The 72089-nt window shown below is 32.1% G+C and overlaps 1 protein-coding gene across 1 annotated transcript; it reads left to right on the plus strand.

The window, feature by feature from the left end:
- Window positions 1–10449: 10449 nt before the first annotated feature.
- LOC139504869 (orexin receptor type 2-like) lies at window positions 10450–58829 on the plus strand. Its single transcript, XM_071294776.1, has 7 exons — window positions 10450–11102; window positions 24441–24813; window positions 33654–33777; window positions 52854–52972; window positions 53875–53955; window positions 57209–57236; window positions 58587–58829. Exons 1-7 carry the CDS (start codon window positions 10740–10742, stop codon window positions 58669–58671), a joined length of 1173 nt encoding a protein of 390 aa, XP_071150877.1. The 5' UTR covers window positions 10450–10739; the 3' UTR covers window positions 58672–58829.
- Window positions 58830–72089: the final 13260 nt, after the last annotated feature.

The following is a 72089-nucleotide window of genomic DNA, read 5'->3' on the forward strand; positions in this document are numbered from 1 at the left end:
TGAAATGTTTATTTTCATTTTCCGTATTCTACTGATAAATTGAGTAGGACTTAGTTTTTATTTCATTAAACATTTAGATTCAGTCCGACTGAAGTTAAATCTTTTCAATTATCAATAACTTATTCAAACCTTCACAGAATTTTAAGAAAGGAAAGAAGCTGTTAATGACCATAATACAGGATCAAGAGCAAATTTTTTCAGTATTTTACTGATAAATGGACTAATTGTTTTTAATTGAACATTCAGATTCAGTCTTAGATTCAAGGTTTTCAGTCTTCAATAATTTTGCAAACTTTCATGAAATTTAATGAAATGTGGACAGAAGCTTTTTAATGACCAAAGAACAGTATCCAGAACAAAGTTTGATAATATGTATTTTCATTTTTCGTCATTTACTGATAAATGGACTTAGTTTTGTAGTTAACAAGTATTAAATTTATTAGTTAAAATATATATTTATATATATATAACAAACAATATATACAGACAGTCTGGACATGATAAGTTTATAATACTTGATGGATTGTTGAAACTTGACCATAAGCTAATCTCGAAGAAATAGCATCTGAAGACAAAGTTTGATTTTTTTTTCAATTCTGTTTTTTTACTGATAAATAGACTCACTTTTAAGTCAACATTTAATCGGATAGCAGCAATCGTAGGCGAAACACAGGGTTTCACGGAACCCTTTACGATTTTTCATAAATTATTCTTATGGAACACTTTGTGATGCGTTTCCACACCCCCCCCCCAAAAAAAAATCTTTTTATTTTTCTTGTAGGGGGCTTTGTTGCCAAGTGGTCTAAATTGTTGAACTACTGTATCAATAGCCAGTCAACACTGAGGTTATGATTTCGAATCCCGCACGGAGCAGGTGCACTCGACTTCAATCTTAATTGACTAGGATTGTCAGTTTTCCTACAGAAGGTCGGTGGTTTTCGGTGGGCACTTCGGCTTTCTTCACCAATAAATACTGATCGCCAGAAAATAGCACAATAGTGTTGAAAGTGGCGTTAAATATCAATCAATCAATCAATATTCATCTTGTAGAGCACAATTTTTATTACAGATATACATGTACCTAGTCTAGTGTCTGAATAATTCTTTTAGTTTGGATTAATAAAAAAAAACAATAATTGATAAAAGTAAAACTTCAGGGTTAAATAGTAAACATATTAACATAAATTACAGTTATATACATAAACTGTAGGTAAATAAGAAACATAGAACACACGAGTTAAGTTATAACAGAGAGGCGAAGGACACCAAAGGGACAAACTCTCAAGTCGAAAATAAACTGAAAACCGTTACACAATGGCTAAAAAGAAAAAAAATACACACAGCCAAACAAAATAACATAGAAAGCCCAAGACTGAACAACACGAACCAAACTAAAGGAATCAAGTGATATAATTGATGTGTATTATTTCAACAATTGTATTTAAACCAATATGTCATTATTTCAAACTTTATATCTTGCATCGATAACAGAAGGTTGCTTTGCTGAAGAGCCTCTCCTAAATTATTGAAATCTATCGTTTTGCAATAACCATATTATATGTTGTTGTAAGGAGGTAGGTGACCATAAATTCAAAACATGTGTCAAAATGTATTTAGAATGACAAAATGAAGCTGAGATAATGAGTTCTTTTTATTAATCTGTCTGATGCATTTTTTGGGGGCATACTGTAAAACATGATATGGTATAGTGGTATGATATGTGGTATTGAAACGTCAACATAATGGTTAAAAGGTACAAATCCAATCGTAACATGTATACACAAATGATATGGTACAAATACCACTGTGCATTTGTAAAGTTATCTGTGCACGTTAGTTAGGCCACATAATATGTTATTTATTAGCTGTTCTATTATAAGAACCCTTGTGAATCATGAATATATACGGTAGTATACCGAATTCAACATTTATCAGGGGCGGATCCAGCCATTTAAAAAAGGGGGGGGTCCCAACCCAGGACAAAAAGGGAGGGGGTTCCAACTATATGTCCCCATTCAAATGCATTGATCGGCCAAACAAAAGAGGGGGTTCCAAACCTCGAACCCCCCTTTTTGATCCGCCACTGTTTGTTACCATTTCGATGTTCGATTTTGTTTAACAGGTAATATGAGTTCAACCAGTTATTATCAAGTTTAATGTCTGCTATCAATATTATGGAAATCTGAAAGGAGTTTAGTTTATTACTAAAACTTTCTTATTATACAATTTTCCATTTAACTATGATATTGTTCTTATATTCATTATGACAATGCCATATACCACGACACCATCGTTACATACCACGTCATGGTAGTATTTGTACCATACCGCATACCGTATCATCTTACCATATCAGGTTTTACGGTATTCCGTTGTTTCTTATTATTTCGTTTTTTGTGTGTGGTTTTTATGGGAGGGGATTAACTTTACAAGTTTTGTTAAGAAAAATCAAAACAACGCATATATCATTCTCGACACACAATATGTAAAAACATTCATTAATAGAAACGCTTATATCAGCTAATTGTAGTCGTGTAGTCGTCAAATCAATATTTTTGTTCCGTATTTTGTAATAGAAAACAATTATTCTAAATACAAATACTTAGTTTGTTGTGTCTTAAATGCTTTATGACATTTTTATCCAAACCTTAATGAAATAATACAGAATGACAGCTGGGTTAATGAGTGTTGACCAGGTTAAAAGAAAATTTACAACGTCTCCAATCTTTTAAAAAACAATTTCCCAGAAAAGCATCTCCAACTTTCTTTTGGGTAGCACAGCTTAAAAACAAAAGGACAAATTCAAGTTACGAAACTATTAGGGGCATATACATAAGAATAGAAGTAAGATGAGGTAGCAAGGCTTTGTCATTGGAAATCAAACAAAAAATTAAAAAGTCTTCTATAATCTAAAAAATATATTCTATAGTATAATAACCTATTGTTTTGTCAATGTCCTCTTTTATTTCCATTTTTTTATTTATTTGTCATTTTTTTCTTTTGCCAAAAAGTGGATGATACTTAGTCCCCCAACCTGTTTACTACCCTTTCAACCGTGTAACACACTATATTCCAGCACTGCCATTATTTCCTTAGATATTTTACTGCAGTAATTCTATATCAAATACACACTTTAAAAGACTGATGGAAGCATTGCCTGATTTACTGATGTTATAAGTATCTAAATTATACTTTTGATATAACATTTATAAAAAGAATACTGTGTATAATCTATGTGTGAACAAAATTCTCAGTGGTAAAAACTTCAATTGAATAGGACGGATCGAAGAAACAATCGATATGTGGGATTTTGAAATAAAACGATTGTTCATATTACTGTAATCATAAATAAATATTGTTTGACATAGGTAACTTTGTAGGAAGTAAGAACCTCTTATCAAAATTATCAAAATGCAAATATCAGTTATTACACCTGCATGCCTGTAGATTGTGTTTAAAATATTTGTTTGGTTTGACTCGGACAACTTCCATTCATTTCGGTGTGTGTGTGTGTGTGTGTTTTTGGTTTTTTTTTTAATTTTTCTGTTTTTTTTTTCTCTATGATGGGGTCTTGTGACGAACATTTGCAGATACAAAACTTATCTAAATTAATTAGGATCAGAACGGGTTAACCGAAAAGAGGAAAATGGACCAAATTTAAAGAAAATCTAAAAGGCAAACACTTTTTTTTTTTTTTTTCAAAAATCGAGTGTTAAAATTAAAAGAATAAAATTTAAGTCGCGGTCTATCAGTGAGAAAATGCAGGCATCAGCAGACGTCCCGGTAACCAACGGACGAGAATAATAGACACAAATTCAAGAATACAGATATGAAAATCCTAATCAAGACCCTCATCAAAGTTTTTTTTTTTAATATAAAACAAATTAATTTTTTTCTTATTTCAGTTCCGAAACAAATTATTATATTTTCGAAATTTTGATTGAACAATTCTTTAAAAATAAAATACCCCACCCTAATAACAAAAAAAAAGGTCGGTGCCTAACATCATTTATAATTTCTCCAGATGTTATTATTACATAGGACATGATTCCCTTCGTCATGTGTGCAAGATGTCATGCACATCTATTTTCAATTTCTTTGATATGTCATATTATTTTAATATTCCAAGAATGACTTGAAATCAATTTAGTCTATCTGTTTTGTCCTATTTTTTTCCAGCTACTAACAAACATTGGAATTTCAAGTGCATTAGATCAATTTGAAGGGAGACAACGCTTTATACTTTCAGCCACTTCTAAGCAACCAAGAGTTATCTCCATTGAAATGTGGTTTGGAATCCATACACATGTGTCTTTAAAGATTTTCGACGTAATACTAGCATTCAAAGCACAACTAATAAAACGTTTCTGTTCTGAGAGAAAATGTAATTCTTTCACAGGAAATTAGTTTTAAGATTGTGGGAATGAGCAGTTTGTCCAAACTTGAGTTGTTAGTTAGAAATTTCGTAGGAAAATCATTAATTTTGTAAACAAACCAAAATTCGACTTTAAAACTAAATTTTCTGCATATGTAAAAATTATTACCGTATGTATTTCTATTAGTACGACATCTTGGTGTCATGGTAAGACACTTCGAAATTTACGAAACAGGCGTTTAATCGTATATTACAAATATTCGTAATATAGAAAAACTATATCACAGATATTCGTAATATTGATTATTACGCTTTTTCGTAATATAGGCCTTATATAAATTATAACACAAAACTGAAATGTTACTATTTGTCGTAATATTACAAGTTTGAGGAATATTACGAATAACAATAATCGCCTGGACTGTTTAAATATAGATTCATTAAATATTCATCGACATTTAGGGCAAATTCAATGACGGCTCCCAGTTCGTACTACGGTTGGTACAGTAGCAAATCGGGAATCCTATACCTGCAGCGGTACTGACTCGGGGATACTTATCTACTAGCAACGTTAGGGACCGGTCAAAATTTATCGTCACATAGGACCGGTGCAAAAAATAAAAACATTTAATAAAAGTTACAACCCTATAACTTTCTGACTAAAAAAAAAATGATGTCCTATGCAAACTTAGTAATAAAAAAGTTTGTGTCCTATCCTTAACTTTTCCAATGTATTGTAAATAAAAGTATACTTAATAGAGGCATTTAACATATATTGTCTTTATAATATGATCAAAAGCAACAGTTTCATGTTTTATTTTGTTGATTCACATACAATTACAGGCATGGCATTATCATAAATTATACTTTAAATAAAGCATTGAAAAAAACAAAGACATTGCATAATGCAATCAAACCACAAATAGGTGTTTGTTAAACTGAAAAATTAATGAAGCTGCATGTATCTTATATAGAATTTTATCAATACCGTTAAATATTAATTATAAAAACAAGCTCCAGGAGAAACATGAAACTGAATACATTTGGTTTAACTCTCTATATATATTTTAACCTGAAGACCCATAGGTTGCCTTGGAATGTGTTTTTTTATAAGAAATGGTAATAATTGCTTCAACATTTTCCCATTTACAGAAAATGTACCTGATGTGACCGCCAAATGATTTTTGCTACTTTGTTGGTTGATGTAATGAACATGATGTACATGATGTATGTTTGTTGCACTTCACCATATAAGTGAAATTAAATTTTACAGCAAAACAACATACTAAATGGCATTGGATTCAGTAAGCTTGATATACATGTATATCTAAGATAGCGGCATAGTTTGATGAAAATCCAAGTTAAATTTAAAAAGTTATAAAAAAAATTAAAGTGTACTATCTCTATTTTGTTCGAACTGCAAATTCTAGCTTTTTTGACCTAGATTAATTTAATTCTTAAATTTGACAGCAATACAACAAAAAAAACAAAATGACCTGGGTTTTAGTAAGCTTAAAATATATATAAGATAGCTGCATAGTTTGATGAAAATCTAAGTTGATTTAAAAAAGTTATTAAAAAAGTTAAAGTGTACTATCTCTATTTTGTCAGAATTGCAAATCCTAGCTATTTTTACCAAGACTACTTTAATTCTTAAATTTTACCACAATACAACAAAAAACTAAATGAAACAAGATTCAGTAAGTTTGATATATATCTAAGATAGCTGCATAGTTTGATAACAATCTAAGTTGATTTGAAAAAGTTATTTGAAAAATTAAAGTGTACTATCTTTATTTTATCCGAAATTGCAAATCCTAGCTATTTTTACCAAGATTACTTTAATTCTTAAATTTTTACAGCAAAACAGCAAAAACTAAATGAAATTTGATTTAGTAAGCTTGATATATATCTAAGATAGCTGCATAGTTTGATAACAATCTAAGTTGATTTGAAAAAGTTATAAAAAAAATTAAAGTGTACTATCTTTATTTTATCCGAAATTGCAAATCCTAGCTATATTTACCAAGATTATTTTAATTCTTAAATTTTTACAGCAAAACAGCAAAAACTAAATCAAATGAGATTTAGTAAGCTTGATATATATCTAAGATAGCTACATAGTTTGATAACAATCCAAGTTGATTTGAAAAAGTTATTTGAAAAATTAAAGTGTACTATCTCTATTTTGTCAGAATTGCAAATCCTAGCTTTTTTTACCAAGATTACTTTAATTCTTAAATTTTTACAGCAAAACAGCAAAAACTAAATGAAATTTGATTTAGTAAGCTTGATATATATCTAAGATAGCTGCATAGTTTGATAACAATCTAAGTTGATTTGAAAAAGTTATAAAAAAAAATTAAAGTGTACTATCTTTATTTTATCCGAAATTGCAAATCCTAGCTATATTTACCAAGATTATTTTAATTCTTAAATTTTTACAGCAAAACAGCAAAAACTAAATCAAATGAGATTTAGTAAGCTTGATATATATCTAAGATAGCTACATAGTTTGATAACAATCCAAGTTGATTTGAAAAAGTTATTTGAAAAATTAAAGTGTACTATCTCTTTTTTGTCAGAATTGCAAATCCTAGCTTTTTTTACCAAGATTACTTTAATTCATAAATTTTACAGAAAAACAACAAAAACTAAATGAAATGAGATTCAGTAAGCTTGATATATTTCTAGGATAGCTGCATAGTTTGATGAAAATCCAAGTTGATTTGAAAAAGTTATAAAAAAAATTAAAGTGTACTATCTTTATTTTATCCGAAATTGCAAATCCTAGCTATTTTTACCAAGATTACTTTAATTCTTAAATTTTTACAGCAAAACAGCAAAAACTAAATGAAATTAGATTTAGTAAGCTTGATGTATATCTAAGATAGCTGCATAGTTTGATAACAATCTAAGTTGATTTGAAAAAGTTATAAAAAAAATTAAAGTGTACTATCTTTATTTTATCCGAAATTGCAAATCCTAGCTATATTTACCAAGATTACTTTAATTCTTAAATTTTTACAGCAAAACAGCAAAAACTGAATGAAATGAGATTTAGTAAGCTTGATATATATCTAAGATAGCTGCATAGTTTGATAACAATCCAAGTTGATTTGAAAAAGTTATAAAAAAAATTAAAGTGTACTATCTCTATTTTGTCTGAATTGCAAATCCTAGCATTTTTTACCAAGATTACCTTAATTCTTAAATTTTAACAAAAAAACAACAAAAAAATAAATGAAATGGGATTCAGAAAGCTTGATATATATCTAAGATAGCTGCATAGTTTGATGAAAATCCAAGTTGATTTGAAAAAGTTATAAAAAAAATTAAAGTGTACTATCTTTATTTTATCCGAAATTGCAAATCCTAGCTATTTTTACCAAGATTACCTTAATTCTGAAATTTTTACAGCAAAACAACAAAAACTAAATGAAATGAGATTTAGTAAGCTTGATATATTTCTAAGATAGCTGCATAGTTTGATGAAAATCCAAGTTGATTTGAAAAATTAAAGTGTACTATCTCTATTTTGTCCGAATTGCAAATCCTAGCTTTTTTTTACCAAGATTACTTTAATTCGTAAATTTTACAGTAATACAACAAAAAACTAAATGAAATTGGATCCAGTAAGCTTGATATATATCTAAGATAGCTGCATAGTTTGATGAAAATCCAAGTTGATTTGAAAAAGATATAAAACAAATTAGAGATGCCTTTCTGAATTTTTATATAATGATTTTTATTTTTACATATTGTATATTATACACGGTTATTTCAAGTTTTGTTGTAATGTTAATAAAAAAAAATTCAAAGTCATCGCTTGAAAAAAAACTTGTGTCCTATGGATATTATCTGTGAAAAAAGTGATGTCCCAACAAAAGCGATTCTGGAAAAAAGTATCTGTCCTACTGCACTTTGCACCGGTCCTATGTGACGATAAATTTTGACCAGTCCCTTACTGGCCCAGGGATAATTATCTACTAGCAGCAGTACTGACTCGGGGATAATTATCTCCTAGCAGTGGTACTGACTCGGAAATATTTATATACTAGCAGCGGTACTGAATCGGGGATATGTATCTACAAGCAGTGGTACTGACTCGGGGATAATTATCTTCTAGCAGCGGTACTGACTCGGGGATAATTATCTCCTAGCAGTGGTACTGACTCGGAAATATTTATATACTAGCAGCGGTACTGAATCGGGGATATTTATCTACAAGCAGTGGTACTGACTCGGGGATAATTATCTTCTAGCAGCGGTACTGACTCGGAGATAACTATCTACTACCAGCGGTACTGACTCGGGGATAATTATCTACTAGCAGTTGTACTGATTCGGGGATAATTATCTACTAGCAGCGGTATGGACTCGGAGATAATTATCTACTAGCAGCGGTACGGACTCGGAGATAATTATCTACAAGCAGCGGTACTGACTCGGGGATATTTATTTACTAGCAGTGGTACTGACTCGGGGGTATTTATCTACTAGCAGCAGTAGTAACTCGGAGATAATTATCTACTAGCAACGGTACTGACTCGGGGTTAATTATCTACTAGCAGCGTTACTGACTCAGGGATAAATATTTACTAGAAGCGGTCCTGACTCGGGGATAATTATCTTTTAGCAGCGGCACTGACTCGGATATAATTATCTACTAGCAGTGGTAATGAATTTAGGATAATCATTTACTAGTAGCGGAACTGACTAAAGGATATTTATTTACTATCAGTGGTACTGACTCGGGGATAATTATCTCCTAGCAAGGGTACTGACTCGGGGATAATTATTTACTAGCAGCGGTACTGCAAGGGGATATTTATCTACTAGCAGCGGTACTGACACGGGGATATTTATTTACTAGCAGCGGTACTGACTCGGGGATATTTATTTACTAGCAGTGGTACTGACTCGGGGGTATTTATCTAATAGCAGCAGTAGTAACTCGGAGATAATTATCTACTAGCAACGGTACTGACTCGGGGTTAATTATCTACTAGCAGCGGTACTGACTCAGGGATAAATATTTACTAGAAGCGGTCCTGACTCGGGGATAATTATCTTTTAGCAGCGGCACTGACTCGGAGATAATTATCTACTAGCAGTGGTAATGAATTTAGGATAATCATTTACTAGTAGCGGAACTGACTAAAGGATATTTATTTACTACTATCAGTGGTACTGACTCGGGGATAATTATCTCCTAGCAAGGGTACTGACTCGGGGATAATTATTTACTAGCAGCGGTATTGCAAGGGGATATTTATCTACTAGCAGCGGTACTGACACGGGGATATTTATCTACTAGCAGTGGTACTGAATCGCGGATAATTATCTTCTGGCAGCTGTACTGACTCGGGGATAATTATGTACTAGCAGTGGTACTGAATCGGGGATAACTATCTTCTGGCAGCTGTACTGACTCGGGGATAATTATCTATTAGCAGCGGTACTGACTCGGGGATAAATATCTTCTAACAGCGGTACTGACTCGGGGTTAATTATCTACTAGCAGCGGTACTGACTCGGAAATAATTATCTTATTTTCTTATATTTTTGTCTGCACTGTCTATGTCAGGTATTCTATGATGTTTGTTTGTGAGATAATTTAAAACTATTTTAATTAATGCAATAACATACTTTTATTTTATTAAGTTGTAAAAGCTATAAATAAAATTCGATATTCAGATGCTGTTGAGCGAATGCTAATTACATACATTCAATAATAAAAATCATACGTAAATAATACGCACTACTTAGTCTTTAATGCAATTGAACATTGACATATGCAATTATAGAAGTTTTAAAGCAACATGAACAAAAGAAAAACAATTTTATAATATGTTTAAGATTTTTTGTAATATTAATCTCATTATGTAATGCTGGGCTCGTTTGATTTTAAATTTGAAACTACATTCCATCATATTGGGTTAGTATTCAAGCTTTTATAGCAATTAAACGGGTTTGTGTTTCTAAATTAATTTATTTTACAGAGTATTAATTGAGTATATTTCATATCTAATGTCAGAGGCATCCTCGATTTACATAATCTCGACTCTTTCAGTTTGTATTAATAAGTCAATATGCGTGACAGTTTGAATTTTTCTTAAAGTGAAGTATCAATTATCGTAGGATTCTGGGAAGATACTCGGTTATAACATTTCTATAATTTACAAAAACATCTTATTTACTCAGTTGATGAACATGCAGTTTTTATAATTATTCGAAACAGATGTAATTTGTTAATTAAATTCCTATGAAGCTTGAAATATGTTTGGTTGATTGATATATATCATGATTAGTGTGGGGGTATTTAAAGAAGGAAGTTAATCAATACGTAACATAATTCAGTATGAACGGCACGAATGATACCACGGAGTGTCATCACTTTGATCTTCTATGTTTGGACAGACATAATAAAACTGACCAGGCATACACAATTCTTATGAAATATATTTTTCCGAATTTTTATGAATGGATTTATATTGCCTTATTTAGTATAGTTTTTATATTTGGTTTAATTGGTAACATTTTAGTATTTTACGCTGTATGGAGTAATGTTCATCTACGGAATACGACAAACTTTTTCTTGGTTAATTTGTCCATAGCCGATTTCTTGGTACTACTTGTATGCTTGCCACCAACCGTTATACATGATATTGCCCAGACATGGTTCCTTGGAGAGACGATGTGCAAGATCATTACATATTTACAGGTAAGACTTATCATCTCTCTCTCTCTCTCTCTCTCTCTCTCTCTCTCTCTCTCTCTCTCTCTCTCTCTCTCTCTCTCTCTCTCTCTCTCTCTCTCTCTCTTACATATTAACCGGTAAGTAGTTGTTGTGTTAAAACGACTAATCTCTTTCTGTGCAAGAAAAAAGAGGGACATAGCATTAAGGAAACACCTATAATCTTTTAATTACCAAACGTGACTTATTCCCGATTGTGACTGTTTTGCTGAATGTGAATTCGCATTAAGGAAACACCTATAATCTTTTAATTACCAAACGTGACTTATTCCCGATTGTGACTGTTTTGCTGAATGTGAATTCGCATTACTATAAGACGTGTTTCTGTACTTGTTGATCCCAAATTCATGTATTTAGTTTACATGTTTAATGTTATATTTGTAATTCTCATCGGATTTTGTCTTTTTATTATATTTAGGTGTTACGGATAGAAAAATTAATCACCGCCTTTATTAATTATATTAAATTTTGTACGATTATTTACGTTTGAAGTTGGATTCATAACAAACTGGACATATATATATATTACAGTTAATTGTTATTAATAAGTATTGCAATATGCATTTTGTTTAAATGAATTATCAGTATTTAGTTCTAATATAATCTTAAATCAATCCTAATTCTATCTCACTTTGATAGTTTTTCATATGTGACGTCATGCTGTTTCTAAATTTCATAAATTCAAATGTGGCATAACGTTTGTGCCTTTTCGCCATCGTATGTGACGTCACATTTTTTTAATTACGTTGACGCCTGGACCGATTCGGGTGTGTCTATTCTGTGTTAAACTTTAATAGCATTATGTATTCGGGTTTAGTTTTCTGTAATTAGTTAATACTTCAGTTTCATTATGTATATCTCTTTCATATTCATTTGTTAAAATTTACTGTTTGCAATAGCATGAATTGTTCTATATAATAAGGATGTTCTTATCCCGGGCATAAAAACAATGCCGTATTTGGCAAAACCTTTTCAACTTTTTATCTTCAGTGCTGTACAACTTTGTACCTTTTTCACTTTCGATCTTTTATATCTGGGCGTTATGTATTCGGGTTTAGTTTTCTGTAATTAGTTAATACTTCAGTTTCTTTATGTATATCTCTTTCATATTCATTTGATAAAATTTACTATTTGCAATAGCATGAATTGTTCTATATAATAAGAATGTTCTTATCCCGGGCATAAAAACAATGCCGTATTTGGCGAAACCTTTTCAACTTTTGATCTTCAGTGTTGTACAACTTTGTACTTTTTTCACTTTCGATCTTATATATCTGGGCGTCACTTGTAAGTCTTGTGCGTTTTTGGCGTATTGAATTTTAAACCTGATGCTTTTTGTTATCTATTAATCATGTTTTTCTTTGTCTAATATGTTCTATTAATTTGTATTGTAGTCCTGTAATATTATGTTGTCAATTTCAATGTTATATATAACTTTGCCATTAAAGTGCGAGGTTTGGCATGCCACAAAACCAGGTTCAACCCACCACTTTTATTGCCCTTTAAAAGTGTCCTGTACCAAGTCAGGAAGATGGCCATTGTTATATTATTGTTCGTTTCTGTGTGTGTTGCATTTTAACGTTGAGTCGTTTGTGTTTTCTCTTTTTTTTTGAGAAATTGAGATAAGACGTGGCACGGTACTTGTCTATCCCAAATTCATGTATTTGGTTTTCATGTTATATTTGTTATTCTCGTGGTGTTTTGTCTGATGCTTGGTCCGTTTCTGTGTGTGTTACGTTTCGGTGTTATGTCGTTGTTCTCCTCTTATATTTAATGCGTTTCCCTCGGTTTTAGTTTGTTACCCCGATTTTGTTTTTTGTCCATGGATTTATGAGTTTTGAACAGCGGTATACTACTGTTGCCTTTATCTATAACTAAACAAAATTTACTTTGCTACTAACATTTTAATTAAAAAATATCTACTTTTAGTTCTTAACGTATATATTTAATTCTACAGTTTTTTTTAAGACGGATGTCAACACAAAAGAGTAAATAAATTTCTTTTCACAACCTGTCTTTATTATAGAAATGATTTGTATCTATACATTTGTATATATTTCTTTAGTAATGGACTATATTTTTACAACAATGATAACATGTCCAAATCTTATCAAAGGAATAGAAACGATCGTTAAGAGGAACAAATGTTTGCATATAATACAAATCCTTGTATAGGGTATAAAGAAATATACTAGTAATAGGTTTACAAAACACATTCGAATTTAATCTAAAGCGAGTCTTTTCTTACAAATGACCCATGTAATTATGTTACCTTGCTGATTTTTTTATTTTTATGACCATGATATTTTGCTGGCTGAATAAGTTCGACAGTAATTCGTATATTATGAAAAGTTTAAATTGCTTCAACTGTTTACACGCATATTTAATTACGCCGAATTGGTTCAACTGTTACACAATTCTTTTATGATATTAAATATTGTAAGAATATATTTAGAATATTTTCGTTTTGCTTAAATATACAGAGGGGAAAATTATATCGGTTCTACTGCTACACATACATTTTGGAAGCTGAATTGGTTTGACTGTAATACGTATATTTTATTAAATTCGGAATTGATTCTACTGTTACAAGTATATTTGGAAATGCATAAAAAGTTTACAACTCTTCAAAAGTTATTTATCTATTTTACCACATGTATATAATACGCATTTTGGCACATTTTTAATTTGAACTTTAAAGACTTGTTAAGTACTGTCATGTTTTCTTTCAAGGGTTCCACGTTAATGGTTGTCATATTAAATAAACAATCATTGGTTGCTGGCACGATGTTAGAAGTAGTTCGTTATCAGTGAAGCAGGTTTCTCCAGTGTATTAGAAAACGGGTTGAATTCAAAGATTTTGAATTTAAACAAATTTTATAAGAATTTGCAAAAGACACTCTCTTCCTTCCGGGTCACCTACACTTAAATTTTGGTTTTGTATATAAAAGGGGAGATCTTCTAATATTGCCAATTAGACCTGGCAAATATATGATAAATGAAAAGTCACCATACGGGTACAGGTTACATAGCTTAACATACTTTTATATGTAACCACTGTCGACTTATCTATTCGTTAAAGTTATATATGTATTATTTTCCCATGACGCAACAACAAAGGAAAAAAAAACTTCCTTGAAATAGATATGTTTCACAATGAAATTAGATTTTGTTCATTTGACCTTACCCTATTTGATTTTCTAGTTATAACAATACTATGAGTATCCATTAACTGAGTAGTATGTGCCTATTCACTAACATGCTTATAATCCATAACAGTAGAAAATTTTTCTTCGACATATTTTTAAGAAACGCAAGTTTTTTCAGAAAGCTTCTGAACCAAATCGGGTTTTTTTAAAAAAAACAAATGTCCGGTATACCAATGTATGCCATATTTTTATCCTATAACACATTTAGTAAATACACACAATTACTTACAAACATGTATGTTTTCTGATGTAATAACATTATGTATATGAAATGTTTCATTAATGCATGATTTTCTACAGAAAATATTCAAATTCTTATTAGGAAGAAATTGATATTGCTTAATTTGTTATTTTCCTTTGAATTTTGAAAAAAATAACAACATTTGAGTTTAATTATAAATTTTGTAACATTCAAACACTTACACAGAATGAAATGACTGTGTTTGTTATGTGAAGCCAACTAATTGTCCCATTGAATGAATTACTGTGTTAGTTAGGTGAAGCCAATTGATCATCGCATCGAATGAATTACTGTATTTGTTAGATGAAGCCAATCAAATAAACGATAATATAGATTCAGATAGCATATAAAAATCACATTTGATTATGTTTGAATGTTTTACTGTCATGTTTTATTCATAATCAAGGTAATGACCAGTCATGATGGCCACATAATTTTTCTCTGGCGAAAACAATGACCACACATTCAGTTGGTAATCGAAGTATTATACGTTTATTTCAGGTATATTTCACTCTATTTGCTTTATTTAATTTTCGTCTTACACTTTTAAAGTGCAGGCTAGCTTGGTAACAGCGTTCAGTAGAATACGTTTATAGATATCTAGTGGTTTTTCTGAAGTACGTTTATCTTTGAATTCAGACAGAAGTTGATTAAACTTGTGATTTGATGTCTTCGAAGCCATTGTAAATTTTGAAAAGTCTTAATTGCAAAGTTTTGCTATTAGGTTTCAAGATTCTTGTCAAAAGAATGTTTGATAAAATTCAATTGCACATTGCCTTCAGCTTGCAATGATGAAAACTTTGAATTATCTTCATTAAGAAGTAAGACTTCCAGGTCATGTAGAGATAACCAAATCAATTCAACAATTAAGGTATTACTACATTAAATGTCATTTGAAATATTGATTCAAAAGGGAATTTGAACGCATCTGATTCTAACCACAATGATAATTATTTAACAACATTGTCTTGTTACTTGCACTGCTTGTTAATGTCATCCATTATTGTCTGTCTCAGCATGCTAAACGTTTTGATAATATTATATCCTTGAAAACTACAAATACTTCATAAAAAAGTTAAATCACAAAAAAACTGAACTCCGAGGAAAATTCAAAACGGAAAGTCCCTAATCAAATGACAAAACACATCAAACGAATAGACAATAACTGTTATATTCCTGACATGGTACAGGCATTTATAAATGTTGAAATATATTGTGTGTATTTAGAGATTCATGTCTCCTTCTCGCCGGCCTGTATAAATCAAATGTTATTATAGTTTTGTACTGAACTGAAAGTAGAGAAGATGCTGTCTGGATACCAACATCATCTTTTGTTCTGTTTGATAACTTTCATGGATTTACTAGAAAAGTAATGTCTATATTGCCCTCTGATCACTTTCATGAGGTACAAGCGAGAGGTTAAGCTAGCTATTAAACCAGGTTTAATCAACCAATTTCTCTGTCCCCAATAATGCTGCTTGGTTCAGTTTGAAGTTTGGATCGGAACCAAGGCACTTGTTTTTAAGGTTCAGTTATGACAATAAAAGAATTAGAAAAATGAACTGAAGCCACTACCATTTTTATGCACACTTTTTTTTACAATAGGTGATTTAACCAAGTTAGATCTAAACCAGGCATATCAAATTTTTCATTACTGCTAGAATAAACTACGGAATAATTTAACTATTTTAAACGTAATATCAAAGTTTAAAAATTGTTAAACCTCCTTGTCATATACTGGATGTTTTCGAAATTTGAAGATTTTAAAAATTCTTTTCATCAAGTTTAAAAACAAATCCTCCAGATTCAAAGACAACAATGAGAGTATTTTGTTCTGAGATTGTAAGGTCGATACGAGGAAGATCTCTGCTTTAACTTAAGTGTCAATCAATCAGCTAATGCAGAATACAGCTTTAATACAATAAAATGTTGACAAATCCTTAGTGCTGATTGTTGTATACCTCTACTTATACTAGAAACAATTAACTAGAAAATACTTTTAGGTTCATTACACGCCACTCAAAGTACATTCCTACCATTGGTATTACAAGTTGATTTCTGAAAAGCCGAGAAAAGTCAACAACTACAGTCTGTCATTTGGTCTAACAATATTCAAAAGTGAAAGAAAATAAATAGACGAAGTCTGAGAAAAATAATGATATATTGACAGCAACTGTTCAATTTGGCCGCCATATTTTATACCAGACATACGGTCTAATAGATTTAAGTGTGCTCGTTTCTTCACAAGTACCTTACGTCATCTCATTATTACTACATCATATACAACGAAAATAAAACCAGCAGATCATAAGAACATTATTAAAGATAAATAAAAATGAAAAGGAGACACATATATTTATTGAAAACTTGTTGTTTTTCAATAACTTGTGATCAGAATGAACACGTATAACCAGACAATATTAGCGAAGTATTATCAATATTTCGAAATGTTAAAGGGCAGAATCTATCCTGTTTATGTCTTTTAGTCTTATTGTTTACGATATCATAACTGTACATAGGTACTTTTAGGCTGTAAAAAGATGATGCAGTATTTCTAACAAGATTATACTCACTTTATCATGGCTCTAAACAGAAGTAGTTATATTCTAAGTAATAATTAAAAACAATGAATATGAAGGGAAATCGTTAGTTAACCTAACGTTATATTATATCTTTCGTACACTCAAAACAGATAAATCAGGAAAGTTTTGAAACTACATATACCTTGTAGATTGTTAATTGTTATAACGACCTTTAGTGTGATGCAACAAAACAATGTCAGTTCATGGTATACTTCATATAGCTTGAAGATCTATGTTTTTATAAGTTATAATTTTTTATATGATTAACTCGGTCCAATGTAGGGTCGAATTGAAAACTATTTGAAACTCAGATTTTCGTAGAAGTGTTTACAATATATGCTAAACAGGTAACTGTATAGTATAAAAGGGTATTTCCGAAATTCTAAGTTTAATCAATCAATAAACAGTAAAAATTTTCATTTTGTATTAAAGTAATAAAAGAGAACAATTACCCCATAGAATTATTTAAATTTTCATTTTGTAAAAGCGATCGTGTCCTTTTTTGTCATTAATCTTCATGTTTTGTCACATAAGTCATCATTATTCGTTTTACAGCAAATTCTTGGAAAAGGTGTTAACTTTTCACAATCATTGATGCATTAAAAATAAACTGCGATCAGGGACCTAAACTTGTACATTCTTTATTTTATATTTAAGGAAAACCTCTTATATTTTTTCTTTCTATTCGAAATAACATAACAAAATTGGTGCACACTAAATAACGCGCGTAGCGGGTTATTTAACAGTGTGAACCACATTTTTTATGTTATTTCGAATAGACCGAAAAAAATTTACAGTCATTTCTTATAATTTAATTCTAAATAGAAACCATGAAAAACTGTTGATGACGTCACGGTCACATGACTAAATTATGTCTATGGGCTGATAAAAAATTACGTCAAGCAATCAGAAGATGCGTTACATCCAAATTAAATTATTTGGAAATAGTAATATATAACATTTTAATTTGGTAATGTATCAAAATGTTAAATCACTAAAACACTGAACTCCGAGGAAAATTCAATCGGAAAGTCCCTAATCAAATGGCAAAATCAAATGAGAAAACCTATCAAACGAATGGACAACAACTGACATATTCCTGACTTGGTACAAAATGTTTCTGTTGTATTTAGTTGATACCCAATATTTGCCTAAAGATATATATAGGAAGATGTGGTTATTATTTTAATTAAAAAAAACAATAATCGACTTTTTTTAGGGACGACATCAAAAGTGCAATGTAGGATAAAGAACTTAATTCACATAGTTTTTTCACTGACCCCACCCACCCCCCTCTTAACTTAATTTTTGAAAAATTGATTAACCAATAGGGATATATGTAAAAATCGATTTTAGATATACAAAACTTTCAGAAATTCATCCCCCCCCCCCCAACTATTTGATTTAAGTTTTTTATCCTGCATCGATCTTTTGATGTCGTCCTTTAGTAATTGAAACGTTTCTAGAGTCGTACGCCACAAATATTTTCGAGAATCCGTACATTATTTGGTTTAAAGTCTTGCTTTTTCTGTGATTATTTTTTTATCCCAAAATATACTGATGACATCAAATAGACTAGGTGAAATTGAAAATAACACAGAGGTGCGTATGAAGAGACGTGAAATTAACGACGAGAAATAAGCGTTAGGGCGAATATATACTATTTACTTTAAAAATCCAATAGCATTGATTCGTATTATCGCAAACTAAAAGTTTTGTATCGCGTACGACAGTGTTGAATTTATAAAATGCAGCGACGTTTTAAAACGTCAAAACTGAGAGGGCTTTCTAGTGATGATAAATTTTTCATCTCTTAGGTAAAATATCAAACCAAAACAATCACATTGACCCCTTGTTTCTTAAATAAAGGCAATCAATAGTAGTATACCGATGTTCGAAATTCATAAATCGATTGAGGTCTCGTAAAAATATATGTTTTCGTTCAAAATTCAATTTTCCTTTAAGAAAAATGTGAAATTTTGTTAGTAACTGCGAGAACTCTCAAATCGTTATTTCTTGTTAATTTGACCTGTTGATACTATACGCACTGCCTTTTCGTTATTGAATGTTTACTTATGCAGGGGGTATATCTGTCGAAATATCAGCTTTGATGAGGTTTTGGCATTAGTGTGAATGTTCACGTCTTCATACTATGAACAACAAAAATATTTATTTTGTAAAACATATTCCGTTAAAACTGTATACCTTACAATAAAAATATTTTTATTGTGTATATAATAGTTATTTTGTTTTCTTGAAATTGAATATATCACAGCCGAATACTACTGTTGCCTTTATATATTCACTCCTTTTAATGATTTTGTACTTGTATTGTATCATAGATCATATTTATTAGTTCAGTGTAATATGGACCAAGGACACAGTTATCGTCGTTTGGTTTTCGTTGTCTACGAATATAGTCCCTAGTGTAAACAGTGTATAACTTGCATGTTTTATTTGATATTTTTCCCAATTTATTTCTTGATACTAAATGCATGAAATATTAAGTAGCGGGATGTAATAACATGTCAAAGAAATTTGGGTGCTGAATCTTTATGTTCAGTAGTGAATTGGTCCAGTTCTAAAAGGTCAAATTTTATCACGTCTGAAGCTGTCAAACTGAATTTTACACCCCCTGAACACAGAATTGTCAATATTTTGAGTCAGAGCTGGTAGAAGTTTCTATAATTTTGATATTATTTGTCTCACTGGTAGAACACTACACTGTAAAAATCTTTTTGAGAAAAAGCAGGTGTGATTTTTTAATTTGAATTTATTGTCTAAAAGAAATGCACTACACACTCACTGTGTTCTCGGGTCATATGTCTTTTGATTGAGTTGAGCTGTTACAATTGATATTTTACAGTATGTCTTTCTATGTTGTGCTGTTACCTTATTGTTTCAGGTAAGGGTTAAGGTTGGTGCCTTTTTAAACGTTTAAACCTTTTGCAATTATTTGCACCTGTCATAAGTCAGTAGTCGTTTGATGATGTGGTTCATAAGTGTTTCTAGTTTCTCGTTTTTATATAGAACAGACCGTTGTTTTTATCGTTTGAATGGTTTAACACTAGTAATGTTGGTAGCCTTTTATAGCTTGCTGTTCGGTGTGAGTCAAATCTACGTGTTGAAGACCGTACCTTGACCTTTAAAAAAAAATTGCTTAATAAATTAGTTGAATATTGACACCAACAGAAATGATTTTATTCATATGAATTACATAAATCATTTGTACAACAGAAGTTAAATCATTTGCATATCAAAAGTTAAACTGATGCAGACTGCTAGTTTATGTCCCTAAATTGGAGATTTAGTTTTAGTCAAATTGTCGTATAAGTTATTATTTTATCCATACACTACATAAATTGAACGATTGTGGTTTAATCCTCGAAATAATCTTTAACCCTTCACAAAGAATGATATTTAATGTGTTATCTGACCAGCTCTACTACATTGGTCCATTTGTAAACTAAACTGCATCGATATCCATTCTATTGAAAGCAATAAAAGTAGAAAGTTTTTGTAATTACACCACATAAAAGATGTTATCCTATAAACTTTCATACTTTTATACAGTTGATGGTGATAAAATGTAAGTTTTAATGTCAATAAAATCGCTATAAGTTTCGTTTTAAACAGTTTATCAAATCACTCAATTAGAAAGTATTTATACAACTGACAAATTCCTGCTGAAAAACGTGGTTTTTTTTTTCTTTATCAGCAAATCGGAGATTTCGTTACCACACATTACTTAAAGACATTTTCATTTCAAAGATTTAGTTCAGAAGTCCTTGTAGAAACTTATGACATTCAAATAATCACTATGATTATTTCTAAATATCTTGTCAATTCAGGTACGATTCGTTCAATTAACCAAATGTATAATTTCATTCGTACCAGATTTGTTAAATCTACGCTTGCTATTTTTCATAAGGTCCTCTGACCATATTTATTTCTAAATAAAATTTATAAAATTACCGACTGTCGGAATATATCCTTGACCCATTTTCAATTGAATTGCAGTTTACATTAGTTTACAGAGAAATGTTAGCATATATCAGTAATGTTTTTAACCAGGATTGCCAGTTAAACTATAAAAAATGACATGATTTCATGAACTAAGTTTTCTATTATGTCAATAGGTATGTGGTCACAATGTCGATAACAGTTATAGCAAACCAAATAAGATTTCTGGTCTCAATTGATTTAAAAAAAATAACTGAGTGAAATGAACCAACGCCTGGTTGATTGTGTTCTAACTTCCCTAGTAGGGTATCTGGAATTCTATAATTTTACGTCTAACATAATTAGTTATCAAAAGTACCAGGATTACAATTTTATACGCCAGACGCGCGTTTCGTCTACATAAGACTCATCAGTGACGCTCGGATCAAAATAGTTCAAAAAGCCAAATAAATACAAAGTTGAAAAACATTGAGGACCCAAAATTCCAAAAAGTTGTGCCAACTACAGCTAAGGTAATCTACTCCTCGGGTAAGAAAATCCTTAGTTTTTCGAAAAATTCAAAGTTTTGTAAACAGAAAATTTATAAAAATGACCATATAATTGATATTCATGTCAACACCGAAGTGCTGACTACTGGGCTGATGATACCCTCGGGGACGAAACGTCCACCAGCAGTGGCATCGACCCAGTGGTGTAAATAGTTATCAAAATTGCCAGGATAACAATTTTACACGTAACTTTTGATTTTTTTTAACCCAGTATACCACCATTACCCATGTGAAATTATAATGTTTTGGAAAATACTTTAAACGACAAAATTATTTTATATTTCTTCCTGTGTGAAATATACTTTTTCTGACGTCAAACACGTGAGGCAATGGATATGGTTTGTTTTTAATTTGATGGATGCTTGTTGTGCTTTTTCTGACGTCAAACACGTGAGGCAATGGATATGGTTTGTTTTTAATTTGATGGATGCTTGTTGTGCTTTTTCTGACGTCAAACACGTGAGGCAATGGATATGGTTTGTTTTTAATTTGATGGATGCTTGTTGTGCTTTTTCTGACGTCAAACACGTGAGGCAATGAATATGGGTTTTTAATTTGATAGATGCTTGTTGTGCTTTTTCTGACGTCAAACACGTGAGGCAATGAATATGGGTTTTTAATTTGATAGATGCTTGTTGTGCTTTTTCTGACGTCAAACACGTGAGGCAATGAATATGGGTTTTTAATTTGATAGATGCTTGATGTGCTTTTTCTGACGTCAAACACGTGAGGCAATGAATATGGGTTTTTAATTTGATAGATGCTTGTTGTGCTTTTTTGTTGAATATGTGTTTGTTTTTAGATTGTGACACAGTGATGACTGCTGTACCAATATTTTGACTATTTTACCAATTCAGGAATATGGAAGTTGGTGTCCATTCGTTTGAAATGTTTTGTCATTTGATTTTGCCTTATGATTAAGGACTTTCCGATTGAATTTTCCTCGGTGTTCAGTATGGTTTTTTTTTACTTTGTATTAAAACCCGATCTAAGTTGTTTTTAAAAGCCTGACATCCTTATTTTATTGTTATATAATATTCTATGGATTTTATAATTCTTTTCGTGATATTAATTACCGAAGCCTTAAAATAATGATTGATGACAGATTAAACTTTTGTGCAGATTTTATTATTGAAGTTCTTTTTTAAACGGAGGTATAAGAAACATTACAAATTAGTAAATTTCATTAATCTTTTTGAAGTTATATTTTCTAAATGAGGATTTTCAGTCTGCTCAATTCAGGAAAAGTTTACTTAGCTGTATTTGGAAAAATAACTTTCTGAAATTAAAGTCTGTTTCCGCCGCTTCAAATGTGCATAACTACATAATGACGATTTTAGAGATATATTACAAACGCGATGATTTTAATTTTCCTATAGTCAACTTTCCATTTCTGTGTAGCAACATCCCAGCGGCACCAGCATATGGAGTATATGTGTCTCAATTGATACGTTACTCTAAAGCTAGCTCAATTTACGTTGATTTTGTTGAACAAGGTATATTGCTTTCTCAAAAGTAACTTAGACAGGGCTATGAATCAATCAAATTAAGGCCATCGCTTTAGAAATTTTACGGTCGCCATCGTGACCTGATTGGCCATTATGACAAAAGTGTGTCAGAAATCATATCTGATATTCTTCCTCAGTTATAATAACCTTCCATCATTACCGAACTGTACAAAGAAATAACACGACGGGTGCCGTATACGATGCAGGAAATGCTCACCCTTCCGGAGCACCTGATTTCACTACCGGTTGTTAATGGAATTCGTGTTGCATCTTATTTATTATTTATAACTTTTGATGGAAACGTGCTTTGGTTTTGTGAGTCCTTTTTACTCCTTGGTTTTGATTGTTATTGTCTTAGTCTTAGAGGATTGTGTATTAGTTGTTATTGGTTTTGAAATAGCTGTCAGTAACTGTGAGTACTCTCAGATCTGTACTAAGTGTCTTTTTGTGGTGGGTATGTATAACTACCCTGCAAAATCCAGTCTGTGTTTTTGTAAAATGTATTTCTGGGTTTTTAATTTGATGAATCAAACCCTATTCTACTGATTTTTCTAGTTTGTTCTTTTGTTGTTCTGGTTTTTTTGTTTTTTTTGTTTTTTGTTTTGTTTTTACTGTTACATGTATTGGGAGGTTTGGTGCCTTCAAACTAAATAAATCTAATGTGCCCGTCCTTATTCAGTAGTAATTGTCTGCTGCTGATATAATATTTGTTTTTCGTTCATTATTTTGTATATAAATCAGAAAGCATCAAAATATGATAAAGCTCACCAAACGCCTTCGGGCACCGAGCCGACCGTACGAGGGCTGTATAGCCAGTCAAGGTCGTTAAACACCACCATATATATATAAATCAGACCGTTAGTTTTCTGAATTGTTTTACATTTGTCATTTTGGTGCCTTTTTAGCTGACTATGCATTATGTTTTTTTCTCGTTGTTTAAGGCCATACGATGTGCTATTGGTTCTGATTTCTGTTTCACTTGTGAAGAATTGTCTTATTATGAATTACACCATATATTCTTATTTCTATATTCAAAGGTTTAACGATTACTCATTTCCTTTTGTACAGGGTGAATTTTAGTTTTTTTTCACATAGTGATCTTATCTTATCTCACTGTGTGGAAATATCAAATACTCTCTTTTCTTTTTATTTACTTAATACTGGTATCTTGTACTTGATGTACTACACGTATATCTGCTTTGCAGGATAAGGAAAACTGCCAATATGTACTAATACCTTCTTGTTATTTTTCAGTGTGTCAGTGTGCTAGTATCTGTTGTGACCTTGACTGCTATATCAGTTGAACGATACTTAGCTATCTGCCGACCATTGTCATTCCGAGGCTCCAGGTTCCGAACAACATTGGCTGTGCTGATAATATGGATACTTTCTCTAGTGTCTTCGTGTCCATACCTGTTGTTTATGACATCAATTCATGATGATTTAGTTCCTGTATCAATTGTATTGCTAACAAGTTGTGTATCATCCGATTTCAACCAAGAATACATATTCCAGATATTTTTGATGGTAATATTTTTCCTGATTCCATTCCTCATAATGACATATACATATATTCGCATCGCTTTGTGTTTATGGAGAAGCAGTACATCAGGTTCTGTTGCTTTAGGTAAGTATGCATACTGTACTGAGAAACAAATTTATACAAAATAACAGAATCTAAAAATTAGACTTGTTAATAATCGAAGCGAGTGAGTATAAGCTATACATAAGGAGTAAAACGTCAGAATGTACGACAAAGATGACATTGGTTAAGCGTTGTCAACACTGAAAAAAACACCATCAGATCAAGTTTCCATAGCCATATTTGGCACACTTTTTTAGAATTTAGAGTCCTAAATGCTCTTCAACTTTATACTGGTTTGGCTTTCTAACAATTTTGATCTGAGCGATCATTGTGACATCCCGTCTTTTAGGAATCCAACCATACCCTTATACTTCGTCGATTTTACTCAAGTCAATTTTCATAACTGGAATGGAAGCATATCCTGTACTTCCTTGATTATATTATCACCAGAAAACTAGTTTGAGTTTTAGGACATTTTGATCTAAACATTCCTGTACTAAGTCAGAAATATAACAGATGTTTTCTATTTGTTTCATTTGTTACAGCTTTTGATTGGGACGTTTTTATTTGGAGTTTGGTATGTTTTGTTATTCTACTTTTTACCTCGTCATCGGTCAAAAAAAGAGTTATATTCTGTCATTGAAAGGGTTACCTTTCTATCCTTATGTCTGCGATTACCGTTTGAAAAAATTAATAAGGAATAGTTAAACTATGTATCTTGATTTCTTTTTGTTCCGAATGCGTCATAAATAAAAACACTTTATGAGGGAGTCATATTCTAGCTAGATGATTGCAAACTTATCGTGATACATTATTTGACATTATGCTTTTCCAAATTTTCTGATACCTTCTATAGGCATTTATTTTATCGAAGAGGGAAGATTCCTTATGCTGTGGTTATACAAAATTTAGTCCTGGTATTTACTTACAACCACTTGGTCGATGCCACTGCTGGTCAAGATTTATTTCCCCGAGGGTATTACAAGCCCAGTGGTCAAAACTGTTTGTGCTGAAATGATTTATCATGATATGGTTATATTTATAAATTAACTGTTTACAAAAATTTTAATTTTTTGAAATACTAAGGCTTTTCTACCTCATACATAGATTACCTTATCTGTATTTGGCAAAATATTTAGAAATTTTGGTCCTCAAAGCTCTTCCACTTCGTTCTTTATTTGGCCTTTTTAACTTTTTTTATGCGAGCGTCAATAATGAGTTATTTTTGTAGACGAAACGTGCGTCTGGGGTATTTACAAAATTTAGTCCTGGTTTCTATAATGAGTTTATTTCCACATGTCTTCGCATTCAAAAATAAAAGCAACTATAACAGCACCGTTGAATTGTTAGAATTATTTTTCAGACACCACCCTCACATTTGCTTCCATAGCAAAATTGATAACGATGCATGATAAATGGTATTAGTTATCTGTGATAAACGAGAAAAGGATGGGACTGTACCGATCGCAATAAAAAGACAACCATTTTGATTATGATTGATTATTGACAGGCTATTAATAGAACAGTTCGACTGCTTAGACCACTGGACCAACGTTATCCGATTCTGATTGGGTTAATTTCCTTCAAAATTTGGCAAGAATCCTGGTGTTTTTTATTTCAACGTTTTACCTTCAGTACAATCGTTTGACATTATTTCTTTTAATAAAACTAATTTTAACCTGTCTTAAAGTTGGAAATCAGGAATATTTGTGTAAAGTATTAAGTGTGGAGAACTTAAATGTACTATTTTACGAAAAGACGGACTTAGATTTATGTAAGATGTTTCAGAAATCGTACTTTCTTAAAACTATGGCCGGGTTGTTGTCTCTTTGACACATTCCCCATTTCAATTCTCAATTTTATATGTAGTAGAATTATTAAATAAGCTGGAATAATCATTTCAGACCATTCCTAGAACAACGTAAATATTTGAACAATGTTTTGATTATATCAAAGTAACAAGTTTCCTATTTAAGTAGCGAGAAAAGTGTTTTTAACCAGTACTCTACTCACTTCCACGAAGGCATCCATTCTGCTGTATTAATTAACTAATATGATCTAGCTACAGATAAATATTTCCTCAACAATAAAAATATTCCATAGAATTTAATAGCTATCAAGAGAAATATTTCAATTATAAATTTGATATCATTAAGGGTTTTTGATGTAAAATAAAATTATCAAATAATAGAAATCAGTTTTTTTTCCAATTTCAGAAGTTTAAAGTCAATTTACTTCAAAGATTTGAAAATTCTCCAACAGATGGAGATTGATTGTTTGTATTATTCCCTTTTTTGATAAAGTGAAATATAAGTTGTAATTATAACAGAATGAGATTAGAATTCATGCATTGCATAACTTTTAAATCTCAAACAGTTTGCTAAATACAGCGTTTCAAATAATAATTGTAGTGTGAAAACTCTTAAAAATAATACATTCGATAAAGGTGTCATTTTCCAAAACATTTGATTGATAAAAAAAACTTCTCCCCTAAAACAACACTACCATAATAATGAAACATGGATAATTGGATAATGTTTTAAAAGTTATTAAGTCAAAAAGTCTTCAAAAAATAAGTTTGAAATACAAATACATTTATTTGCACAATATTATTCTCGATCATGCATATGTGTGCAGCTCTTCATTTGGACTTGGAATGAGGCTTGTTTATGCGATTTTTTCAGCGACTGGTCTTGGTTTTTTTTATGTACACGCGAGTATTTTTATGCCATAGGCCAACATTCTTTGTATAATAAAAAAAAAGAACCAAAATTAATGTCTACCTTTTGGTCGGTTGTTGTCTCTTATACATATCCCCCGTTTCATTTCTCAATTTTATTTTCCTTATTAACTTTAATAAACACATTCATTTATACTTCATCATAAACTACGTAGACATTGTTTTCTCTGGACATTATGTCTTTAAAACAGGTAGTGAACACCGAAATAAAAGGAGATAATGGTATACAATAAAGGCTATACCACTGTTTAAAAGTAATAAATCGATTGAGATAAAAAAAATCCGGGTTACAATCTAAAACCGAGTTATAGACATCAACAAAAAGGTAAACAATGAAACAACAGAACACTGACGTGCAACGAAGAATAAATGACAATATACATTGAACGAAGCATGAGATAAAAACTGCCACATTCCTGACTTGGTACAAGATATTTGAAGAAACAATATTGCTTTTGTCACGTGGCTTGCAAACCACGCGCTATAAAATACATTGCTAATAAAAATTCAGTATTACATGACGGGATTACAGTATGAATAAATGCAAAAACACTCAGGACAGAGAAATACATAAATAAATAATATAATAGTGCATTTCGACATGCTAAACACAAAATAACAACGAATAACTTCAATTAATTTAGAACAGTACATAAAAATACTATAAAAAGAATAACAAATTGTGTGTCCGTCACACGAATGTAACAACACCACAAAAGTGACGTCACAGGTAAATTTTTTAAAACTTTGATTATATTATTTTCTGGCTCTGTTTGTTGTCATGTTATAGGTTTAATATATAAGTTATATTCACCTGTATACAAAATATTGTTTGTGGATCGAATCAATCAACGACATGGTTACTTTCGTTTCACTTTCAATGTTGGCGTTCTATTGCTTTTTATGGCTAATCACGACTAATACATGCGTAACAAATCTCTAGCTTATGTGGTCGCATGTATACGGATTCAATGAGGTAGAACTAAACTGTTTGCTGAAAGCGAATCAATATTTCACTATTTCACTTTTCTTGATGATTGAACAAACAAATATGTATATTGCCCTTTTAAAGCAATGTTTATAACCAAATTTCTGTTTTGATTGAATCTTATCCAACTCTTATCCAAACCAGTCTTTTAAGACAATATCAAATACCTTCAAAATTTACAAATAGTCCATTGAACTATATATTACACATTTTGTTCGAAAAAAAGCTAATCTTGAAAATGTACGTTTCTTGGTGTTATTATATATATAGTATACTCTGTGCTCTTTTTACTCAGAAGTAACATGAAGACGATTTTCATTCCCTAAAAGAGATAAAGTTGATCGAGCAAGTTAAGTAGAAACGTGAAGCTTAATGTGAGTACAAAGGAAATGGAATTTATTGGAAACCAGCAATGTTCAAGATTAACTCTCACTTTTCCTGATTTGTGAACGGTATTAACCTCTCTAAAGTCATTATGTTTAAATGTCATACGGACTATGTACATTTAAACGTATCATTATGGCAGTATTAATGAATTTCCATTGAATTTAGTTCTTTGTTTGAAAAAAGTAAAATCACAAAAATACCGAACTCTGTGGAAAAATCCAAACGGAAAGTAGCTTATAAAACGGCAGAATCAAAAGCTGAAACACATCAAATTAATGGACAAGACAGGTAATTGGTGCACGCAACAAATTTTTGGACCGGAAATATGGAGGTTTTTGGTTTAAAAATAAGTGCAAAGTATAATAAACAATCTGTATATCGAGTTTACTTTAATCCTCAATTGCCAGAACTGGTCCAATCTAATTATTTATGATAATGCTATGATAAGATATACAAATGTAACTTAAAAAATCGAATATCTTTTAAGTGCAGTTGATGAAATCGAATATCTTTTAAGTGCAGTCGATGAAATCGAATATCTTTTAAGTGCAGTTGATGAAATCGAATATCTTTTAAGTGCAGTTGATGAAATCGAATATCTTTTAAGTGCAGTTGATGAAGTTCATTTTCAAGACTCGTGACTATTCAAGTTGCATCTACTGACAAAATATTTGTATTCCTCATCTCAGAATTGCACTTAATCGCAGCCTTTCATTTCATTAACTCATTCATGAATTTCATGTCAAGATGACATGTTTTTTAGGACCCTCGATTCAAACTATTACAGACGCTTCTACTGACAAAATATTATTTCTCCACGAGTTGTATATCATATATGGACTCTACTACTAACGCAAACTTAATCAGTCACTTATTTGTGAAACATAGGTCAAGATTACTTTATTTTTATAAGGACCCCTTGGTTATTCAAGACGCATCTATGACCAAATCTCAAGAACTATGACCTATTCTAGCACATAAAGATGGACTTTAACTGACAGTGTGTGACGGACAGATAATATAAGTTATATGGTTCGCTACTGACCCCCTACGGATCCATAGAGGGTAAGTAAAATACATAGGGGTTGAGGGCGGATTTTTATTCACCCTCTATGGTCCGTAGGGGGTCAGTAGTTAACCGTATAACGAATTTATCGCACGCTGGACTTTTTATGCTGCGTTATGCTGAAAAATAAACAATGAAACACATCAACAGTTATAGATGACGTCACTATTAACGCGTCATGAACCCCCTATGGAATTAACTAATCCCCTACAGTCTCATAGGGGGTCACCACGTGACGGCTTTAAACCAATCACAACGGGATATTTTACCTGCGGTTTGGTGAAATTTAGCTTTGTAAGATATTTTACCATGACTTCTGCTGAAATTGATGCGAGGGGTCAACTTCAAATTACTACAAGTTATAAAAATATTGATCATCGTTGAATGCCTCATGGTGACTTGAATTGAAGACTAAGGACAACAATAAAAACGTTCCATATTTGGGTTTTACCCCGTATTGATATTAAAATTGTCTCATGTACATTTACTTCATATCTCTTCATATTTTCATTGCATACGACAGACTAAAACACTACTACAGACTGCAACTAAACGTTAGAAAGCTTCAGACGGTATATAGCAAATGAATCTCTTCCTAACAACTAACAAATCCTTGAAAAGACGTTTTCATTTCAATCTGTTCAGTTGCAATAAAATTTGAAAAGAATTAACAAAATCTAATCGTTAATTATCCATTTTTAGATGGTGACGTTCCCTTGTCACCTTCTTATGATGTTTATATATCTCAACTTGTACGATTCGCGCGTCCATGTAACAACGTATTAGATTTTAGCGAGATAAAATTTATGTTTTACTGAAAAATTATTACACCAGGGTTTTCGATATCACAAACTAGTCAAACAATTTACTAAATTTTATCATCGGTATAAGGAAATAATTCGTAAATATAACTCAACATGCAGACATCTTATACATTCTGGTATTTCACATCCAATCTTTTATGGTAATATTCTTTACAAAGCACAAAAATGTCAGTATTCACCTCAAAAGCTTACAAAATCTTTAAACCGACTTATTAAGAAGGGATATAGTTACAATACTGTTGTCAGGTCATTAAAGATTGCATATTTTGGCTTTAATGTTGATTCACTTATAGGGTCTTTGCATCGGAACTAAACACATTTATTTAAAAAAAAAAAACAGTTGTTGGTATGACACGGGGTATGTTCTTCTCATATATTTTATGATAGTATGATACTCAACCCCTAACAAGAGGGACTGTGCCTGATATTCATATGATGAAGACATAACCTTTCAATCAGGTTAATTGAGGTCTGGATCTGGCATGTCAGTTAACTGCTAGTAGTCTGTTGTTATTTATGTATTATTGTCATGTTATTTATTTTCTTTTGTAACATCTTCTGACCTCGGACTCGGACTTCTCTTGAACTGAATTTTTATGTGCGTATTGTTATGCGTTTACTTTTCTACATTGGCTAGAGGTATAGGGGAGAGTTGAGATCTCATAAACATGTTTAACCCCGCCGCAATTTTGCCCCTGTCCCAAGTCAGGAGCCTCTGGTCTTTGTTAGTCTTGTATGATTTTTAATTTTAGTTTCTTGTGTATAATTCGGAGTTTAGTATGACGTCTATTATCACTGTACTAGTATACATAATTTTTAAGGGGACAGCTGAAGGAAGCCTACGGGTGCGGGAGGTTTTCGCTACATTGAAGACCCATTGGTGGCCTTCGGTTGTTGTCTGCTCTATGGTCGGGTTATTGTCGCTTTGACACATTCCCCTTTTCCTTTCTCAATTTAATTAAGTGAATGTTTGAGAGGTTTGAAAATCACTATCAGCTACTGAAACATGTTACCTATTAAAACTCCCGAGATCGTTTACGTTGAAAGTAAAGCTATCTGTTACTATTTATGATGATGAAAACTGTATATATAATAATCAAAACAGAATATACAATAAACTATTTTGAGAAAAAAAAACGCAAACTATGAACCATTTTCCATGTTCCGAAGACGAGTTGTTGTAAGATCTTGTACCCTGTTTACATTTCTAAAAATAAACTGGTTTGGGAAATCCCCAAAACGGGTCACGCGTTCTGTGCATAATAAAACAACTAACATTTGATATAAATATTTTGTATCTCCTTCTTATATAAAAAATAATAATAACAAATGCATTTCTTTCAATAACCTAAAATCTAATATAGATCTGCAGAAACTCGTGTAACAATCTTAAACCCATATCATATTATGGACGGCTGTCATTTTCATGTCGAATTCGTGTCTATTTATGAGTTGTTTGTCCACAGAAATTCTGAAGCGTCTAAATCGTTAAATGAATATTAGAACTGCATTAGTGTTGATAGTTTTTTACCCTCTGAATACTATGTTTTAATCTCAATCGTTCAACGGGCACTAGATAGTCCTTACCTATTGTGTCTCGATTTCTTGATAGCCTTTCGATTCTAATTTTTATTTGTTTCTATAGCTTGATATCCACTTGATTTATTTATTCGTTTATCGTACTGTCTTCTTGATATTATTATTAAAAGTCTTGATCGTGAACTGCCCTCTAGATCATATATTTTCTAACAATCGTTTAATATCCTCAATTTGATATTTTTGTACCTTGCCTCTTGATCATTCACTGTCTTGTAGTTACATTATACTATTTGTCATTGTTGACTTCCGTCATTGTGATACTATTCTATTTGTCTCAATTGTTTAATTTCTTATAGAAACTAGTGTTTTTCGTCACAATTGTAACATTTCTCTGTACTCGTTTTAATCGTTTAATGCCATATAGTTACTTCAGTTATTTTAGCTCGTTCTTTAAATGTAATCTTTTTACACTATTTTCATTTTCTTTAAACTAGTTTTTATCTGTATTTGTCTTGGTCTTTCAAAGTCCTCATGTTAATATTGCTTTGTATTTCCCTATTATATAGGGGGTTCATTATTCATATTTCTGTCGGTGTTTTTAAGTCCTCGGGTTACTTTTGCTTTATATTTCTTTGTTCTATAAAAGGTTCATTATATTATCTGTTATAAAACATGATATATTTTGATCGTGGCGGTTTAGCGAGAGAAATATTATATAGACAGCGTTTTTTTTGTGTGTGCTATTCTAAAGCCGTCTTTAGTGCAGTATACAATACATCTGGCTTTATTCGTCTTGTTCTTGATTCGAAGGCTAACACTGATGTGTACTTCAACCCATTGTAAGATAAATCAAGCGAAAGCTTAGATAGGATGAATTACGAAACAATAATTGTGGTATTGCTTCTGAGACTTTTGCACTAGACAAACTGGCTTAGTTATTCTCATTTTCAACTCTCTTAAACAACATCAAACATCTACAATCAAACGCCATCTTCCAGCTGTAAACCAGTACTGCCTAGCCATCTGAGTGAATCCAAAGAAGTAGACTCCTTGTCTGATCAAACACCAATTACTATCGCCAAATTATCAACGGACAAACATAAACTGATAGCGAAAGACACCAGCGAGATCCCTCAATAAGATTTCGCACATGTTTGTTACATAATGCACAGTTATAAGAGCAATTCATCAAAGAACATGAAATCTTCCTTACATACGATGTTCCGTTTGGGAAAATAATGACATATTACTCTTTATCTTAAGTATATACATCATAAATGAATTATAATGTGTTTGTTAGTAGTTACATAATTTCAATGTAAGTTATTGTCATTTCAGATAGTAGATCAGAAGCAGCAACGATACAATCAAGAGCGAGGCGACGAACTGCCCGGATGTTGATAGTTGTAGTTATTGTGTTTTTTATTTGCTACATTCCTGTTTATTTGAGTAATATATTCAGGTGAGGCTACCAGTAAATAAGGTTCATGAAGAGTCAACATTGGCCTGTAAAAAATAATACAAAAAATGAAAACAAAGATATATATATATATATAAGAAAACCTTTTAACCATAGATTGGTACATTCCGCAGATTTCCCCATTAACCCATTTACCCGGACGTTGTTACCCATTTCCCAACGTAGCAAAATTTTGAATACTTGATTACATTTTGCATAGCTGCCATATAGTTTTTATCATTATGTCAGCCATTTTAAAAGGAAAATACATAGCCTAACAATAATAATGTAAATATACTATCACATATCAACAATTTATTCGTATATAGGAGGATTTTTTATATGTTTGTTTTTAATTTTGTTTGTGTACAAATGTACATTGTCTACTTTAAAAATATTCCTCGGCCTTTTCACTTAAAAACGAAACCTTTACCGAAGTATAATCGCAATATAATAATAAAAAAAAAAATCGTTAAATCACTAATTAAAAATTATAAATGAAGAAAAAAGACGAGATTTGTCATGAAGGTTGTGTTTTAAATGTCAACAGTGGCCTGTAAAAGATAATATAAAAAATGAAAAAAAGATTTATATATAAGAAAACCTTTTAACCCTAGCTTGGTACATCCCTCAGATTTCGATTAGCTAATAGCACATCGTTAAAAAAAACTGTAGCCTCGAGTGTTGTTAGCCCATTAACCCGGAATTTGCTACCTATAACCCCACATGGCAAATTATTGCGTAGCTGCCATATAGTTTTTAATATTATGTTAGTCATTTTGATAGGAAAATGCATGGCCAACCAATAATTATGTAAATATGCCAATTACTTTATCAAATCAACAATGTAATCGTTTATAGAAGGATTGTGAATATTTTGTTTACTTCTGTTCTTGTGCAAATGAACATTGTCTACATTAAAAACATTCTGCCTTTTCAATTGAAAATCGGAAGCGTTACCGTAGTATAATTGCTGTATAAAAACCGAAAAATCTAAAAAGCGCTAGATTCAAAATATAAATGAAGACACAATAAGAGATTTGTAAAGAGGGTTGCGTTTTAGTATTGAATATAGAAAACAAAGATGTGGTATGATTGACAATGAGTAAACTCTCCTTCAAAGACCAAAGGACACAGAAATTAAGAAATATAGGTCACAGCACGGGATGAACTCATTTTTTTAGTATTGCACCTAATTATTATTTTTTTGGAATGATGAATTTTTCCTTCCATATCGAAAAGTCAAGTTTCAAGCATATTCCTTCAGAATAATTCTTCCTTATTTTTAATTATCAGCCAAAGGCAGTTTTCAAGGACGTGTTAGCTTTAGATTCAGTAAGAAAAAAAGACTTAATTATACGTAAATAAGATATAATTGACATTTGTATCAAAGGACCAAAGTCGCGTGGTGCAAATCCTATAAAAAACGTACATAATATTCTACCATATGCGAGCATCTTCACACGAGTTTATCTTAATTCCGAGGTTGTTCCAAATGAAAAAATTAATGATGTCAGTTATTATATAGGAAGTTCATTAACAATTATGCTTACGTTGTCAATGAATTGGACTTTAAATTGTTATGCAAATGACCCACTTTGACGTCAAGCCACTTATGATGAAACGTTGAACGACATATTTGATTTTAGCCTCTTCTTCTCTGAAATAAAACATATCAAACTTAAAGGAAAATTCGAAATGGAAAGTTCCGTAACAACTGTCATAGTCCTGACTTGGTGGTACAAGCTTTCCACGTGTGGAAAATGGTGAATCGAACCTGGTTTTATAGCTAGCTAATCCTATCACTTCATTACAGAAAAATTCAATAATGTTGACAACATTGGTGAACAAACAGAAAGTAAAGTAAAAATGTGAAACATTTTGGTACTAAAGTCAACATTTTGTCCTTATCTTTATCACTTTAAAATAACTATGTCCACAAAGAAACAGAACATTCCCTGTTGAAACGTTATTGTTTGATATTGAAGTTGAAGGTTTAATGTTAGAATAGAATAATTTAAGTTGAAAACCATGTTGAAGTTGGAAATTTGAAGATTGAAAAAAAGTTTTTGAAGAAAATTGATAATAAAAAACAAAGGTTTAGAATTCATACGCGTCCAGCTTCTTTGACTTTTGTATGGATTAAAAAAGTATCTTGGATTATTATTGCATGTTTACTTTGTTTGAAACTCCGGACAGCAAGTACAAATGTATATTATTGATGTATTATATTTGCATGTTGAACAACAATTTAGTGTAGAGATGTCACGCATTCTCTGTCCACGGGGATTTTAAGGGTGTATAGTTCCGTCGAACTATCATAAAATGATCCAATATATCATCTTATTTATCGTTTTAATTATCAGGGTTGATAATTTCATATAAAGCATTGCTGAAATACCAGAGTAGTGTTTAATATGTGGTATAAATAAGAATATTAAAAAGGTTAGGACTTACAACAATGAAATACACAATCCCCTTTAATCATTTAACTTTTTTGAAATCCCATCTCTGGTTATGTCGTTCAAATAAAAGCAATAGCATTCAGCAAAAAAGAAGCGGGTTTTTTTTAATTTGAAAATTTTCATTAAACTTATCATATACACCGGGATTGATATATTTTTTTTCCGCCAGTAGCGCGTTTGTCTACAAAAAGACTCATCAGTGACCAGTTAAGCTTCCCTACATGAATTGAAAAGGTAATGCGCATGTTAAAGGAAACGACAGAAATACAACTTATACGTGCTTTTTCGAATAGAAAAAAAGACTGCTTAGAACTTTTATATATTGAATTATAAAATTTAAAGGGATTTCGGAACATAGATTTTTAAAGTATTCAGGCATTATGGCTTTATTGTCAATTTTGAAGTATTTTGTTCCTCACTGATATGATCTCCACTGATTTAATTAAATCGTTGTTCTATGATCATATACGAACAATTCAAATTCTACTGAAAAAACGTTATGTGCAATAATATAAAAATGCATATAGTATTATTGTAATGTGTTATCTATTTTGTCTTTTGTGTTGTCCAACGATTCATATATATGAATTTCCCCAAGTTCTTTTGAAGCAGTCTTGAAGACAGATTTTCTACAGTCAACCCATCAATAATGACATCATATGCATGTTGAAAATAGTTCTGCTTGTTATAAACTGTTGACAAAGCCATCAGTATCATTATAGTCAGATAGCAAATAGAAATGATAGTTCATTCAAGTTCTCCTTGATGAATTATCAAAAGAATAGATATTGTAAATATACGTTATTGATCACGAGAGAGGAAGTCGTTGACACATAGTACTTAGTACTTTGTTTAAACATTTGTCGACAAACATTACTTAGCAATTTGTTTTAACTAACAATAACATATACATTCCCCATTTCCATTCTCAATTTTATATGATAAAAGTGCGTGTAATATAAAAAGATATAACAGCTTTAAGCAATGGATTGATTTACCACAGTGGCAAATAATTTATTCCGGATTTATTGTCGCTTAATCAATTTATGACTATTTAACAACGGTATGTTACTATTGTCTTTATTCAATGCATGGCCATAACGAGAACAAGTTAACAATTGGTACAGTATGCAGGGGCTGCACTAAGTAGTTGACCACATTGATAGGTGAGAAATTTAGACTGCCACTGGATCATGAAGATATATCTACAGACCCTTCACAAAGTTTCAAGGATTCTTAACGTACATAGAGTATTGTATATAATGCTGTTCTCATTCTGACAAAAAAAGGGCGGCGAACCTATACATTCCTAGCAACACAGTAGACGCACTAATTTTACAAGTATTTAAATGCCGGTCGCAAAGAAAATCAATGGATGACCATGTCTGTACACCGCCGTCGATCATAAATTAAAAAAGTTAAATGCAAGAACATGAACCTAACGATATGTAAATACGTATTCATATAATTCACATAGGTCACTTCTATGTTCATCTTTGCTTTATAACATGTATTTAACTGTCTTTGATATTAAGGAAAAACTTATAAAGCAGAGCTAACAAGCCCAAACACTCAATATTCGACGAAAGAACTTATTCTAGTTTAAATACCTCCCGTTAAGCTTTATAGTCATGATTCAATCAAATATATCCACTCCAATTCAGAATAAACGTTATTATAAATGGGAACTATTAAGATGACGAATATGTAATTCTAATGCGTTTTTTTAATTACAAATTTCTGGACTAATGATTATATCTAACCTATTAAACGAGAAGACCTCATTTTGTGTGTCGCTTCTCTTCTTTCCACAATAAAGTAATCATCATGCCTCTGTATCCTATAGGTACAGTGCATAGATGCATTTGTCATCCATTTTTATGATTATTCAGATTGAGTTATTTTGGGAGAAAAACAAGAAAAAACGCATCCGGATATTGATTCCGTTATTGGGCGAAATTTTAAGTCATAAAAGACTACAGTTTTGCGTTTTTCTGTATTCTTTGAACATACATATACTACGAATAAAGTGTATTTTCTATCTGCTATCTTTTTCAAGCTTACTATCCACGGTGGTCACAGAGTAAACTAAAAAGAGAGAGAGTCTGTTTAATATAGAAATGACCGCCGTGGATCGATTAGTAACCTGAGAATTGAAAGTACAAATCAAATACACTCTATTTATAGTAATGAATGTTTATTTTATACAGTTAAGCGCTAAAAGTATGCATGTGTTATTAATGTTAATAGAAATTTAAAAAAAATTGGAATTTTTCAAAAATAAAGGAGGAGCAGGGCTAGGAAAACTATTGTCCTGTCCCAAAGCACCTGACTTTTGATACCTTCTCTGAAATTCTCCATCAATTAAATCCTTTACAAAAATTCATTATAACAAAAAAAAGAAGATGTGGTATGATTGTCAATGAGACAACTCTCCACAAGAGACCAAAATGACACAGAAATTAACAACTATAGGTCACCGTACGGCCTTCAACAATGAGCAAAGCCCACACCGCAAAGTCAGCTATAAAAGGCCCCGAAATGCAATGTAAATAAAGGCAACAGTAGTATACCGCTGTTCAAACTCATAAATCCATGGACAAAAAAACAAAATCGGGGTAACAAACCAAAACTGAGGGAAACGTATAAATATAAGAGGAGAACAACGACACAACATTACAATGTAACTAACACACACAGAAACGGACCAAGCATCAGACAAAATCCCACGAGAATAACAAATATAACATCAAAACCAAATACATGAATTTGGGATAGACAAGTACCGTGACACGTCTTATCGCAATGTCAAATTACACTCAAAAATAAGAGAAAACAAACGACACAACGTTAAATTGTAACACACACAAAAACGAACTATAATATAACAATGGCCATATTCCTGACTTGGTACAGGACATTTTTAAAGGAAAAAATGGTGGGTTGAACCTGGTATTGTGGCATGCCAAACCTCGCACTTTAATGGCAATGTTAAATATAACATAGAAATGACAACATAATATTACAGGACTACAATACAAATAAATAGGAAAACGCATTAGACAAAGAAACACATGATTAATGAATAACAAAAAGCATCAGGCTTAAAATTTAATACGCCAAAAACGCGCCTCGTCCACACAAGACTCACCAGTGACGCCCAGATATAAAAGATCGAAATCGAAAAAAAAGGTACAAAGTTGTACAGCACTGAAGATCAAAAGTTGAAAAAGGTTGTGTCAAATACGGCTAAGTTTTTATGCTAGGGATAAGTAAAACATTTCAAACGAGAAAACTAATATAACGCCCTTATTTATGTACAAACAAATAATGAACGAAAAAAAATATGTAAGGCTTAGACATAAACAAACGACAACCACTGAATCACAGACTCCTGACTTGAATGTTCTTAACATACTAAATGTATGTTCATATTGAAATTAATAGAAAACAAAAAAAATGGGAATTTGGGAAATAAAGGAGGGATAAAAAAAAATTCCTGTCCCAAGTACCTATGACTTTTGATATTTTTCCTGAAATTCTCCAATCATTAAATCTTTTGCAAAATTCTTCCTACAACACTTTACATACTTTCAACAACGCTCTAATTGCCCGCGATTTCGCGGGTGTGTTCTAGTATGTATAAAAAGAAGATAACAATTTTAGTCTATTAAAGTTATTATAATTTTAATTAGGCATCTTCACAGGAAACAATAATGAGATATAGATTGACTTTGGTGTAATTGCCAATTATATCCAGGATAATTTTAAACCCGTATTTTGTTGAGGAGTTTGTTTGTTATATTAATATAAATTTAAACAACATAAAGTTATATTTGATAATTTAGTAAATGAGTTATGACGCAACATATGGTAGGTAGTAAGATAAGATTGATCGTCTCACATACAAAAACAATTTCTAAGAAACTAAAGAATATATACATATACACCGATAACACATATGTTATGCATTACATGTAACACCAGCCCATAAATAACAGGAGAAAATGGTTAATTGAATTACCAACTTAGAAACGCTCAGAAATCAATGCTGAAGGATTATTTAACTTATTTTGACTGAAGAGAACAAAGACACTGTCATTTTGGTACAAACGTAAATGAGATAAAAACCCAACATCTAAAACTACCTGAAACACAAAATCTTTCTCGTTAACAGAGTTTATTTTGTGGATAAATTTTTCACGAAAAAAGGCCATTTGGACAATTTATTAAGATGCTGTAGAAATTTTCCAATTAAATAATTGCATGACATTAATAGCTATTTTCTGAGGTAACCGTTCATTGTAATTTATAAACATTGACATATTGTTCCTGTTTCTCTGTATGAATATCAACCAAATACCAAATATTTTAGAATGATTGCACGGATTTACGAATATCTAATTCCGTTAGTAGATTAACGTTTATTTTAGAACAATTTGTCAATCATTGTGATGTAGTTATAACTGTGATTGAAGTGTTGGTTTTTCAGATGTCCACTTAACTGTAATCTTACCTACCACGCGAAATAAGCAGGTTTTTGTTCTTATTTTGTATCTTTCTTCTTGCTGTCAAGTTTTTTTTTGCCAGCATTTGTTTTTGGTTGCATATTTTACTTACAGTTCGGAGAGATCGTGCTAACACGAATATTTTAATAAAACGATTTGAGGTTTCAACAGTCATTTGATTTTTCGAAATACGCTTATAATTTAATATACCGATGTAAGGTTTCTAAAGGTTGCACTTTTGAAATACAGCTGTTTCTCAAAACACGCCTCTTTTAGGGAGATCTTGAATATTCATAGAAAATTAATTTTGTTTACATACTGGTTCCCAGTTATGCTCTCTGTGTTCCATCTCACAGAGACATAACTTGGGTATGCTACCAGTAAATACATATGTGCATATTGTTTACAATGAAATATGTGGAGTGTTAGTTTAAACTCCGAGAAGTTCAGGGCATAGAAACGTTGAAAATATGTTGCTCAGTCCTATATTTTGACCTCTGAAAAAAATTGGGGTGCATATGAACTTTCAATTCTAGGATAAGATTTTTTTCAAACTTCATAGTAAAAGTGGTACAGATTTAGCCGTAAAAGGAGTTCCTATGGGAAATTGCATTGTCAATATTTACAGAAATCTAACATACAGGTATGAACACAAAATAATATGACCAGAAAACCTGAAAAAGGAAACATAAGAAGAATGAAAAATGACTGTCAATTCCTAACTTGACTTTTTGTATTTGCTTTGATTTTAATGATACTTGAACAAGATAAAAAAAAAAAGAATCAATATATTAAGTAGCTGACCATTGGTTTACTTCATTAGCTGACTTTTGATTTGATTAGATTTTTATTAATTGAAATAATAATGAACATTTTGCATGTCAGTTCTTTATTTTAATTAACTGTTAATGCGCTACAAAGTCGGTTTCTTTTAATCTAATATTGTTAGAAAACTTTGCAAATGACTTCAGGATGGTTGAAACCTATTATGCATAGACTAAAGAAAATAAACAGATATGAAAGTAAACAACGGAAAAAATATATTGTGCCTTTCTAATGAAGATAAATCCAGACAAAACGTTTCGAACGTATGAAATTATTGAAGTTTTATTATATTTGTTACAAAACTAAATTGATACCATTGCTAGTATATTCAATTTTGACTATTTCCACACAAAACGTTTTTTTCCAGCAGGTACACATTACCTTAAACTTATTTAGTACATCTGTTCGAATCTCTACTTTTAAATGCACCTCAGTTGCCTATTTGATTTGGCTTTACAAGTGTTTCGATTCGAGTTCCATTGATGAGTCGTATGTACATTTTGCGTATCAACATATAATTTTACCTTTCATGAGATTTTACTAAAACAACATATACTGACCGACTTTAGAAACGCAACACTAAATTATTATTTTGAATTCTCATTTTCAAATATGCAATTATTTGTAATCAAACTTATGAACGGAAAGTTCTTTCATTACTTCAATGTTTAAATAAAATACAGTTCCAAAGTTGAATTAATTACGTCATTTTCAATGTTCAAATATTGTGGTATACACTGAAGCCCTGGGTTTCCCCTTACCAATGGACGTGACACCGTCAAAAGCAATGACTGACTGTTACAAACGCCAAAATGATTGTCAGAAAGGTCAACCAATTCTGTTCGGCACGTTTTGGTTTTTGTTTTGCAACTTCTGATTTTACCATTGTTCCACCCATTACAATGGGTTTTGGAAATTATGCAGTTGAAGCTTTAAGGCTCAAAATGTTTTTTCTGCAGTCGATTCTTTGGCAGTTCAGTTAACGAGAAACATGTATTGCATACATCTGTGCAAAATTTTATTCATCAATTTGCTTGGCAGTTGACGTTGCGGCTGTAGATCTGTCTTGCAAATGACGTTGTCTAATCAAATTCTATTGACGTTGCATGGTCAATACATGTTGATTTGGTATTTGATGGTCTTCAACAAACCCCGTCTACCGGTATCATTGTCAGAAGAACAGTAAGACGGGTTTGTGATGTCAAATTGTCTTGTGGCAGCACGTTCAGGTTTTCCTGTTTGCAGTATTCTAATTTGTTAATTCAGTTTTTTATGCCTCAATATGGAGATGCACCATTTTTTGAATGATTAAAGTGTGGCCAAGGATTGAAGGAACTGTTTCACAAATAAAAAAAAATGAAAAAAATCGTTTATTGGCTCCAAATTTCGCTTTCTCAATAATCCGGTATGTTCAATAACCACAGGTACGTCAGATGTTGATTTTTTCGAAAGGGAAATAAGTATGATGAACATGAATAGTATTTTTATGAGGATCAAACATGATTTGGTACAAAACAGTCTACAAAATGAGTGTTGCGTTTCAAAAGTCAGTCAGTATATCAAGTTTTTAAAGTGTAAAGGTGACATTCGGAATTCAAAAGCTTGTAGCTGCTAATCAGACTTTGTAACGTCACCATTGTTTGAGAAGAAAGTTGATGAACCAGAGTTATGTCAAAGATTATCCCGTCCTTTTTCATAAACAAGGTTCATCGAGAGATACTAAGACTTTGTTGATTCTGTATCGTCTCAAAAATAATCCACGATCATGAGATATAAATTCTTAGTACTGACGTTGTTTATCATTTTTATAACGTGTTATAGTGTTCTTTAATCTGTCTTTGTTAACAATAATTTTTACTCTTTAGTTTAGTTTTGGTTATATTCATTGTCCTATGGTTAATCTTTTTATTCTTGTCTTCGTTGTTTGTCCTTTACTTTGTCTATATGCATTTTTGTTTTTCTTTGTTGGCATATGTGATTGGTATTCTATTGATTAAGAATTAACACAATATTGGCTGCTGTACCCCTATTTTGTGACCATTTTACCTGTTTGTTTTCTTCACAAATGGTTGTCAATATAATGAAATTGTATGTTACTGTCATACTATAAGTGGTTAAGCTAGCTATGAAAAAAAAATCAATCAATCATTTTCTACATATGAAAATGCCTGAACACATCAGAAATTTGACAGGTGTTATATATTCATTTATTGTGTTTGAGATTTTGATGGTGTTGGTACATTTTTTAACGTCCAGTGTCAAGTTTTCCGTTCATTTATTAAAACCATTTTCTAAAAGCTAAGGTTTCAACCCCCTAACAAAAAGTTGGCTATCGAAGGATGCTTGAGTCTTCAAGGTTAAGGTAAATCCAGAAAATTACATCAGTAGTACATAATTGATAATGTGTTTATATAAAGAGGAAACTAACTTTGAAATTGACTGACACGCTGAGCAGAATAATTTTATATAAAAAACATATTTGCTCTTTTTAAAATTACCTTTAATATAAAAATAAATTGATAAGACTTGAAAGAAATACCCATTAGACACTTGGATGCAATGAAAGATCTTTTTTATGTTTGATGATGTTATTGAAGCTTGGTATTTGTGCTTTTTGAATATTTTTGTCTACCGAAAAAGTTTTCTTTTAAGCCATGATGCCGTTATATACCTAACACATTTTATTTTTTGTCATAGGGTTCCGTTTGATTGGGAAAACTTTACATAACTCAGGATAAAGGGCGTTCTTTGTTGAAATGAAATGTATGAAATCAGACGTTCTGTTTTATCAATTTCCAAAAGTTTAACAGAAACGTAAATTGCTATTGGTATCACTTAAACTGCTTTTACTGAATAACATTAAGCTTATTGAAACATACAAAAAGCTAAAATAAATATAAGACAATGTAAAAATAAAAACATAAACATAAAAATAAAAACAATTATCATTTTATTAAAAAAAAAATGATCATAATAGTTATGATACAATAATAGATCTATTAATGCAATGACTACATAAATGTGACGGTAAACTATTAAAGATAAAAGACTGTTCTAAAATTATGAAAAGAAAACAGCCCATTTAATGTTTAAGATGCAATAAGATGCAATTCAGTAGTATTACAATTCCTCCTTGTAAAAACTGGAATTGCGATAGATGTGTATTAGGAAAGGTTTTGGACTTCAGGATTTATAAAAAAGAAATTAGAAGATTGTACAAATGTAATGCGTCTGTCTTTATTTAACTCCATCAACCACTCTCAAATACTAACAAAAGTTATAACTACTGATACATATGAACTTACGTATGAGAATTTTTCTAAATTTTTCAACCGGCAATTTACAAAAAAAAGTGTGTAATGTGTCATGTCAGAATCCGAAACACTGATCACTGAGGTGATACTATCAAGAACTTCAAGTTCACCAACATAAATATCCACCCAATTCTATAGACAAATTGAAATAACACTTTATAAAATGTATGCTCTTGAAGTACTTTTATAGATTAACCCTTATTAGAATCGCTCAAAACCAAACAAAAAAAGCCAAATATTTATAAGCACAGTAACAAATGTAGAGCTGTATGACCAAAAGGGACATACAATAATACCCACATACATATAAGGTACACGTGATAAGACATACAATAATAGCCACATACATCTAAGGTACACGTGATAAGACATACAATAATACCCACATACATCTAAGGTACACGTGCTAAGACATACAATAATAGCCACATACATCTAAGGTACACGTGATAAGACATACAATAATAGCCACATACATCTAAGGTACACGTGATAAGACATACAATAATAGCCACATTCATCTAAGGTACACGTGATAAGACATACAATAATAGCCACATACATCTAAGGTACACGTGATAAGACATACAATAATAGCCACATACATCTCAGGTACACGTGATAAGACATACAATAATAGCCACATACATCTAAGGTACACGTGATAAGACATACAATAATACCCACATACATCTAAGGTACACGTGATAAGACATACAATAATACCCACATACATCTAAGGTACACGTGATAAGACATACAATAATACCCACATACATCTAAGGTACACGTGATAAGACATACAATAATACCAACATACATCTAAGGTACACGTGATAAGACATACAATAATAGCCACATACATCTAAGGTACAGGTGATAAGACATACAATAATAGCCACATACATCTAAGGTACACGTGATAAGACATACAATAATAGCCACATACATCTAAGGTACACGTGATAAGACATACAATAATAGCCACATACATCTAAGGTACACGTGATAAGACATACAATAATACCAACATACATCTAAGGTACACGTGATAAGACATACAATAATAGCCACATACATCTAAGGTACAGGTGATAAGACATACAATAATAGCCACATACATCTAAGGTACAGGTGATAAGACATACAATAATAGCCACATACATCTAAGGTACACGTGATAAGACATACAATAATAGCCACATACATCTAAGGTACACGTGATAAGACATACAATAATAGCCACATACATCTAAGGTACACGTGCTAAGACATAAAATAATTGTCACAGACATCTAAGGTACACGTGATAATACATACAATAATTGCCACAGACATCTAAGGTACACGTGCTAAGACATACAATAATTGTCACAGACATCTAAGGTACACGTGATAAGACATACAATAATTGTCACAGACATCTAAGGTACACGTGATAAGACATACAATAATGGTCACAGACATCTAAGGTACACGTGATAAGACATACAATAATTGTCACAGACATCAAAGGTACACGTGATAAGACATACAATAAGTACCACAGACATCTAAGGTACATGTGATAAGACATACAATAATTGTATATATATTGTTATACCTGGAAGACAACTAAGGAACACGTGATAAGAAACCTACTATATTATTAGTTACATAGTGTGCTAGTGACCTAATACGGTAGATACGGGGTCAGTTAATTCCATATGGGGTGAGAGCGAAGCACACTATGTAACGAATTTATCTTGCCGACTATCTTCACGTGTAAAATTTAGACCAGTGATCTATCAAAATGAGCAAGTCTTCAATACAATTAGCTTTAACATGATTAAGAAACTACTCAATTAATCCTACAAAAACAGATGCCAACAATGACAACTTGTTAGATTTAAATGTGCTTTGTGAATTTATTTCAACCTTAATCATCAATTTTTACGTCTGTTTGAATGTTTTAAGATTTTTTTCTCCGTACTATTTTTCTAAAGGGACGTAACACCACTACTAACCGTGTATGAAATAATCCCCGCCTCCCTACTACCTTATATGGAATATAAAGGAACGTAACTCCACTACTAACCGTGTATGAAATAAGCCCCGCCTCTCTACTAACCTAATATTAAATATACCCGGTTTCCACGAGGACGTTTTTAACCAATCACATTCCTAGAAATGTATAGGAGGTAAGATAAATTGCTGTCATTCATACAAAAGCCGTTAAGTATTCATCACAATTCGCACGAAACTTTATTCATTACCCCTTTCAAAACTTCATTCTCTGTTCAATTTATGTTTGGAATCCACTGTTACAAACCCTTATTCAAACCAATACAAACTTCAAGCTATAATTTCGGATATTGCAAGTCACAGACTTTTCAAGCCAGTTTGCATTGGAAAAGATGAAAAAGAGAAAAGATCTTTTCTAAATCTTTCCTTTGCCAACAAAAGTCTCGATGGCATCAACCTAGGCAATATCCTTCATCATAAATTATTTCAATCGAAAATACCTCCTTATTTCAAAGACCAGTCTGTACCAATAATTTCTTATACATATACCAAACCTATTGCAACTAAAATTTTCAATTACAAACGCGTTTTGCAGGATCTCGATATTGACGACTTCAAGTCTAAACCTCCTGATTGCACTTGTGCTAGTTCCCAATTCATATATAATCCTGCTGGCCACGTTATTACCGGTGACCTTAACATTGTTAATAACACTTCTCTACGAAATGTGTTATCGAAAGGTCCGAAATATCGTGAGCCTAAATCCATCAATTGGAAATACAACTTTAAAATTTTGAAGAACTCAGTCGAGGATTATGCCAGGCAATTGGCTAAACGTGAAAAGGAAGACGTAGACACTCTATCCGAATGGATTAAGGCAGTGAGGTCGTTAATACAAATCAGAATCAAGAAACTGAATGGGCCCATGGTACATCAATCTTTAAAGACCCAAATGTTGCTAACACTTATCCGACCTCCATGATAAATATGTTGTTGTCCCGCAGACAAAGCCCCAAATAACATCGTTTTTGTCTGTAGAAGTCACTACATTAATTGCTTGATAAACGAATTAGGTATAGACAATTCACTTGGAAACTCAACATATACCCTCACGACACTTACCAAATAGGAAATCCTGGATAATCATAGGTCTGTTCTTTGTTCCTTTGGTATTTCAACCAAAGATGAAGAACTGGATCTTCAATCACTGTATTGGATACCTAAACTACATAAGTGTCCTTACAAACAACGGTATATTGCTGGGTCTTCCAAGTGCTCCACGAAACCTCTTTCTAAATTATTAACATCTATTTTATCAGCAATCAAAGACAAGCTTCAAAGTTATTGTGAAACTGCCTATTCTAGAGGTGGCGTGAATCAGATGTGGATACTTAAAAATTCCAAAGATCTTTTAGAGTACATACAATCTAACTCTCTTTCATCTTGTAACAGTATTAAAACATTTGACTTTTCTACTCTTAACACAAGTATTCCACATTCCAAACTAAAAGACAAATTGAAAGAGTTGGTATTACTTTGCTTCATAAAAAAGAATGGCCAACGTAGATACAAGTATCTTGTCTTAGGGAGGGATAAATCATACTTTGTAAAGAATCACTCTGATTCAAACAAAAAATTCTCTGAAACCGATATTATCAAGATGCTTGATTTCTTGATTGACAACATATTTGTAACGTTCGGAGGACGTGTTTTTCAACAGACTGTCGGCATCCCAGTGGGAACAAACTGTGCCCCTCTACTTGCCGACTTGTTTCTTTATTATTATGAGGCTGACTTCATGCAGGAACTTCTGAGGAAGAAAGATAAGAAGTTAGCAATATCCTTTAACTTTACTTTCCGCTATATAGATGACGTTCTTTCACTAAACAATTAAAAATTTGGTGACTATGTGAAACGCATCTATCCCATCGAATTGGAGATACAGGATACTACAGATACAGTTAAGTCGGCTTCATATCTTGACTTACATCTAGAAATTGACAATGAGGGTCGGTTGAAAACAAAACTTTACGACAAAAGAGATGATTTCAGCTTTCCAATTGTGAACTTTCCATTTCTAAGTAACAACATTCCAACAGCACCTGCATACGGGGTATATATCTCCAAATTGATACGATATTCCCGTGCTTGCATTTCCTATCATGATTTTCTTTTCTTGATAGAGGGTTGCTGCTCACAAGGAAGCTATTAAACCAAGAGTTCCAAATGGTGAAGTTGAAATCATCCCTTCGTAAATTTTACGGACGCCATCACGAGTTGGTTGACCGTTATGGAATAACCGTTTCACAAATGATATCGGATATGTTCCTTACGTCGTAACTACAATCCCCTTCCCTTTCATGAATATGACCTACAGAATTAGACTGTTTACCGGATTTGTAATCATATAAGCAACACGACGGGTGCCACATGTGGAGGAGGATCTGCTTACCCTTCCGGAGCACCTGAGATCACCCCTAGTTTTTGGTGGGGTTCGTGTTATTTTTTCTTTAGTTTTCTATGTTGTGTCATGTGTACTATTGTTTTTCTGTTTGTTTTTTTCATTTTTAGCCATGGCGTTGTCAGTTTGTTTTAGATTTATGAGTTTGACTGTCCCTTTGGTATCTTTCGTCTCTCTTTTATACCTGGGACAATACAATAATTGCCACAGACATTTAAGGTACACGTGATAAGAACCCTACTAAATATTGTTATACCTGGGACAATACAATAATTGCCAGAGACATCTGAGGTACACGTGCTAAGAACCCTACTATATATTGTTATACCTGGGACAATACAATAATTGCCACAGACATCTAAGGTACACATGCTGAGAACCCTACTATATATTGTTATACCTGGGACAATACAATAATTGCCACAGACATCTAAGGTACACGTGATAAGAACCCTACTATATATTGTTATACCTGGGACAATACAATGATTGCCACAAACATCTAAGGTACACGTGATAAGAACCCTACTACATATTGTTATACCTGGGACAATACAATAATTGCCACAGACATCTAAGGTACACGTGCTAAGAATCCTACTTTGTATTGTTATACCTAGGACCATACAATAATTGCCACAGACATCAAGGAACACGTGCTATATCTGACATCTGTGTACTGTCGTAATATATAAAATTAAAATTTGTTGTACTAATTGGACATACTTATCGGATTATAATTGCTATATTCATTAAATATTGATGCAAATGCATGTGCTTATAATAAAGTCTCGCTTAGTTAACGTTACGTTTGTTACTAATCATGCAAATTCTGAAAAGAACTGTAATTATTCTGTCGTTGCAGACATTACCAACAAAGATTTATTGTATCTAACTTTTGCATATGAGTACATCGCACGAAATTCAAAGCTAATTCAATTTTTGGTCTTAATTGAATTGTACTTTTCATGTTCAATATTACACTAAAAAGTGTTAATACTGTTATTTTCTATGTATCAATCTTCACATGGCAATATAAGCACAGACTGTCTTAACTTCCCTATTTAATATATCACGCACATGTTCTCGACATTATTAACATTTTATGAAAAGGTCGAGAATGTTTATGCAATAGGTTGATTGTTCACAGAAATTCCTTGATTTGTTTTGATAGAAAAAAAAATGTTCTTAATTTTTTATATACAACCACCGTCATCTGAATTTACAATTTGAAATTTAAAGACACCCTTATGTTAGAAAGATGAGTATTTAAAATCATCTAAATGGCTTAAAATATATATACTTTTGATATAATCACATTTCCTTCAATATATCAAACAATTTATGTATAATAGAACAATAAAAGAACTATAGTGTATCAGGGATGAAATAACAGATGCTGAAATTATAGGGCTATATTGTCTGAGGGGATAAAAGACGATAAGAGTGCAACATGAATAATTTCCTTTGGTCATGTTGTGGATTGGCATGCATTAGATATGTATTTACTTTTCATAAAGTATGGTGTATACCCCTAATTTTGACATTATGTCTGTTTGTTTTGTTTGCACACCTTTGTCAATACATATGCTACTGTCATGAGGTTAAGCTAGCTATAAAACCAAGTTCAATCTACCATTGTCTAGATCAGATAATTTCTTACCAAAGTAAAAAAAAAAGACAATTGTTATCCATTCGTATGATGAGTTTCAACTTTTTATTTTGCCTTTTGATTAGGAACTTTCCGTTTTGAATTTTCCTCGGAGTTCAGTATTTTTGTTATATTACCTTTTAACATAATTACTCGTTCATACTATTATGTGAAGTGTTTGACAATTTTGTTTTTATCTTACTAAACAACATACATGTCTGTAATACGTACGTTTGTCTCTCTGTAACGTTTATGATAAACACTAAAAATATAAACCTATAGTTTAAATTCGAGTGAAAAGGATGCGATATAATGTGTTTCATGCAATACACAGCGTCTCGTCTTCTCTCCTGTATTTAAATGGTTTAACGAACGCTACATTTAAAATTGTCTTTGTCCTTACACCTATCCCGTCGTATACTATTTTGCCCTTATAAAGAACAGAAAAGAAGACCACCTTCTTTTTCAACTTAATTGTTTTGTTTTGTATTAAAATTATGCAATAACATATTTAAATATACTCGTAGCGACAATAACATTCCATCCTCTGTTGTAATATATTATTTACTATTGTTGATTAACGAGTTTGACCAATACACCTAATCAAGATGTCACTGCAGTAACTATAGGTACAACCTAATGTCTTATTGTAGATATGCGGGTATGACAAATACAACCAAACCAAAATTTCCTTGAGGTACCTATAATGTACCATATAATGTTTTATTGTAGATTTGCGGGTATGACAAATACAACCAACCAATATGTCATTCTAGTTTTCTTATGTTTTATTGCAGATAAAAAGTTAGCTATATCCCTTAACTCTACGTTCCGCTATAAAGATGACGTTCTTTCACTAAATAATTTTAAAAATGGTGACTATGTGGAACGCATCTATCCCATCGAACTAGAGATAAAGGATACTACAGATACAGTTAAGTCGACCTCATATCCTGACTTACATCTAGAAATTGACAATGAGAGTCGGTTGAAAACAAAACTTTACTACAAAAGAGATCATTTCATTTTTCCAATTGTGAACTTTCCATTTCTTTGTAGCAACATTCCAGCAGCACCTGAATACGGGGTATTTATCTCCAAATTGATACGATATTCCTGTGCTTGCATTTCCTATCATGATTTTCTTGATAGAGGGTTGCTGCTCACAAGAAAACTATTAAACCAAGAGTTCCAGATGGTGAAGTTGAAATCATCCCTTCGTAAATTTTACGGACGCCATCACGAGTTGGTTGACCGTTATGGAATAACCGTTTCACAAATGATATCAGATATGTTCCTTACGTCTTCACTTCAATCCCCTTCCATTTTATTAATGTGACCTACCAAATTAGACTATTTACCGGATTTGTTCTTACATAAGCAACACGATTGGTGCCACATGTGGAGCAGGATCTGCTTACCCTTCCGGAGCACCTGAGATCACCCCTATTTTTTGGTGGGGTTCGTGTTGGTTATTCTTTAGTTTTCTATATTGTGTCGTGTGTACTATTGTTTGTCTGTTTGTATTTTTCATTCTTAGCCATGGCGTTGTCAGTTTATTTTCGATTTATGAGTTTGACTGTCCCTCTGGTATCTTTCGTACCTCTTTTATTGTAGATATGCGGATATGACTAATGCAACCAATCAAAATGTCATTGTAGTAACTATAACGTACCATATTATGTTGTATTGCAGATGTGCGGGTATGACAAATTCAACCAACCAAAATGTCATTGTAGTAACTATAACGTACTATATTATGTTGTATTGTAGATATGCGGGTATGACAAATAGAACCAACCAAAATGTCATTGTAGTAACTATAACGTACCATTTTATGTTTTATTGTAGATATGCGGGTTTGACAAATACAACCAATCAAGATGTCCTTGCTTTAACAACTTTAACGTCTCATCTCCTTTGCTATTTCAATAGTGCCATCAATCCTGTAATTTATAATTTTATGAGTGGTAAGTTCTTCTGTAACATTCGAAATTACTATAAATAAACTGGTAAGCAAGATGCACTTTTGCATAATGTTATAAGGATTTATATAAGTATGGCAGCTTTGTTAGTGAATGTCGAAATGTATTAATGGAAATTGGCTAGTTTGATATCTTATCGTGTAGAGTAATATTCTTTGTTATATCGTTTAGAGTCGCATCAATATCTATTATTTTCGTATTTGGTTCCAAATGACATAACGATTTTTTTTGTAATATTGATATTGAAATATCATAGTACTATATCGTTACGGTAGCTTTGTCGGTATGAAAGTCTAATGTTTATCAGGTTATTAGTCCGAATAACACCAGTTTTCAAAAAATTGCTAGCTTTTCTAGTTATAGTTCTATCATTTCATTTTATTTCAAATATCAGGTATTGAAACCAAAATTGTTTAGATGAAAATCTGGTAAATGTACAGTAAAGAAAAATCCTCTGCAGTAGTATAGTTCTACTGATAAATATCTACACCACCACTAACAAAACCAAATGCAAATGCAAATTGAAATAATAAAGTTCGATTTTTTTGGGTGTAAAAACCCATACAAACTGGAAAACACTCTTAGTACACACACGACCCTTCATCATAGAGATAGTCTACTACTGCGTCGACTGTCATACGATACTACTTCACTTCTGACAACTAAATTTTCAAATTCACAAGGCCTGCCACGCATTTATTTGATTGAAGTTTTAACTGTCGACATATGAAGAACTGGGATCAAATATACCACATGCTGATGCTAAACAAATTATCAACCGGTCTGGGAAGTATCCTCAGTCTAATGATTTGAGATAAAATACAGACGATTTGAAATTAGAACTTTATTACATACTAGTATTATGACATTCGAATTTTGTTTTTCAGAAAAGTTCAAGAAAGAATTTCGTGTGGCTTGTAAACTTTGTGGCTTAGCACCAACACATGGAAGACACGGAACATTAACAGGTAGATTTTAGTGTTAAATCGACGCCTCAAATTGAAAATATTGTTTGACATCGTTTTCATTCGTTTGGTTTTTTTTCTAAATATTGTTACAATTATGACCAATTCATCGAGACAATGACAAGAATATATAATGAACGGTCGAACGATAATGCAGGTTTGTCCCTCTTCATTATTGTTTTCTTCACAAACTCTCCAATACTCAAAAATTCAATAAATCATCATTTGTTCATGTTGGGCATTGTATAGATATAGGTACTGGCATGAAAATACGGATGTTTTGTGTAATTAAAATTTACTGTTACAAAATGATAGAAATTATTATAAATTCAGGAATGTATCTCCCTCATGCAAAGCTCTGATTCCTTTCACGGATTTGGCTATACTTTTTGGACCTTTTGGATCATAGCTCTTCATCTTTTATATAAGCTTTGGATTTTAAATATTTTGGCCACGAGCATCACTGAAGAGACATGTATTGTCGAAATGCGCATCTGGTGCAAGAAAATTGGTACCGTTAATTTTATTACTATACGTTATGTGTTTTATTTATTCTTGAAACTATATAATTGTTTACAAATTTGACCTTCGTCCTCTACTGGCAAGTAATCACATTCGAAATCATATTTTAAACATAACATGCATGGAATTTGTACAGAACAGCAAAATCATTTTTCTATTGTAACTGCAGCAAAACAAAATAGAACTTCATTCTAGGTTAATGTTTTAAGGTAATGATTGATTTATCGTAGTTGAATAGATTTAAACAACATGCTATGATAGAAAAAAATATTTGAAGACGAAAATAAAACCGAATGTTCAAAATAACAGCAGATACTAAACAAAGTCATCGTTTGAATGTGTTGTATAATATTTTTGAATAGGAAATGTTATAATCATTTTGCACAAAATATTCAAAATATCAAAGTTCATCTTCGGTTCGTGTTGTTTATTCTTTAGTTTTCTATGTTGTGTCATGTGTACTATTGTTTTTCTGTTTGTCTTTTTCATTTTTAGCCATGGCGTTGTCAGTTTGTTTTAGATTTATGAGTTTGACTGTCCCTTTGGTATCTTTCGTCCCTCTTTTAGTAACAAATAGTCATCAGATATAAACAGCGTTTGTGTCTGTCTTGAATTCAATCAAATACTTTAAAATGTAGCGCTATGTTAGGTAATCCTTTGTACTTGATGCCACTTTACAACACGACACTTTGGAAATTGTTATATCATTGATGATTGATGATTGATCAATTCATTTATTTAATGAAATTCCAGAAAACTTTAGTTTGCTAATATTACCATTCAATCTTTAGCTGACACTTATGGAGGAAGAAGTCGAGTCTTGTTCCAATTAGGTGCTGTAATGATAGTTGATATAAATAACGGGAATACTGAAAGATTGCTTTAGTTTCATTAAATAAGTTGTGTCAGCTCAACATGTGTTTCCTTGTTTGTTCCAAACAGCCATCCAGTTAATAAAAATATATTCTCTCTTGTAAACAATAATATAATTGTTCGACACGTGATTGATATCTTTATTGTTTCCTTCCGTACAACCAGAATTACGAATAAGCTTATAGTGTCCAGTTGAAGACAAAGAAATACAAGTCATTTACAAATGGTCCTTTTCAATAATCTAAAACAACAAGTCAGTCTTTTTCAATAATTACATGTTTATAAGGTTCAAATGAAATCACAGATTACTTTTCTGTATTTATTGAAATACACGGCATAAATTATTTAATTTATTTAAGAATAGTTCAACATATTTGAATATAAAGGGTTGAATTATTTTAATCTTCATGCAATTTTAGGTGTCTAATCATCGGCCTTTCAATGCATTTTAAAAGTGTTATCTGAGGGACGCGGGAGTTTACTCGACTGATATAAAGTAACATTTGCGAGAGACTACTTACCGGAAGAGTTAGGTTGATTAACATTTGCCACATGTGAAAGTTTGAAATTAGTATTGTCAATGTTTTTTTCAACTGATCAGGTGGAGCTTACGTTTTGATTTGCATAAAGACAGTTTTTTTTAAGATGTTTTTGATTAAGATTATTCCCGTTATAATTATTATTACAGTTTTTTAGTCACCAACCAGTGTCATCATACGGTTGTACAACAGATCTAAAAAGTGTATGATATGGGACAAATATATTTTTGGTAATTTCAATAAAAAAAAACATTAAGGAAATCAATAATAGTTAATTTTCGATGGTAATTTCTTTTGTCGGTTGTTCTTCTAAGATATTAGACATTTTCCTTTTAATCTATATCGGTGGTTTTATTTTCTTTCTTCATTTTGATCATTTGATGCCTTACTGATCGTTTTCATATATGTTGAATTAAATGCACATTGGAAAATGTTCACAAAACAAAACATAAGTTAATACATTTAGGATTTACACTATGAGCATTCTGTCTTCCTTACAATAACCTTTTTCGTATGTAACCTGATTAATTATGAAATCCCTGAAGAATTCAGATAATAAATAGTTTGTATTGATCATCCAAAAGGTTTCCCACAATCTTTGTACTTAATTAATGTATCAATATGCGTGTTTCTTCTCGTGTAAGTTGTTTTAGACTGTCTACGTTTCTTAGTATAATGAAATAATGAAATAAAACACACACATGGTAGTAGGATGACAAAAGGTATTCCTATAAGAAAACAAAATATAACATTTTTTGAAAATAAAAGTCCGAAATAAACTTAAAATAAACTGTCAATTTCAAGATGTAAATCAAGATATGAAGCAAAGCTAACTGTGCCTGTGATGTCCCTTATTGACAATGCAATGTGAGAAAAGATGCTATCTGCATTTTCGCTAAATTTTAATTAATCCAAAAGACAGCAATGATATAGTGTAAAACGCGCATATAGTGCCTTGAACAAAACTATTAGACTGCTTTGCTTGAAACTATTCTGCGATTTTGTTTTACTAATTGCGGCATTACTTTTTCTTTTATTAAAATAATATTCCTGTATTTGTCTATTTTGAATTTGAACAAAATACTTTTGACATCATTAATTCAAAATGATATTGATCGTGTTACAAGGATTCAGTAAAATCAAAACAGGTGCGGAATGTAATCTATCAAAATTTAAAATGTTTGTAAACTTAAATTACTTGTATTATCGTTTATTAATTTCATGGATATTATCTGATGCATTTATGAATGTATGAGTGTAGAGATTTCCTTTGCATTTTTTTTAGTTGATACATAATGTAATCTATTTTATCTTCTATGCAGCTAATGTCAAAATGGACACTGTAACAGAGTAAGTATCAAATAACAAGGTTTCCTATGGATATGGTCATAGTTATAAATTAACTGTTAACAAAATTTTGATTTTTTTATATATACTAAGGCTTTCCTACCTTAGGAATAAATTACCTCAGTTGTATTTAGCAAATATTTTAGGAATGTTTGGTCCTCAAAGCTCTTCAACGTAGTACTGTTTTTGGCCTTTTCATCTTTTTTTATTCGAGCGTCACTGATGAATCTTGTGTAGACGAAACGATAGTCTGGTGCAAATACAAAATACAAATTATAGTATCTATGATGAGTTTATTTAAAAGCTGTTATCAATAAACTTTCATCTGAAACTAGTTTATGGTTCACAAAAGATTAATGTGCGAGAGGAAATTAAAAGAAAAACATAAAATATATTCTGTAATTCAAATCTTGAAACTGATTGACTGCTCATTATTTTGAGATAATTGGCAACAGGTAAATATCTAATTATAAGTTACGATCAAGAAACAAAACATTTTAGCTTGCAAGAGCCAACGGCACATGTTTTGAGAGAGAAAAACAATCATGTATTCCGATGCACGATTTTGCTTTAAAAAAGACTGTAAATCTTTGAAACAGTTTAAAATAATTGTTTGAAAACTTTTTAGATGGGATGCTAACTTTGCTATTTGAATGTGTTTATTTTGGTTGAGAATGGACTTTTTATAATTATCTTGCATAAATCATGTATAAATGCATAAAACGGTAAATAGAAATTTCCAAAAGTTTAGACCGTTCAACAGACGACACAAACCACCAACACTGACTCCACAGTAATCCGTACAAACAAAGATTAACAACAATGAACACGTGGTCCATGTAGACCTATTTTGGCTTAAACACAAACTATTGTATGATTAAATCAGTTTAAATGTGCTAATAAACCTCCATTTTTAATAACGTATATAAACCAAATGTCGTTAAACTGTGGTTTATATACAAGGGGAAATATTTCAAAGATAAATGTATAAATACATTTATATCTAGTATAAAGAACATACATTGAAGATAGTAACGGTTAACATATTAACATATACAACATAATACAAAAGTGTAAGGGCTTTAACTACATAACAATAGCACGGGTATGGAAGGATTGGTTTACCCTTCTTGGGTAATTAATTTTATTCCTTGTTTGATTAGATGAAAGGCAATCAGTATTTTCTGTTGTTTTGATGTTCTTGTGTCTGTGTGTATATTATATGTATGTCCTTTCTATCCCATACCGTCATTATCTTTAGCGTTTTGATTTAATTTTATGAAAAAAGGTCGTTCAACTGTTTCCGGTCATGTATTCTTGCAATTCACTGAATATTTTGTTGTTACATTTCAGGAAATTGTGCACTGATCGTTCGGTAAAGAGATGCCCTTATCAGAATTCATATGAAGCATCAGAGGACTCAAAGTTTCTACATTAAATGAAAGGATCAATTGAAATACCTTGTCATCTATCACGGCTTCACAAGCATGTAACTTTATAACCAATATGCTTTCTGAAAATATCACATTTATTTTATCCATTTATGTTTGTGATGTTTAATGTCATTTTGACTGTTAAATAAATTGTGTAACTTCAGATCATGTTTTGTTCTCAAAATTTACGACAAAGCCAATATGAAAAATTTAATTCATACATACTTTAAACAACGCTAACACAGAGGAAACCACCATACAAACAACCTGAGACTGGTATTTTTCGTTTCTTTTTGATGAGACAATAATCAACTGCCAATATCAACCTTATAAACACTTTTTTTAAAGATAAGAGAAAGGGTTGTTGCTCACAAGGAAGCTATTAAATCAAGAGTTCCAAATGGTGAAGTTGAAATCATCTCTTCGTAATTTTACGTACGCCATCACGAGTTGGTTGACCGTTAAGGAATAACCGTTTCACATGATATCGGATATGTTCCTTACGTCTTAACTACAATCCCTTTCCCTTTCATGAATGTGACCTACCGAATTAGACTATTTAACGGATTTGTTATCTCATAAGCAACACGACGAGTGCCACATGTGGAGCAGGATCTGTTTACCCTTCCGGATCACCTGAGATCAACTCTAGTTCTTGGTGGGGTTCGTGCTTTTCATTCTTTAGTTTTCTATGTTGTGTCATGTGTACTATTGTTTGTCTGTTTGTCCGTTTCATTTTAAGCCATGGCGTTGTCAGTTTTTTTTTCGATTTACGAGTTTGACTGTCCTCTAGTATCTTTCGTCCATTTTTTTAAGAAAAATATACAGTCCCAGTATAACAGAATCATCAATTTTCATTTTGACTTATTGGTTTGACTACAGATACAATTTCAAAATTAATTTCTTCAAAGTATGATAGAGGACGATAACGTAATCAAACAAAAATTAACAAATTTAGAATAAATATGATTCCCCAGATATTTTTTTTTTAATTATATACAATTCCATTTCTTTTCATTTAAAATCATATTGTAAAAGTGTCTGTACAATTTTAATACCTTTAGTTTCAATAAACAATTGCTATAAACTTTTTTTTAACTTTATAAATTTTCCACTATAATAAATTGATGATTGTTTTTCTTAATCAATACTTGTTCACCTTCGGACAAACTTCTTAACGCATTATTGTTCTGATTTGTACAAACGCAAATACAATATGTTGACAGTTTGGGAGAACGGACATTTTCAAAATAAACAACACAACTAACTATTACATGTAATTTCGGCTGTCATGGAGAAACAATAAAACAAGCTATGACGTGTAATTACGGAAATGTCAATGCTAATCAACTATGTTATTTCGTTTCCAGTGATTGGAAATATATAAAAGTACGTAGGTTTCTTAGTGTAACGAATACGAATAGGAATATTTAATTATCTCAGACTTCACCATTAACTCAAATCTACTCATTTTAATTCTCTCAGACTTCACCATTAACTCAAATCAACTCATTTTAATTCTCTCAGACTTCTACGTTTACTTTTCTACATTGGCTAGAGGTATAGGGGGAGGGTTGAGTTTTCACAAACATGTTTAACCCCGCTGCATATTTGCGCCTGTCCTAAGTCAGGATCCTCTGGTCTTTGTTAGTCTTGTATTATTTTTAATTTTAGTTTCTTGTGTACAATTTGGGGTTTAGTATGGCGTTCATTATCACTGAACTAGTATATATATTTTTTTAGGGGCCAGCTGAAGGACGCCTCCGGGTGCGGGAATTTCTCGCTGCATTGAAGACCTGTTGGTGACCTTCCGCTGTTGTATGTTCTATGGTCGAGTTGTTGTCTCTTTGACACATTCCCAATTTCCATTCTCAATATTATTCACCATTAACTCAAATCAACTCATTTTAATTCTCTCAGACTTCACCATTAACTCAAATCAACTTATTTTAATTCTCTCAGACTTCACCATTAACTCAAATCAACTCATTTTAATTCTCTCAGACTTCACCATTAACTCAAATCAACTCATTTTAATTCTCTCAGACTTTACCATTAACTCAACTCAACTCATTTTAATTCTCTCAGACTTCACCATTAACTCAAATCAACTCATTTTAATTCTCTCAGACTTCACCATTAACTCAAATCAACTCATTTTAATTCTCTCAGACTTCACCATTAACTCAAATCAACATTTTTAAATGAATAAAACATCTGATATTTGCGCGTTAATGAACCAGCAACTCTGAAACAAACAACATAAAACAAATAAATAAAGAAGGCAAGAACAACGTTTATACTATCCCTTATTGTGGTCTACAAAGCCCAAAATAATATATAGAAGGCAAACACAAGCATATACAAGGGCAACAACCATAATAAACCATAATAAACAAATACTGTTCTAACCCATAATCCACAAAACCTACAAAATCCAGAGATTTCGTTACCACAAATTACTTAAACCCTTCACTAAATTCTTCCATAGATATAAAAATTTGGTTGTACCTGTAGAAAACTTATTTCGAACGGTATAGCACAACTTAATTTTTACGGAAATGTTGTTTACCGTGCCCGGAAATTTAGAAACGATCCTGGTTAACATATCGATACTTTTAATAAACTTATTCTAAAAGGTTACCAATTCAACACTGTAATTAGATCACTGAATATTGTTTTTTCTGGTATTATGTTGATTTTGTTATCAGTAAATTAAAACCAAACTGAATATTATTGGTATATACAAATACACATTCATGGATCTACCTGTATCTTGGCATTTCGCAAGGTCATATTTTCTCTGACTGTTTATGACGTCTTTACATTAAAACCATTGGATTTTGGATGTGTACGGATTGATAATTTAGTCTTAACTGCATGATTATTTTATTAGTTATTAGTGGCTTTGAACTAGCTGTCAGTAAGTGCGACTGCTCTCAGATCTGTACTTATTGTCCTTTTATTGTACAAGTACCCGGCTACGCACACTTGTATTTGTAGTGTTTGTTTTTTTGTCCATCTGATGAGTTAAGCCTTTTTCAACTGATTTTTATAGTTCGTTCTTTCGGTTTTCGTTTGTTTATGTGTTACATATTTGTTTTTCGTTCATTTTTGTACATAAATTAGGCCGTTAGTTTTTTCGTTTCATTGTCATTTCGGGACCTTTAATAGCTAACTATGCGGTATGGTCTTTGCTCATTGTTGAAGTCCGTACGGTGACCTATAGTTGTTAATTTCTTTGTCATTTGATCTCTTGTGTAGAGTTGTTTCATTGGCAATCATACCACATCTGCTTATATATATATACAAATACTATTTCTACATGTTGTCTACCAAACCCAGACAATATTTATAAATAGAAACAAAAATCAAATACCAATTCGGTTTTTCCAGTGGTCTACAAAACTATCAGAATAATTAAAAGGTACCAAATAAATTCATCATAGTACAAGAATTAAATTTTGTATTTACGCCAGACGCGCAGTTCGTCTACAAATGACTCATTAGTGACGCTCGAATCCAAAACAGTTAAAAAGGCCAAATAAAGTAAAAGTTGAAGAGCATTTAGAACCAAAATTCCCAAAATATTTTCCAAGTACAGCTCAGGTAATCTATTTCTGAGGTAGAACAGCCTTAGTATTTCAAAACTTAAAAAGTCTTGTAAACAGTTAATTTATAATTATGACCATATCAATGATAATTCATGTCAGTACACACATATACACATATTCCTACCCATGGTTTGCAAATATAGAAAATATATACAGATGAGAACAACACATGTATACAATTACTATCTCTTCATGCGGTATACAACCTTAAACGATCAGAAGAAAAACAATACTCACATACAAATAACATCATTACATGACATGTATCAACCCAGAAAATATATAAAGATAGCCACAACAACGATCTTCAAACACTATTCCTACCTAAGGTTTACAGTGATGAGTCTTAAGTAGACGAAGTGAAACGTGCGTCTGGCGTATTCAATAATTAGCCTGGTACCTTTGATTACTATTTACAAACGTAGAAAAGTATATTCAAAACAACAACAATCATATACAAACATTATCGTTTCCTGAGGTCTATGAATTTAGAAAAATAATAAAGAGGGCAACAACAATAATATACCTTTACTGTTCCTTACTGATATATTGAGGGCACGAAAAACCTAGTGTGATATCGCTATCTGTGGTTTGAAAGTCCTGAAATAACAACAAAGATATACAAAAACAAACCCTTTTTGAGAGCTACAAACCTAGAAACGATTATGAAGACAGCAACAAACATATATAGATCAGATCCGTTCTTGATGTCAACCAACCTAGAAAAGATATATTGAGTGCAACAACAATAGTATATAAATACTTAAAAAGTTTCGCTTCTTGAGGTCAACAAACTTACAAAAGATGTATAGAGGGCAACAGCAATAATATACAGATAATATCCCTAACTAGTGGTTACAACAGATGGGCGAAAGATACCAGAGAGACAACCAAACTCATAGATCGAAAATACAACAGATGGGCGAAAGATACCAGAGGGACAACCAAACTCATAGATCGAAAATACAACAGATGGGCGAAAGATACCAGAGGGACAACCAAACTCATAGATCGAAAATACAACAGATGGGCGAAAGATACCAGAGGGACAACCAAACTCATAGATCGAAAATACAACAGATGGGCGAAAGATACCAGAGGGACAATCAAACTCATAGATCGAAAATACAACAGATGGGCGAAAGATACCAGAGGGACAACCAAACTCATAGATCGAAAATACAACAGATGGGCGAAAGATACCAGAGGGACAACCAAACTCATAGATCAAAAATACAACAGATGGGCGAAAGATACCAGAGGGACAACCAAACTCATAGATCGAAAATACAACAGATGGGCGAAAGATACCAGAGGGACAATCAAACTCATAGATCGAAAATACAACAGATGGGCGAAAGATACCAGAGGGACAACCAAACTCATAGATCGAAAATACAACAGATGGGCGAAAGATAACAGAGGGACAACCAAACTCATAGATCGAAAATACAACAGATGGGCGAAAGATACCAGAGGGACAACCAAACTCATAGATCGAAAATACAACAGATGGGCGAAAGATACCAGAGGGACAATCAAACTCATAGATCGAAAATACAACAGATGGGCGAAAGATACCAGAGGGACAACCAAACTCATAGATCGAAAATACAACAGATGGGCGAAAGATACCAGAGGGACAACCAAACTCATAGATCGAAAATACAACAGATGGGCGAAAGATACCAGAGGGACAATCAAACTCATAGATCGAAAATACAACAGATGGGCGAAAGATACCAGAGGGACAACCAAACTCATAGATCGAAAATACAACAGATGGGCGAAAGATACCAGAGGGACAACCAAACTCATAGATCGAAAATACAACAGATGGGCGAAAGATACCAGAGGGACAATCAAACTCATAGATCGAAAATACAACAGATGGGCGAAAGATACCAGAGGGACAACCAAACTCATAGATCGAAAATACAACAGATGGGCGAAAGATACCAGAGGGACAACCAAACTCATAGATCGAAAATACAACAGATGGGCGAAAGATACCAGAGGGACAACCAAACTCATAGATCGAAAATACAACAGATGGGCGAAAGATACCAGAGGGACAACCAAACTCATAGATCGAAAATACAACAGATGGGAGGAAAGATACCAGATGGACAACCAAACTCATAGAACGAAAATACAACAGATGGGCGAAAGATACCAGAGGGACAACCAAACTCATAGATCGAAAATACAACAGATGGGCGAAAGATACCAGAGGGACAACCAAACTCATAGATCGAAAATACAACAGATGGGCGAAAGATACCAGAGGGACAATCAAACTCATAGATCGAAAATACAACAGATGGGCGAAAGATACCAGAGGGACAACCAAACTCATAGATCGAAAATACAACAGATGGGCGAAAGATACCAGAGGGACAACCAAACTCATAGATCGAAAATACAACAGATGGGCGAAAGATACCAGAGGGACAACCAAACTCATAGATCGAAAATACAACAGATGGGCGAAAGATACCAGAGGGACAACCAAACTCATAGATCGAAAATACAACAGATGGGCGAAAGATACCAGAGGGACAACCAAACTCATAGATCGAAAATACAACAGATGGGAGGAAAGATACCAGATGGACAACCAAACTCATAGAACGAAAATACAACAGATGGGCGAAAGATACCAGAGGGACAACCAAACTCATAGATCGAAAATACAACAGATGGGCGAAAGATACCAGAGGGACAACCAAACTCATAGATCGAAAATACAACAGATGGGCGAAAGATACCAGAGGGACAATCAAACTCATAGATCGAAAATACAACAGATGGGCGAAAGATACCAGAGGGACAACCAAACTCATAGATCGAAAATACAACAGATGGGCGAAAGATACCAGAGGGACAACCAAACTCATAGATCGAAAATACAACAGATGGGCGAAAGATACCAGAGGGACAATCAAACTCATAGATCGAAAATACAACAGATGGGCGAAAGATACCAGAGGGACAACACAACTCATAGATCGAAAATACAACAGATGGGCGAAAGATACCAGAGGGACAACCAAACTCATAGATCGAAAATACAACAGATGGGCGAAAGATACCAGAGGGACAATCAAACTCATAGATCGAAAATACAACAGATGGGCGAAAGATACCAGAGGGACAATCAAACTCATAGATCGAAAATACAACAGATGGGCGAAAGATACCAGAGGGACAATCAAACTCATAGATCGAAAATACAACAGATGGGCGAAAGATACCAGAGGGACAATCAAACTCATAGATCGAAAATACAACAGATGGGCGAAAGATACCAGAGGGACAACCAAACTCATAGATCGAAAATAAACTGACAACTCAATGGCTATAAATATAAACACAGATAAGTAACAGTACAAAAGACACAACATAGATAATTAAAGACTAAGCAACAATAGTTAACAAGATTGACACAAGTATTCTTTATAATGAAATATGTTTTTTATAAAAACAATCATTGAGTTATCCGCATCAAAAGCTAGTCAGAGTGTGCCCTCTTCTGTTCAATTTGTATATACAAATTAGATTGAGTCATCCCAAAACCAATTTGTATATCATTATAAGTAAGACTAAAATAATAAAAACGATGGTCTATCATACTAACTTTAATGCATTGAGGATGTCTTCTCATCCAGAATTGTCAAACGTTTATATATCCTACAGTATTAGAGATAGTGAGGATTAATTCGTCTCCTTGTTAGATACATCATCAGTGATCACCTTCGGACAAGTAGATATGACAAACAACAGAATTTTAAATTTGACATGAGACATTTGCTGTGTTTCTCAACTCATACGATATGTCATAGAGCTTATAAATTATAATTGGTTTGTCCTCAATGTCTGGAGAGACAATCATGTTGGAAATGGCATCGTGCTATCTTAAATTCGAAATACAATTTGAAAGCAGCAAACTCGGTTATCTTTGATTATCATACAAGTTCATGGTAATATATCAATTCATTACAAGTATTGGATCATTCGGGACGTATTATGGTATACTATTTTTCATACGTCCGTTCGTCAACACTTTGTATGATAACTTTGCTTTAACCAAATATTATAAACTATATCCACGGTAGGTTGACAAAAGATCGATAGAACTCTAACCGTTACAGTTAAAGCATCTTTTAACTATCTATTACTAACTCAGAAATGTCTGTATTAATTTCCTAAGATTTAACACTTTTCTTCGGACTGATGAAAAAGGGCTCCCTTTTCGATTTTTTTTAATTTTTCAAGTTCGTTGTTCTATGGTTGAGTGACTTCAATCGATTGATAAATACCACTTCACATATTGTGCATTTAATCAAGTATGCCTAGATTGATTTCACTAAAAGCCATTGTTTGGACTGATAAAGGAAAGCTTCCTTATGATTTTTATTCTTTATTTACACCTTTGTCCCAGAATTATGGAACTTTAATTGTCGATTCAATATATTTTGACATGTTCCATATATTGAATTTGCTTGGATTGCTTTATTGGACAACTTACATAAATGTTTGAATTGATGGACATAACAACAACTTTGATTTAAATTTAAATTTGTGTTTTCGATATTTCATTACAGAGTTATTGGACTTAGACCCTCATATTAAATGCAAGGCATTGTACTAATGGTATCCACTTGCTCTACTAAGAATATTCAAAAGACTGGCATGAATTGATATCCTACAAATAACGGAATTTAAACAATAAAAAAGGTAGCATGATCGTGTCCTTATTTCAGAGATATAAGCCATTTAAAGTTTGTCGGGTAATGATTTTCTCTAGATTTCTCATATATTTTACATCTGCATTGTTTTTCTTTTTAAAAGTACAAAATCTAACCATTTTTTTAAGATTTTCAAAAACGGCTTTTTAAACTATATGTACTTTTATTATGAAAAGAAAAGTAGCGGTTAGCAGACAAACATTTTAATGGCACTAGTGGGATACAACCAGAGGATTCGAAATATATGTCAACAAGTAAAAAAAAAAAAGACCAGCAAATATGTGTTTTTGGAAATAAAAATAATAATGTAACATAACAACCTTATCTATTGTCAGTATACCTTGTTTTATAGATAATGAAATTATTATGCGAATTGTCAATTTTGTTGTACAATTTCCATAGGTCATGATAAAAAGATTCTACCAGCTGCTTTAAACATTTACCGGTTTTCACATGATTGTATCGCCATGTGGAAAAGGATTTAGCCAACGGAAAATAAAGAATAAAGTAAGCGGTTAATTGTTATGGAAGATTTTCTTTAACTCGTTTCTCATTTTCGATAAGGTTGGATAAGAGCCAAACGGCATTGATAATTTCCTTTTTGTTTTTCATCTTCATTTGTGGTATCTTTATTACTTTTTGTGTTTTAAGGATGTTTGCTTGTAATGTTTTGGATTTTTTGTCAGATTTTCGGAATCCTCTGGTTTTATCCATATGAATGCCTTCAAACAATTTGCCCATTGACCCTCATTTTTCTTTTCATAAATCTTATATATTTTCAGTTATAAGCCAGCTGTAAAGTCTTATAGACTCCTTGTTATCTTTTAATAGTTTTTAAGAACTTAAAGCTGTCAATGATAAAGCTATGAAAAATCAAGAGAGAACGTTTTCCCGCCAAAATTACAATGGCTGATATCTCGAAAACAAGCACATTATCCTATATATATTTTTTTGTTCTGTTGGTTCCTTTATTAATCCCCTATCAATATTTACTAGTGTTATGAAAAGCTTGTTATTTTGAAACTGAGAAGCGAACATCCTTAATGTAAGAATGATAATACATAGTGTTATCATTTAGGTAGTTTGATCAGAATCAATAGTTTAATAAACTATGAATGAACCGATTAATATTAATTTTGGAAACATGACATTTCTCATCAAAACCTTTATTGATGTTAATTAATTTAGATTCATTTATTTCTACGAACGTACTGATTTGGGAAAGTATTTGTCACGTTAATATTCTGTAACATAAATTATATTTAAAATCTTTGTAATGGCTCAATATATCAAGTTTAAGATTAGATCATCATTTCTGATTCAATAATTTTGCATAAAAGTATAATTGAATTTAGTGATAAATTAGAGAGCACTTAACCCCTTCTTTTGCAGACATTCATTTAATTTTTTTGTGAAATAAGTAATAGTATTTAACCTATTTTTTTCAAGACAGGCTTGTAAAGTACGCTAGTTGAATTGATGCATTTGATTTTCTCTCTCAGAACATATTAACACAATTATGTTCGCATGTACTCATAGTTTAACCTGTCTGATTCAATTTAATAAATAGTTGAGAACATTCAGCTGACTGACTGGTAAAACATTCGGGCAATATGGTCGACCAATATGTTTATCATTTCTAAGATACAAAGTACAATCCTATGTTGTACAGGAGTCATCATATTCTTTGTGATGACCACGAACAATGCCAACCATTATGTCCTCAATCAAACATCAGGATAGAATTTGTTAGAAGCAATAAATATGTTATATGGAGCACAGTGACCACTTATAGCCAAACTAAATCAAATAAATGGTGTTTTTATCCGTCTGAACGTTGTTAACTATTCTCATCACGACTAAATCTTTCTTTAAGTACAATAGTCGGTGGTTAACCCAAATGTTGTTTCTGTCAAGTGTTGAAGAACAGTGCAGTGCTAGTCAATAATTGATCCCTACTTTAAAGGTAATTCTAATTAAGGAGGAAACTACACAAACAAACACCTTCATTATCATGATAAATCGATTAGTATCCAAGACAATGTAGATCCCGGATGTAGATATCTTCTGCTTCATTTGTCTCTTGGTTCTGTATCCAAGACAATGTAGATATCTTCTGACTCATTTGTCTCTTGGTTCTGTATCCAAGACAATGTAGATATCTTCTGCTTCATTTATCTCTTGGTTCTGTATCCAAGACAATGTAGATATAGTCTGCTTCATTTGTCTCTTGGTTCTGTATCCAAGACAATGTAGATATCTTCTGCTTCATTTGTCTCTTGTTTCTGTATCCAGGACAATGTAGATATAGTCTGCTTCATTTATCTCTTGGTTCTGTATCCAAGACAATGTAGATATCTTCTGCTTCATTTATCTCTTGGTTCTGTATCCAAGACAATGTAGGTATCTTCTGCTTCATTCGTCTCTTGGTTCTGTATACAAGACAATGTAGATATCTTCTGCTTCATTTGTCTCTTGGTACTGTATCCAAGACAATGTAGATATCTTCTGCTTCATTTATCTCTTGGTTCTGTATCCAAGACAATGTAGATATCTTCTGCTTCATTTGTCTCTTGGTTCTGTATCCAAGACAATGTAGGTATCTTCTGCTTCATTTGTCTCTTGGTTCTGTATCCAAGACAATGTAGATATCTTCTGCTTCATTTGTCTCTTGGTTCTGTATCCAAGACAATGTAGATATCTTCTGCTTCATTTATCTCTTGGTTCTGTATCCAAGACAATGTAGATATCCTCTGCTTCATTTGTCTCTTGGTTCTGTATCCAGGACAATGTAGATATATTCTGCTTCATTTGTCTCCTGATTCTGTATCCAAGACAATGTAGATATCTTCTGCTTCATTTGTCTCTTGGTTTTGTATCCAAGACAATGTAGATATAGTCTGCATCATTTGTCTCTTGGTTTTGTATCCAAGACAATGTAGATATAGTCTGCATCATTTGTCTCTTGGTTCAGTATCCAAGACAATGTAGATACCTTCTGCTTCATTTGTCTCTTGGTTCTGTATCCAAGACAATGTAAATATCTTCTGCTTCATTTGTCTCTTGGTTCTGTATCCAAAACAATGTAGATATCTTCTGCTTCATTTATCTCTTGGTTCTGTATCCAAGACAATGTAAATATCTTCTGCTTCATTTGTCTCCTGGTTCTGTATCCAAGACAATGTAGATATCTTCTGCTTCATTTGTCTCTTGATTCTGTATCCAGGACAATGTAGATATCTTCTGCTTCATTTGTCTCTTGGTTCTGTACACAAGACAATGTAGATATCTTCTGCTTCATTTGTCTCTTGGTTCTGTATCCAAGACAATGTAGATATCTTCTGCTTCATTTATCTCTTGGTTCTGTATCCAAGACAATGTAGATATTTTCTGCTTCATTTGTCTCTTGGTTCTGTATACAAGACAATGTAGATATCTTCTGCTTCATTTATCTCTTGGTTCTGTATACAAGACAATGTAGATATTGTCTGCTTCATTTATCTCCTGGTTCTGTATCCAAGACAATGTATATATAGTCTGCTTCATTTATCTCTTGGTTCTGTATCCAAGACAATGTAGATATCTTCTATTTCATTTGTCTCTTGTTTCTGTATCCAGGACAATGTAAATATCTTCTGCTTCATTTGTCTCTTGGTTCTGTATCCAAGACAATGTAGATATCTTCTGCTTCATTTATCTCTTGGTTCTGTATACAAGACAATGTAAATATCTTCTGCTTCATTTGTTTCTTTGTTCTGTATCCAAGACAATGTAGATATAGTCTGCTTCATTTATCTTTTGGTTCTGTATCCATGACAATGTAGATATAGTCTGCTTCATTTGTCTGTTGGTTCTGTATCCAAGACAATGTAAATATCTTCTGCTTCATTTGTCTCTTGGTTCTGTATCCAAGACAATGTAGATATCTTCGGCTTCATTTGTCTCTAGGTTTTGTATCCAAGACAATATAGATATCTTCTGCTTCATTTGTCTCTAGGTTTTATATCCAAGACAATGTAGGTATCTTCTGCTTCATTTATCTCTTGGTTCTGTATCCAAGACAATGTAGATATCTTCTGCTTCATTTGTCTCTTGGTTCTGTATCCAAGACAATGTAGATATAGTCTGCTTCATTTGTCTCTTGGTTCTGTATCCAAGACAATGTAGATATATTCTGCTTCATTTGTCTCTTGGTTCTGTATCCAAGACAATGTAGATATCTTCTGCTTCATTTGTCTCCTGGTTCTGTATCCAAGACAATGTAGATATCTTCTGCTTCATTTGTCTCTTGGTTCTGTATCCAGGACAATGTAAATATCTTCTGCTTCATTTGTCTCCTGGTTCTGTATCCAAGACAATGTAGATATCTTCTGCTTCATTTGTCTCTTGGTTTTGTATCCAAGACAATGTAGATATCTTCTGCTTCATTTGTCTCTTGGTTCTGTATCCAAGACAATGTAGATATAGTCTGCTTCATTTGTCTCTTGGTTCTGTATCCAAGACAATATAAATATCTTCTGCTTCATTTGTCTCTTGGTTCTGTATCCAAGACAATGTAGATATCTTTTGCTTCATTTGTCTCTTGTTTCTGTATCCAAGACAATGTAGATATCTTCTGCTTCATTTGTCTCTTGGTTCTGTATCCAAGACAATGTAGATATAGTCTGCTTCATTTATCTCTTGGTTCTGTATCCAGGACAATGTAGATATAGTCTGCTTCATTTGTCTCTTGGTTCTGTATCCAAGACAATGTAGATATCTTCTGCTTCATTTTTCTCTTGGTTCTGTATCCAAGACAATGTAGATATCTTCTGCTCCATTTATCTCTTGGTTCTGTATCCAGGACAATGTAAATATCTTCTGCTTCATTTGTCTCTTGGTTCTGTATCCAAGACAATGTAGATATCTTCTGCTTCATTTGTCTCTTGGTTCTGTATCCAAGACAATATAGATATCTTCTGTTTCATTTATCTCTTGGTTCTGTATCCAAGACAATGTAGATATAGTCTGCTTCATTTGTCTCTTGGTTCTGTATCCAAGACAATGTAGATATCTTCT

The sequence above is a fragment of the Mytilus edulis genome, chromosome 1 (assembly GCF_963676685.1).
Source record: "Mytilus edulis chromosome 1, xbMytEdul2.2, whole genome shotgun sequence".
NCBI lineage: Eukaryota > Metazoa > Mollusca > Bivalvia > Mytilida > Mytilidae > Mytilus > Mytilus edulis.

Coding starts and splice junctions, on each gene's coding strand:
- LOC139504869 (XM_071294776.1), top strand. CDS start 10,740: ATGAACGGCACGAATGATACCACGGAGTGTCATCACTTTGATCTTCTA. Junction 33,778..52,853: donor TATTTGAGTAATATATTCAG/GTGAGGCTACCA, acceptor GTTTTATTGTAG/ATATGCGGGTTTGACAAATA. Junction 52,973..53,874: donor AATTTATAATTTTATGAGTG/GTAAGTTCTTCT, acceptor TTTGTTTTTCAG/AAAAGTTCAAGAAAGAATTT.